At 50.6% G+C, this 60,948-nt stretch overlaps 3 protein-coding genes across 3 annotated transcripts; 1 reads left to right on the forward strand and 2 right to left on the reverse strand.

Annotated features, from left to right (window-relative positions):
• The first annotated feature begins 9,513 nt into the window (after positions 1-9,513).
• Positions 9,514-32,590, forward strand: LOC135308344 (uncharacterized). Its single transcript, XM_064433283.1, has 10 exons — positions 9,514-9,571; positions 10,167-10,265; positions 10,720-10,827; positions 11,117-11,188; positions 11,277-11,348; positions 11,437-11,535; positions 11,988-12,095; positions 12,558-12,856; positions 16,244-16,315; positions 32,582-32,590. Exons 1-10 carry the CDS (start codon positions 9,514-9,516, stop codon positions 32,588-32,590), a joined length of 996 nt encoding a protein of 331 aa, XP_064289353.1.
• A 14,492-nt stretch (positions 32,591-47,082) lies between these two features.
• LOC135307305 (EF-hand and coiled-coil domain-containing protein 1-like) lies at positions 47,083-50,277 on the reverse strand. Its single transcript, XM_064431859.1, is given in 4 exon segments — positions 47,083-47,846; positions 47,848-47,876; positions 49,137-49,247; positions 49,717-50,277. Coding segments are annotated over 4 exon segments (1,035 nt in total). The 5' UTR covers positions 50,239-50,277; the 3' UTR covers positions 47,083-47,473.
• Positions 50,278-51,918: 1,641 nt separating this feature from the next.
• Positions 51,919-54,253, reverse strand: LOC135308345 (uncharacterized). Its single transcript, XM_064433284.1, has 4 exons — positions 54,000-54,253; positions 53,458-53,571; positions 52,692-52,866; positions 51,919-52,165 (listed from the first exon to the last, which is right to left on the reverse strand). Exons 1-4 carry the CDS (start codon positions 54,085-54,087, stop codon positions 51,919-51,921), a joined length of 624 nt encoding a protein of 207 aa, XP_064289354.1. The 5' UTR covers positions 54,088-54,253.
• Positions 54,254-60,948: the final 6,695 nt, after the last annotated feature.

Consider the following 60,948-nt stretch of genomic DNA (forward strand, 5'->3'; position numbering starts at 1 on the left):
CCTGCCTGGCTCCTGCCTGCCCACACCGTGGCCATCCACAGCTGCTCCTGGGCATGGAGCTCAGCCAGTGCTGGTGCCGGGTGGGCTTTGCTGCTGCTACCACATGCACATAGCTGCGAAAACTCTAATTCTTTATTTCAACATAAAATATGGGACAAGCTCTGCCCTGCCAGACAAGTGCTGCCCACCTTCATTCCTGGCCGGGGAAGAAGACCAGGCGACTCAGGGGGAGAGTGTCTCGTTGAGGAGGGGTGGGTTTTGGGATGGCCTCATGGCGGGGATGCAGCCATGGCAGGGCAGATAGGGGCAGAAGTGAAGAGGTGGGATAAATTCTCAAGTTCTCATTGCCTGTGTTGGTAGGCTCATCTGCTGAAGACGCACAGGAGCACCTGTGAAGAGAGGAGGTGGCTGAGGCCACAGCTGCCAGTGGCACACAGGGAGCCTCCTGCACAGCAGGGCCCAGAGCTGGCAAGGCTCCCCAGCACGGCTGGAGCTGCTGGCACAGCTGGGCCCAGATGGACAGCTGCCCCTCAAGGCCCCGGCCAGCAGGGCACGGCTCTAGGCAGGGTCCCTGGCCAGGAGCGGGCCCCAGAGCGCCTCTGCCTTTCAAGGGCAATCTCGGCCCTGCTCTTTCTCCTGCCCACCTCCCTCTGCCTCTGCCCCGTGCCCCTGGGGCTGCTCTTGGCCAGGCAGCCTCAGTGGGAGCCAGCACTGGCTGCAGACCCAGCGGGCCCCCAGGACAAGGCCCAGCAATTAAGAGGCCACTGGAAGCACTGGGCAGCAGCAGAACCCTCAGCAGAGATATCTGGACAACCAGGGACTGGCCACAGCTCCACTGCAAACTCTCTGGGAATGTTCCCTGACTATGAGCAGCCTTTAATGGAAGCTGTGTGAGGTGGAGAATCGCAAAACACTCACCATTTTCTCGTCCAGCAATACCAGATTCTGGCAGAGCACAAAAGCAGGCACAGTGCTGCGCTAGCCACAATGGCCATCAACTTAATCAAACAAGGTGTTCCCCAGCAGAAAGCTCTTATGCTTTTCCATGTGTAGTCAGAATCTGTTGAGGTCTCGGCTGCATCTGTGGGAGCAATGGGGAGCGTGAGCCCGTGCTGTGCTGCACTGCTGAAATGCAGTGTGGTGGATACGGGCAGGACGTTCTCACTCCCTGTTTCCCCCAGAGCTGGGGCCTGCAGGCACATTGCTGCCCCTTGGCACAGGACTGCTCAGTACCCAAACCCCTGACCCTGCATGCCATAATTCCTCTATGCTGTGCCATTCTGTTCCAACTAACACTTGTCAAAGACATGGATAAGGACAAGGAAAATGGCCAGGATTTTGGAGCTGCTCCAAGGCCCTCTCTCCTGAAAAAAGCGGCCCCTCCAGATGTGCTCAGAGACTGGGAAATTGCAGGGGATCTTAAGGTGTTCATGGCCTGTGGTGCATGGATGCCTTCCCACCGTGCCGGGCACGGCGTGTTCACATGTGCAGCCAAAGGCCCCCGGTTGCTGAGTCCCAGGGGAAGGCTGAGGGAAATGCACCCACCACTCTGGCTGTCCACACCACTCCGTTTTTGTTCCAGATGTTTGGAATGCTCCAGGGACTTACAAGCTCCTATAGGTTTCTTCTTCCTTCTTGGAGGACCTTAATAGAAATATTTCCATTTCCCAGGAATGGATCCCACAAAACGAAGTCCCAGCCTGTGGGGTCAGCAGGCACACGCTACTGACCTCTGCCATGGGAACAGCGCTTGTGTGCAACATCCACCAAAGTCCTCCCTGCAGACACACCTGTAACACAACAGCCAGAGAAGCTCCTGCCATCTCTGCTGATCTGCACGGGCACCACTGAGCCGCAGGAGCGGTGAGGGGATCGCGCAGGGTGAGGGCACACACGTGCCTGGTTCTGTGCTGGCACCTGCAGCGATGCCCCCCTGGCCAAGCTTTGGGCTCAGAGCTGGCAGCTCTCCCAGGGGAAAGGCCTTGACCTACCCTCAGCATCTCCCAGAGGCTCAGTAATGGGTACACGTTGGGAATGCAGATCGTCTTCATCAAAAGTATTATCTTCGCCATCAGGCTCGTCTTCATCATCAGGTTCACCTGCAAAGGACGGATACAACAGCTCCTGTGACACTGCAGAAGATTCTCCTTCAGGCCCGAGTGGCAGTAAGGGCACCTGGGTGACTGGTGCCCTCCAAGGCACTCCCTCAGCTCTGCCTCCCACTCAGGAGCAGGGGCAGGGGGACCTCGTGCCTGTAGTGGCCCCACACTGGGATGGAAGCAGCCCCTTGCAGGGCAGTCGGGCCAGAAAGGACTCCCTGGAGCTGCCAGCAGCTCTAAACCCAGCCCCAGGCAGGGCCAGGGCTTGGCAGTGGCAGCAGGAGCAGCTGAGGCTCCCTGGGGCCGGCAAAGGAGCTGCCAAAGGCTCAGTCCTGGGGCACAGCCCTGGGCCCGGCCCCTTCCCTGTCTGCCCTTCTCAGTGGCTGCAAAAGAGCACATGGAAGGACACACTGGCATTGGCCACAGGAGGAAGATGGACAGCTAAATGCTCCTTCCTCCCACTGACAGCAATCCAGTGGGATCACTGTTGGGTACAGGAGTACAAATTTGGAGGCCAGGATTTCCAGAATCCATCAAACTTCAGAGGATCTTAAGGGAAATGACAGAGGAATATTACTCTGGACAATGATTGCTCTGTTAGCAAAGAGTTGCTGAAAACCTACCATCACCAAGCTCCAACATCCTTAAACTGTGCTTTAACAGCGTTTCCCAGTGATGGAAGTCACGTTCCCAGTCTAGAAAGGAGCACAGATGGGAACTGTTCCATGCTGTGCTGGGATCCCCTTGTATAGGGAACCGAGCACTGCAAGGGGGTCAGGTAATGCTGTGTGCCTGCACTGCCAAGCAGCAGAGAGGGCAGCTGAAGCCTCAGCAGGGCTCAGGCCCAGAAGCACAGCAATTACCTCCTGGGCCTGTGCCTGGCAGCGCCTCCCTTCCTGCTGCAGAGGCTGCCATGGAGCCACTGCTTCCTCTGGGAAATGCCGCCTTCAGCACAGGCTTTCTTTCCATCTCTGCAGAAAGGACAAGGGACAGCTGAATCAGGTGTGGCTCTTCCCCAGTGGGAATGTGGCATCTTCAGGAGGCAATGCTTGTCACCAGGTTACTGGGGCTGCTCCAGGGCCCTCCCTTCTCCAAAGAGCTGCCCCTCCAGATGTGCTCAGAGACTGGGAAATTGCAGAGGATCTCAGGGTGGGCATGGCCCATGGTGCAGTTTGGGATCCCTGTCAGCTGATGCCAAATGCCTTCCTGCAGAGGCTGGGCAGAAGCTGCAGCCAGGCCAGGCTGGGAAACAGCCCTGCAGGGCGTGAAAGCAGCAGCAGCAGCAGCGGGGCAGCGAGGCTGCCATGGATCCCTTCCCACTGTGCCGGGCACGGCGTGTCCACATGTGCAGCCAAAGCCCCTGTCTGCTGAGTCCCAGGGGAAGCAGGAGGGAAATTCACCCACCACGCTGCCTGTCCACATCACTCAGGACCCTATCCATGTCTTTGGATGCCTCCAGGGACTTCCTGTCTCCTATAGGTTTGTCCTCCCTCTTGGAGGACTTTAAGAGAATTATTTGCATTTTCCCTGGGAGGGATCCCACAGAACCTGGGCTCAGCCTGTGGGGTCAGCAGGCACACACTACTCACCCCTGCCATGGGAGCGGGGCTTGTGTGCAGCAACCAGGAAAGGAGCCTGAAAAGTCTTTCCTGCAGACACACCTGAAACTCAACAGCCACAGAAACTCCTGTCACCTGGTGCCTACCAGGCTGTCAATGATTATTCTTTTAGGAACATTGACAACATACCAGCAGGAGGCTTAAGAGGCTGAAAATCTTCATGGAGCCAAGCTGCTGGAGAAGCCTTCCTAGCATGCTCATCTAGAGGGGAGCACAGATCTGATCAGACCCATTTCCATCGTGTGCTGGGATCCCCCTCTCCCTTAGGGAACTGGGCACTGCAAGGGGGTCGGGTAAGGCCTTGGCTGCCAGATGTCAGTGGACAAGGCCAAAGCTGCCACAGGGGCATGGGGAGCTCTGGAATGGCTCTGGTCACTCTCCACCCTCTTTGCAGGCCCTGTGCAACGTCCCTGGAGGGGCGGCAGGAGTAGCCCAGGGCCCGTGGGGGCTCTTTCCCTCCCACAAAGGAAATCCACACTAAATCCTTGGGGAAGACTGCAGCAGGCAGTGCCACAAGTGTCCCTCCCTACCTCTGTCCCTCCTTCTGCGGCGACAGCTTCCCCAGCCCACATGGACATACCCAGGCCCTCTCAGGACACACTGGAGCCTTGCTCTCCCCCTCGGCCCTTTCCCCACCATGGACACCCTGTGCAGTGGCTCCCAGGTTTCAGTTTGTGTCCCCCACGCAGGGACCCCAGCAGGACTGCTCAGTACCCGAGTGCCCCTGAGCCTGCTCGGGATAATTCCCCTGGGCTGTGCCGGTCCTCTCCGGGCTCTTTCCGCATTGCCAAGCAGCAGAGAGGGCAGCTGAAGCCTCAGCAGGGCTCAGGCCCCGAGGCACAGTAATTACCTCCTGGGCCTGTGCCTGGCATCGCCTCCCTTCCTGCAGCAGAGGCTGCCAATGAGCCACTGCTTCCTCCGGGAAACTCAGCCTTCAGCACAGGCTTTCCTTCCATCTCTGCAGAAAGGAGAAGGGACAGATGAATCAGGTGGGGCTGTTCCCCAATGGGAAGGCGGCATCTTCAGGACGCAATGCTTGTTGAAGACATTAATAAGGTTCAGGAAGTCATCCAAGCTTTGGAGCGGGACCAGGACCCTCCCTCCTCCAAACCACCACCCCTCCGGAGCTGCCCAGTGACCGGGAAATTGTTTGGGCTCCCTGGCAGCTGATGCCAAATGCCTTCCTGCAGAGGCTGGGCAGAAGCTGCAGCCAGGCCAGGCTGGGAAACAGCCCTGCAAGGCATGAAAGCAGCAGCAGCAGTGGGGCAGCGAGGCTGCCATGGATCCCTTCCCACTGTGCCGGGCACGGCGTGTCCAGATGTGCAGCCAAAGCCCGCGGCTGATGAGTCCCAGGGGAAGCAGGAGGGAGATGCACCCACCACGCTGGCTGTCCACCTCACTCAGGACCCTATCGAAACCCTATGTGTTTGGATGCCTCCAGGGACTTCCTGTCTCCTCTTGGTTTGTTCCTCCCTCTTTGAGGACCTTAAGAGAAGCATTTGATGAAAGAAACACATTTTTTACACTGTTTGTTATGAAACCTTGGCAGAGGTTGCCCAGAGATGTGGACATCCATCCCTGCAGACATTCAAGCTCCTGCTCTGAGCAACCTGACCTAGTTCAAGCTGTCCCTGCTCACTGCAGGGCATTGGGACTAGATGGCCTTTAAATGTCCCTTCCAAGCCAAGCCATTCTGTGCTCCTGTGCACCATCAAAGCAGTGATGCATTAGTGCTGGGCTGATTATGCTGGCACCTGTATTTTGGTAGTTGTGCCATTTAGCAATTGGCCATGAGAGGATTGATGGGCTGGGCAGTGAAGTCTGCAAATAACACACAGTGTGCTCAAGGAGAAAAAGGAGAGCAACACGGATTCCAGTTCAGGTAAATGCCGGCATTTTGCTGCCCATTTCCAGTTAAGAAATAAAGGAATGTCCTGAAGATCCCTTCATGTGGGTTCATTATTGGCCATATCAGTACTTGTGTTCTGTAAAACAGGTAAGTTGTTACAGCTTCTTGCCCCATTTATCCCTGGATAAACCCCAAATACTGCATTGCTCCTTGCCTACTTTCTTCCAAGTCAAGGCAAATTTTGTTCATTACTGAGTGGGATATATTCATGTGTTCACAAGCAAATTCCTCTTGCCACTCTCACAATGGCAAGACTGCTTTGATGATTTGCTCTAATCGGACTGTAACTAAGGCCTACCTCTCACTAGAATTAAAGCTAATGCATTGGGAGGCAAAGTGTTGAGTCATTTCTCCTGGAGTCTGGCACTGTAGAGAGTTGTTCTGTAAGTAAATGACATCTGAAGACAGGTGTAGTCTACCATACTTCTGGCACACTAGAAGGGAGAAAACAGCCTTTGAAACAGCATTTTATTCTTTCTTCCTTTTCCTCCTCCTCCCAGGAATTTTAATCTCTGAGTTCTAAGCTCTTCAGCTGCCTCACAAACATTGTTTTAATTCAGACAGGCATCCATGCATTGAGCCACAAATCAGGACCGTGGTGTGAACCTTGAAGCAATGTAGGTTTATAGCACTGAAAATAATAATCCAATACCCAGGTTAAGCCAAGCCTATTGGTTATTTCCCTAATAACTCTACCTATCCTCAGAGATGTTTCAAAAACAATCATTGTAAAAGCTAGGAGCAGGGAGAGAGAATGTTATCAAAATTACAAATAGAGCTTTCTGAGATCTTTATATTCCTATAAAAAGAGAGTCCAAACTATTCATCTATGGAACATTAACTAAGAAGTGAACAAAAGACTGTCAAAGAAATTGCTTGGGGAACAAAAAACCCATAAATAAAAACAAGCTTAAATGTAGATAATAAGTAAACCATCATGCTGACAAAAAAACCAGACCTGCCAAAACTAAAACCAATAAGGCTGTTTCATCTATCTTAATTTAAGAAAAACAAAACAAAACAAAACAAAAAGAAAAAAAGAAAAGAATCAGAGATTCTCAAGGGCATTCCTAAATACAGAAACTTCAAGGTATTGTGAAAAACATGAAGGAAACTGCAATTCACAGATGTGACCTAGAATTTGTTAGTGGATTTGTTGCAGAATTTCTGAGAGCAGACTGGAAAAGCATAGGGGCTGATCAGACCACGTGTGGGCATTCACACCATTCTGACGAATTTACAACTGGAGGGAGGAAAAGCAGCACACAATTCCTGGGACAATCTCTTTGCTGGCTGTGGACTTTTTGACAGTCTGTCCCCTGGGGCTGGGGGAGCTGTCACGGGGCAGGGAGGGCCAGGGGTAGCAGTGGCTGCTCAGGGATGGCTTTGGCCCGTGTCCCTGGCAGCAGCTACTGCCCAAGCAGCTGCGCTGCCCCCGGGCTCTCCTCCCGGCCTGCTGGGCTTTGTTGGGTGGCACAGCATGTGCCAAGGGGCGGCAAGGTGCCTGCAGGACCCAGCTCTGGGGGAAACAGAGACCGTCCTGCCCGTATCCACCTTGCTGCCAGCTCAGCAGTGCAGCACAGCACAGCACGAGCTCATGCTCCCCATTGCTCCCACACATGCAGCCGGCACCACAACACGTCTTCCCGATGTCCAGAAGGGCCTCGGAAGGGGCTTCTGCAAGGGAGCAGGCTGCTGGGTAGGGTTAATGGCAGGCCTGCTTTTTTTGGAGTTTATCTTCATCTTATTCTGGGTCCAAATTAATTTTTACTGGAAGAGAAAATGGTGAGTGTTTTCTTCATCTTTCGCTGAAACAGTTTCTTATGAAAATCTAATGCAGACTGGAAACATTCGCAGGGAGGCCGCAATGGAGTTGTGGCCAGTCCATGGTTGTCCAAATAACTCTGCTGAGGGTTCTGCTGCTGCCCAGTGCTTCCATTGGCCTCTTAATTGCTGGGCCTTGTCCTGGGGGTCCGCTGGGGCAGCAGCCAGTGCTGGCTCCCACTGAGGCTGCCTGGCCAAGAGCAGCCCCAGGGGCACAGGGCAGAGGCAGAGGGAGGTAGGGAGGAGAGAGAGCAGGGCCGAGGTTGCCCTTGAAAGGCAGAGGCGCTCTGGGGCCCGCTCCTGGCCAGGGACCCTGCCCAGAGCCGTCCCTGCTGGCCGGGGCCTTGAGGGGCAGCTGTCCAGCTGGGCCCAGCTGTGCCAGCAGCTCCAGCCGTGCTGGGGAGCCTTGCCAGCTCTGGGCCCTGCTGTGCAGGAGGGTCCCTGTGTGCCACTGGCAGCTGTGGCCTCAGCCACCTCCTCTCTTCACAGGGGAGCCTCTGGACCGCAGCTGAAGGACAGTGGCTGGACCTCACACCCAGATAACTTGAGTAGCTCCTCCAGCAGTTAGAAGAACCTGGGCCTGTCATCAAAAGCCCTCAGTGGACAACCCCAGAACAGCTGGCCTAGAGGAGGAAATCAGCCTATCCCTGTGGAAATCCCAGTGCCACCTCCACTCCCTACAGGAATCCCTGAGCCGCCTCCGCTACCCATGGGGATCTTCAAGATGCCTCCACCCCCTCCCAGTCCATCTCCACCTATGCAGCGACCCAGAACCAGTTCAGCAATTTCCATACCCAGCTGAGACCACCCCCTCCTGATTGCCCAAAACGCTCACACCAGCCCTCCAAATGACACTGAAAGAGCCTCCATGCCACACCACCTACTCCCATTCCAGGGCAGGGTTTGGCCCAGATCTTCTGATACAATAAAGTGATGGAGCTGTCATCCCAGTGTCCAGATGGTAGAACCAGCAAAGCCCACCCAGGATCAGAACTGGCTGAGCTCCATGCCCAGGAGCAGCCGTGGATGGCCACGGTGTGGGCAGGCAGGAGCCAGGCAGGGGCTGCTGTGGCCAGTGGCGGGGCCCCGAGGGGATGGGGTAGCCCATGCTGAGCGTCCCTGGGCTGAGGGCACATTTCTTTCTTTGGCATCACCTAGGTCTGGACCTCCTCCAGGGCCATGCCCAGGAAAAGAGGAAAGCCATCAAGAGCATCGCCAGGGACACAGCCTGACCAGCAATGTCAGTAGGCAAAACAAAAATTTTGCTGAGCAATGGCTCATTGATGAAGTAAAACATTTACATTCGGGGCAATCCATTCATACAGATGGGGGCACACTCTGAGGGCACAGCTAAGGCCATGAGGTCACAGCAGGGCTCTGAGGTCACAGCAGGCTGAGGACACCGCAGGCCCTGAGGTCACAGAGGTGCCAGAGCCCTGTGGTTGCACAGCAGCACAAGGACCCAGCAGTCAGTCCCTGAGCACAACTGTTGCGGCAGCAGCGGCGGTGGCAGCAGCGGTGCTGACATTGGGACAGCGGTGTCAGGACAGCGGTGGCAGCAAGAGCTGCGGGACTGGCAGAGGGCAAGGCAGCATGGCCCTTGCTCTGCGCCTCCTACTCCTGCTGCTCCTGGCCGTGGCCCTGCCTGCCAGGGCTGCCCAGGCTGCTCCGCTGCAAGCGCGGGGAGCAGGTGAGCTGGCAGCCTGGCTGCCCTTTCCCGGCACAGCGCTCCCTGCTCCCCGGGAAGCGCTGGGGATGGTTTTGCCCAGGGCTTTGGGGAGGGTTTCCTCTGTGGGAGGGAGAGAGCCCCCACGGGCCCTGGGCTGCTCCAGCCACTACTCCAGGGATGTTGCACAGTGCCTGCAAAGAGAGTGGAGAGTGACCAGAGCCAGTCCAGAGCTCCCCATGGCCCCTGTGCAGCTTTGGCCTTGTCCACTGACATCTGGCTCCCACAGTCTTACCCGACCCCCTTGCAGTGCCCAGTTCCCCAAGACAGAGGGGGATCCCAGAACACCATGGAAATGGTTCTGATCTTTGCTCCCTTCTAGACTGGGATGGTGTCATGGACTATCTGGATGCCCTATCGGATAATGACTTGAAACCCCCGGAGAATGCTGGAGGTAAGTTCTCTGTGAGCCTTTCAGAGAAAATACTCTGTGTCCATGCGGCAAGAGCTCAGTCATATGGCATTTCCCTTAACATAATCTCAGGATTGAAAGAATCTCGAAAATTTGCCCTGCTCCCGACTGAGGCCCTGAGTGATCCCACAGGATTGCTATCAGTTGCAGGAAGGAGCATTTAGCTGTCCATCTTCCTCCCGTGTGCAATGCCAGTGTGTCTTTCCATGTGCTCTGTGCAGCCAGGGAGAAAAGCAGAGAGGGAAGGGGCCGGGCCCAGGGCTGTGCCCCGGGGCTGAGCCTTTGGCAGCTCCTTTACCGGCCCCGGGGAGCCTGAGCTGCTCCTGCTGCCACTGCCAAGCCCTGGCCATGCGTGGGGCTGGCTTTAGAGCTGCTGGCAGCTCCAGGGAGTCCTTTCTGGCCCGACTGCCCTGCAAGGGGCTCTTTCCATCCCAGTGTGGGGCCACTGCAGGCACGAGGTCCCCCTGCTCCTGAGTGGGAGGCAGAGCTGAGGGAGTGCCTTGGAGGGCACCAGTCACCCAGGTGCACTCACTGCCACTTGGGCCTGAAGGACAATCTTCAATCACTTTCCATTAAGGTCTTCCTAGATGGAAGAACCAAGACGCTGGAGACAGCAAGTCGCTGGAGGCAGCCAAACTTCTGGACAAGATGCTGAGTGACCTCGAGAGACGTCGTGGTGGGTGCATGTCCCTCATGCTTCCCCTGGGACTTCAGCAGCCAGGGGCTTTGGCTGCACATCTGGACACGCCGTGCCCGGCACAGTGGGAAGGGATCCATGGCAGCCTCGCTGCCCCACAGCTGCTGCTGCTGCTGCTTTCATGCCCTGCTGGGCTGCTTCCCAGCCTGGCCTGGCTGCAGCTTCTGCCCAGCCTCTGCAGGAAGGCATTTGGCATCAGCTGACAGGCTGCCCAAACTGCACCATTGGGCTGAGATCCCCTGCAATTTCCCAGTCACCAGGCAGATCAGGAATGGCAGCTGTTTGGACAAGAGAGTGCCCTGTCCAATCCCAAAAGTTTTATGATTTCCAGATCCTTATCCATCAATTTAACCAGTATTGTCTCCTGAAGATTCCAACTCCCAGAAAGGGGAACATCTGTACCTAATCCGACTGTTCCTTTTTCTTTCTGCAGAGATGAAACGAAAGGCTGTGCTGAAGACTGAGTTTCCTGGAGAAAGCAGTGGCTCATTGGCAGCCTCTGCTGCAGGAAGGGAGGCCATGCCAGGCACAGACCCAGGAGGTAATTGCTGAGCCTCTGGGCCTGAGCCCTGCTGAGGCTTCAGCTGCCCTCTCTGCTGCTGTGTGTCAGTGCGTGCCCCTCCAGGGATGTTGCACAGGGCCTTCAAAGAGGGTGGAGAGTGACCAGAGCCAGTCCAGAGCTCCCCAGGCCCCTGTGCAGCTTTGGCCTTGTCCATTGACATCTGGCTCCCACGGCCTTACACGACCCCCTTGCAGTGCCCAGTTCCCAAAGGCAGAAGGGGATCCCAGCACACCTTGGAAATGGGTTCTGATCTATGCTCCCTTTCTAGGTGAGGGTGCTGGGTTAGGTTCTCCAGCAGCTGGGATGGAAGGTGGTTTGGAACCCTTGGGAGCTTCTGCAGGTAATTTCTCAACTTCCCCTCAGAGAATAATCACTGACAAACTGTCAGAAACCAGGTGACAGGAGCTTCTGTGGCTGTTGAGTTACAGGTGTGTCTGCAGGAAAGACTTTTCAAGCTCCAGGGCTGGTTGCTCCACACAAGCCCAGCTCCCATCACAGGGGTGAGTAGGCTACCCCTGCTGTCCCCACAGGCTGAGCCCTGATTCTGTGGAATCCATTTCTGAAGAAATGGAAATACTTTGTCTTAAGGTCCTCTGAGATGGAGGAAAAAACTTACAAAACAAAGTAAGTCCCTGGAGGAATCCAAACAAGCAGACCAAATCTTGACTGGACTGGAGATACAACGTGGTGGGTGCATTTCCCTCATGCTTCCCCTGGGACTCAGCAGCCGGGGGCTTTGGCTGCACATCTGGACACGCCGTGCCCGGCACAGTGGGAAGGGATCCGTGGCAGCCTCGCTGCTGCTGCTGCTGCTTTCACACCCTGCAGGGCTGTTTCCCAGCCTGGCCTGGCTGCAGCTTCTGCCCAGCCTCTGCAGGAAGGCATTTGGCATCAGCTGACAGGCTGCCCAAACTACACCAAAGGGCATGCAGACCCTGAGATCCCCTGCAATTTCCTGGTCTCTGGGTAGATTAGAAAGGGAACTATTTGGAGAAGGGAGGGCCCAGGAGCAGACCCAAGAGCCTTTGCTTTTCCCTGATACTTATGCACATCATTGACACGTAGTGTTTCCTGAAGATGCCACCTCCCCAAAGGGGAATGCTTCCACCAGATCCAGCTGTCCTTTTTCCTTTCTCCAGACGTGGACCAAAAAGCTTTACAGAAGGCAGCACTTCCTGGAGGAAGCGATGGCTCAGTGCCAGCCACCGATGCACAAAAGGAGGAGATGCCAGACAGTGCCACAGAAGGTGATTGCTGTGCCAGGCTCAGTAAGGCTCAGCATTCCTGCTGGGCTCCTTCCATGGGAGACACGTCCCAAAACCTGGGAGCAGCTGCACAGCGTGGCCATGGTGGGGAAAGGGCAGAGGGGGAATGCAAGGATCCCATGCCTCCTGACAGAATCTGACCCTGTCCCCTGGGGCTGGGGGAGCTGTCACGGGGCAGGGAGGGCCAGGGGTGGCAGTGGCTGCTCAGGGATGGCTTTGGCTCGTGTCCCTGGCAGCAGCCACTGCCCAAGCAGCTGTGCTGCCCCCAGGCTCTCCTCCTGGCCTGCTGGTCTTTGTTGGGTGGCACAGCCTGTGCCAAGGGCCGGCAAGGTGCCTGCAGGCCCCAGCTCTGGGGGAAACAGAGAACGTCCTGCCCGTATCCACCGTGCTCCCAGCTCAGCAGTGCAGCACAGCACGAGCTCACGCTCCCCATTGCTCCCACAGATGTTATCAATGAAACAGGAATATATGCCCCGGATCCAGTGCGCTTCCCAAGAATTGTCTGCCCTGAGGATGTGCGCAGGACCTGCATGATAGGCACGGTGGTGACAGTGATCACTGTGCCACTTGTTCTGATAGGCTGCTATCTTGGCATTCGCAAGCTGTACGAGCTCAGACGGTCAGTTGTTGATTTTTCTTCACAGTTTTCTTATAACTCTACTCCTGGCATTGGTAGCCTGACTGGGAATCATGCTGCAGTGAAGCTGCGGCCAGTCCATGGTTGTCCAAATATCTCTGCTGAGGTTTCTGCTGCTGCCCAGTGCTTCCAGTGGCCTCTTAATTGCTGGGCCTTGTCCTGGGGGCCCCGCTGGGGCAGCAGCCAGTGCTGGCTCCCACTGAGGCTGCCTGGCCAAGAGCAGCCCCAGGGGCACAGGGAGAGGCAGAGCAAGTTCTCCACAGTATTTGGGCAGCACAGCTCAGGACAGGACAGGACAGGATAGTGCTTATTTAGTAGCCCGTGTAAATTTCATGGTAGCAGTGGTGTTGCAGGTCAAGCAAATTTGCTCCAGTTCAGTGTTAAAACAAATCCAACGTGATGAAGGTTTGGCTTTGGCCTTGAGACTTTGCTCTTTGTGTGAGCCCTGCTCTGGCTTGATTCCCAATCAGTCTTGGAGCCGCTTTTGGGCAAAGGGTCGTCCCAGCCCTGAGCCTTGGCAGTTCTCTGGCCTCAAAGGGAGAGCTGAGGCTGCACTGCACATGACTGGGGTTCAGGGCTCCATCATCAAAGAGCTTTGACATGTTTAAATTTCTGTATTCTTACTACATGGTTTTTGTTATGAAATTCATTCATTAGTTTTTAAAACTTAGTTGTAAAAAACCTTCTTTTCCAGTGCTTCTTCCAGTTATTTGATATAGTCAGTGATGGCCTAATTATCCCATGGCTGAATTAGAAGACTGTAAGTATTATAAAATGAAATAATGTTGACACTCTTAGGTCTTTCACAGATTCCTGAAACTTATGTTGGTTTGGTGTGACCAACAGAAGAGTTTGGCTCTGCTTTTAATTGAAACAAGCAGCAGAGCTGGAACCTGTTGAAAAGAGTCTCTTCGCTTCATATCTAAAGCCAACTGCCAGGGTTCTTTATTGAGGAATATAATATCTGTATTTCTCCTGACAAGTAGCTGATAGAAATGAGGGATTTGGACTCTTTGGGAAGCACTGACCAGTTGGGCATTGGCTCTCTGAAGCTCAGTCTGTAATAACCAATCTTTTTCAGAAGAGAATGTTCCGTTTCTTCCTGGCCCTCACACTCTTGCATTTGTGTTCAAAAACACTTCCTGAAAGAAATTTACAACAGCTCCTTGTGGTCCCTTAGTTGACTTTTCTCTCTTTCTCCACAGACGCAGATGCAAATCTGGATGATTCCATTAAAAAAGCTGGAAAGCAGATCCTGGAGAAGAGGGCATACATCTGCTCCCACCCACTGGACAGGACCTTCTGATTCCTCCCTGAGAGCAGGCACTCATGAATGTCAGTCAGGGAGGAATTTGCTGCAGTTCCCGCATTTGGCATCTTAAAAGCATCTGTTATTTAATGTCTTTGCTAAATATTACTGTGTAAAATAAAATTTCTTGCTAACCCAAATTTCATAGGAAAAGGATAAAAAAAGATTTATTTTTTTTTAAAGCTGCTCATTCATTGAGCAAGGCTGAAAGACTTGGGGAATGAGAACAGTTCTGTTTGGGAGGCACCTCCAGCTCTCTTGTCCAGCAGCACCATCAGGACACTGAGTTCCCAGTGTCCAGGGATGGTTTTGCTGTCACCCTGAGGGACAGCACTGGTCCCTGACATCCATCGGGCCTCTGAGCCATTGTCCACAACCCCCTGGATGTGACCAGCCAGGCAATTCCTCATTCTCCAAACTGTGCCTCATCAGATCCTTAGCTCACCAAACAAGGATGCTGGGCAGGGCTGATGTGTCCAGGGCATTACAGAAGTGCAGAGTGGTGGCATCTGTAGCTCTTCCCTTGTGCACTGAGGCAGCCACTCCATCATGGAAGGCCTCTGGCTTGGTCAGGCAGCACAGACCCACCGTGTGCTCCTCAAGGTTTCCTTTGGCATATCAAAGCATTGAAGAGCTTGGATGGTTTCCCCCGCTGTGTTATTGACTGAGTGTGTCCTTTGAGGACCACAAGAGGAAGCAGAGCCTTCCATTGCACATGAAGAGCAAATGGTGAAGTAAAGGCTTCACCTTTCCTATGCAACAAAAGGGCTGTGTGAGTGAGGGCCCTCCCAAGGTGCCAAACTTCCAGCTGGGAAGCTGCTGACAGGAGGGAGTGGGGTACTCGTCTCCAGCCAGAGATCACTCACTCCTCAGCATCGTGGGCTGTGGCTGCCAGTGCCTGAGGAGCTCAGAAATCCTTGGATGTGATCTCCTGGGCCAGTGTCCAGAACACAGAGCAGTGAGCTTGACTGGGGGGACTGGCCCAGCCCTTGGACACAACTGCCAGGCAGGATAAGCTCCCTCCCCAGAAAGGAAAATTCCAGCCCTGAGATCCATCTCCAGCCAGGCCATGAAGTCACAGGAGGATTGTGAGGTCACAGCAGGATTGTGAGGTCACAGCAGGATTGAGGGTTACAGCAGGCTCTGGGGTCACAGAGCCTGTGGTTCTACAACATCACAATGTCCAGCCCCTCCGTCCTTAAGAAGTGATGCTGACGTTGGGACAGCGGTGACAGGACAGCGGTGGCAGCAAGAGCTGCGGGACTGGCAGAGGGCAAGGCAGCATGGCCCTTGCTCTGCGCCTCTTCCTCCTGCTGCTCCTGGCCGTGGCCCTGCCTGCCAGGGCTGCCCAGGCTGCTCCGCTGCAAGCGTGGGGAGCAGGTGAGCCGGCAGCCTGGCTCCCCTTTCCCGGCACAGCTCTCCCTGCTCCCCGGGAAGCGCTGGGAATGGCTTTGCCCAGGGCTTTAGGGAGGGTTTCCTCTGTGGGAGGGAGAGAGTCCCAAGGGGCTCTGGGAAGCCCCATTTCCCATTCCTGTCCCAGAATGTTACACAGGGAAGGGAAGGAGGGTGGAGAGTGGCCAGGAGCCAGCCCAGAGCTCCCCAGGCCCCTGTGCAGCTTTGGCCATGTCCATTCACATCTGGCTCCCACAGCCTTACCCGACGCCCTTGCAGTCCCCTGTTCTCTAAGGCAGAAGGGGATCCCAGCACACACAGAAATGGTTCTGGTCTTTTCTCCCTTCTAGATTTAGATCACAACTTGCATGACTTGGAAGTCCTGCTGCTGAATGACACTTTGAATGTCTTGGACAATGCTGGAGGCAAGTTCTGCATTTCCATTTTTACTGGCAGAATAATCCGTGTCCATGTGGAAAAAGCTTACTCCTGGGCCATTTGTGTTCAGGTTAAGTCAGGGTGGAAAGATTCTGAAAACCTTGCCCTGCTCCCTTCTGGAGCCCTGAGGGATCCCACAGGATCGCTGTCAGTGGGAGGAAGAAGCATTTAGCTGTCCATCTTCCTCCCATGTGCAATGGCAGTGTGTCCTTCCGTGTCCTCTGTGCAGCCAGGGAGAAGAGCAGAGAGGGAAGGGGCCCGGCCCAGGGCTGTGCCCCGGGGCTGGGCCTTGTGGGCAGCCTGAGGATCTCCTGCAGTGCCACGGGAGCTCTTCTGTCCTGCCTTTCTTTGCAGCTGAACCTGCTGGTGAAGGTGGTGCAGCTTCCCAACCCACGTCCATGGCTGAGCCTCTGGGAGATGGTGAGGGTAGGTCAAGGCCTTTCCCGTGGGAGAGCTGCCAGCTCGGAGCCCAAAGCTGGGCCAGGGGGACATCGCTGCAGGTGCCAGCACAGCACCAGGCACGTCTGTGCCCTCACCCTGCACGATCCCCTCACCGCTCCTGCGGCTCAGTGGTGCCCGTGCAGATCAGCAGAGATGGCAGAAGCTTCTGTGGCTGTTGTGTTACAGGTGTGTCTGCAGGGAGGACTTCTCCATCTCCTTTGCTGATTCCTACACAGAAGCCTGGCTCCCATCGCAGGGGTGAGTAGTGTGTCCCTGATGACCCCACCTGCTGAGCCCTGCTTTTGTGGGATCCATTCTTGGGAAACGGAACTACTTTCTCTTAAGGTCCTCCGAGAGGGAAGAACAAAGGCAAAGGACAGAAGAAACCCCACGAGTCAAACAACATCCTGAAACAAATCGAGACAGAAGTGCACAAAGGGCATGGTGATAGCATTTCCCTCATGCTTCCCCTGAGTCTCAGCAGCCAGGGGCTTTGGCTGCACATCTGGAAACGCTGTGCCTGGCACAGCGGGAAGGGATCCATGGCAGCCTCGCTGCCCCACAGCTGCTGCTGCTCCTGCTTTCACGCCCTGCTGGGCTGCTTCCCAGCCTGGCCTGGCTGCAGCTTCTGCCCAGCCTCTGCAGGAAGGCATTTGGCATCAGCTGACAGGCAGCCCAAACAGCACCACTGGACTGAAATCCTCTGCAATTTCCGAAATCCCAGGCCCATCCAGAGTGGTGGCTGCTTGGAGGAGGGAGGGCCATAGCCAGCCCCAAGGCACTGGAGGGATCAGGATTTTCCTGATCCTTATCCATGACTGCGACATGTATTGCCTCCTGAAGAGGCCACATCCCCAGTGCGTAATGATTCCATCTGATCCAGCTGTGCCTCTTCCTTTCTCAAGGGATGGATAGAGAGGCTCTGTGGAAGGTGGCATTTCCTGAAGGAAGGGAGGAGATGCCAGGCACAGGCCCAGGAGGTAATTGCTGTGCCTATGGGCCTGAGCCCTGCTGAGGCTTGAGCTGCCTGCCATCTGTGCTGCCTGGCAGTGCTGAAACAGCCCGGACAAGAGTGGCACAGCCTGGGGGAATTATCCTGAGCAGGCTCAGGGCACTCGGGTACTGAGCAGTCCTGCTGCGGTCCCTCCGTGGGAGACACTTCCTGAAACCTGGCAGCGACTGCATGGGGTGCCCATAGTGGGGAAAGGACAGAGGGGGGCAGCAAGGCTCCAGTGTGTCCTGAGAGAGACTGGATATGTGCCCTTGGGCTGTGGGAGCTGTTCCATGGGCAGGTGGGCAAGCAGGAGGGAGGGACAGAGGTTGGGAGGGATAGTTGTGGCACTGCCTGCTGCAGTTTTCCCCAAGCATTTAGTGAGGGGTTCCTGTGTGGGAATGAGGGAGGACCAGGGCCCTGGGCTGCTCCAGCAGCCCCTCCAGGGATGTTGCAAAAGGCATGGGAAGTGTGTGGAGAGTGACCAGGAGCCACAGGCTCCCACAGCCTTACCAAACACCCTTGCAGTACCCAGTTCCTTAAGGCAGAAAGGGATCCCAGCACATCATGGAAATGGTTCTGATCTCTACTCCCTTTTAGATGGGGATCACGACTTAGATTACTTGGAAACACTGGTGAATGGTGGTTTGAAGACCTTGCCAGATGTTGGAGGCAAGTTCTTAATGTACATTTCCTGACAGAATAATCAGTGTCAATGTGGCAAGAGTTCAGTCAAGTGGCATTTCCCTTAAGTTCCTTTGAAGGTTGATCAGTTCAGGAAATCTTGCCCTGCTCCATTCTGGAGCTCTGAAGGATCCCACAGGATTGCTGTCAGTGGGAGCATTTAGCTGTCCATCTTCCTCCCGTGTGCAATGCCAGTGTGTCCTTCCATGTGCTCTGTGCAGCCAGGGAGAAGGGCAGAGAGGGAAGGGGCCGGGCCCAGGGCTGTGCCCCGGGGCTGAGCCTTTGGCAGCTCCTTTGCCGACCCCAGGGAGCCTGAGCTGCTCCTGCTGCCACTGCCAAGCCCTGGCCCTGCCTGGGGCTGGCTTTAGAGCTGCTGGCAGCTCCAGGGAGTCCTTTCTGCCCCGATTGCCCTGCAAGGGACTCCTTCCATCCCAGTGTGGGGCCACTACAGGCACGAGGTCCCCCTGCTCCTGAGTGGGAGGCAGTGCTGAGGGAGTGCCTTGGAGGGCACCAGTCACCCAGGTGCCCTTACTGCCACTTGGGCCTGAAGGAGAATCCTCTGTAGGGTCACAGGAGCTGTTCTGTCCTGCCTTTCTTTGCAGCTAACCCGGTTGGGGAAAGTGATCTGGCTTCCCAACCCACGTTCAGGATTGAGCCTCTGGGAGATGCTGAGGGTAGGTCAAGGCCTTTCCCTTGGGAGAGCTGCTGGCTCAAGGGCCCAAAGCTGGGCCAAGGAGGCAGTGCTGCAGGTGCCAGCACAGAAATATGCACGTGTGTGCCCTTGCCCTGCACGATCCCCTCATGATTTCTGCTCAGCACTGGCTCCCGAGTGAGCAGGGGCTGCGCTGGGTCCTGACAGGGCCTGAGCCTGTCCCCTGGGGCTGGGGGAGCTGTCATGGGGCAGGGAGGGCCAGGGGTGGCAGTGGCTGCTCAGGGATGGCTTTGGCCCGTGTCCCTGGCAGCAGCCACTGCACAAGCAGCTGCGCTGCCCCCGGGCTCTCCTCCCAGCCTGCTGGTCTTTGTTGGCTGGCACAGCCTGTGCCAAGGGGCGGCAAGGTGCCTGCAGGTCCCAGCTCTGGGGGAAACAGAGAACGTCCTGCCCGTATCCACTGTGCTGCCAGCTCAGCAGTGCAGCACAGCACGGGCTCACACTCCCCATTGCTCCCACAGATGCAGCCGGCACCACAACATGTATTCCCAATGCCCAGAAGGGCCTGGGAAGGGGCTTGTATAAGGGAGCAGGCTGCTGGGCAGGGTTAATGGCAGGCCTGCTTTTTTTGGAGTTTATCTTCATCTTATGCTGTGTCCAAATTCATTTTTACTGGAAGAGAAAATGGTGAGTGTTTTCTTCATCTTTCCCTGAAACAGCTAATATGAAGATCTCATGCAGACAGGGAACATTCCCAGAGAGTCTGCAGTGGAGTTGTGGCCAGTCCGTGATTTCCAAATAACTCTGCTGAGGGTCCTGCTGCTGCCCAGTGCTTCCATTGGCCACTCAATTGCTGGGCCTTGTCCTGGGGGCCCCGCTGGGGCAGCAGCCAGTGCTGGCTCCCACTGAGGCTGCCTGGCCAAGAGCAGCCCCAGGGGCACGGGGCAGAGGCAGAGGGAGGTGGGGAGGAGAAAGAGCAGGGCCAAGATTGCCCTTGAAAGGCAGAAGCACTCTGGGGCCCGCTCCTGGCCAGGGACCCTGCCCAGAGCCGTGCCCTGCTGGCCGGGGCCTTGAGGGGCAGCTGTCCAGCTGGGCCCAGCTGTGCCAGCAGCTCCAGCCGTGCTGGGGAGCCTTGCCAGCTCTGGGCCCTGCTGTGCAGGAGGGTCCCTGTGTGCCACTGGTAGCTGGGGCCTCAGCCTCCTCCTCTCTTCACAGGTGCTCCTGTGGATCTTCAGCAGATGAGCCTAACAACACAGGCAGTGAGAACTTGAGAGTTTATCCCAGCTCTTCACTTCTGCCCCTACCTGCCCTGATGTGGCTGCATCACCATCACGAGGCCGTCCCAAAACCCACCCCTCCTCAACGAGACCCTCTGCCGCCAAGCCCCCTGGTCCTGTTCCCTGGCCAGAACTGATGGTGGGCAGCCGTTGTCTGCCAGGGCAGGGCTTGGCCTATATTTTATGTTAAAATAAAGAAATTGAGTTTTCACAACTATGTCCGGTTGGTGGCAGCAGCAAAGCCCACCCGGCACCAGTAGTGGCTGAGCTCCATGCCCAGGAGAAGCCGTGGATGGCCACGGTGTGGGCAGGCAGGAACCAGGCAGGGGCTGCTGTGCCCAGCGGCGGGGCCTCGAGGGGATGGGGGAGCCCATGCTGAGCGTCCCTGGGCTGAGGGCACATTTCCTTCTGGGGGATCAGCTGGGCCTGGACCTGAAGAGGCACAAAGAGATACTGTGGTGTCCCTGCGAGGGGTGCAGGGATCCCTCATGAGGCACAAAGGAGTATTGTTGGCCTCTCCTAAGGTGTGCAGGGATCCCTCATGCGCTGGGCAGCAGGGTTAAATTTGAGGGGGTTTCTTACTCTTCTCAGCACAGCACAGGGATACTTGGCCGAGGTTTTGCCAAGCTGGGAGAAAGCCTCTTGCAAAGGCTTGGGCCCAGCCTGTGGGCACAGCGGGCGGGCGCAGCCCATCCCCTGGGCCAGGCCGGGCTGCTCAGGCCGGGCCGGGCCGGGCCAGGCTCGGGCCCCGGCAGGGAAGGGCCGCGGCCCTGGGCTCTGCTGAGGCTGCTGAGCTCCGGCCTGCCCTGTGCTGCAGCCCAACACATTGACAGCCATGGCCGTGCCCTGGGCCACCGCAGGCACCCGGGGCTACAGCTGAGGCCGCGCCTTCTCCCACTGAAGGGAGGCTGGCTCTGTTCCCTCGGAGGGCACAGCTTAGCTCCCAGCACCTTTGTGAACCTGCCTGCCGGGCAAGTGCTGGGGGCCAGAGAGTTCCAACCCTTCTCACTGGGAAGTGTGGCTGGTGGTGTGGGGGTTTTGACAATTTTTTCCCTCTAAATTTGTGTCCTGCCAGAGGGTTAAGTTTGCTTGCTCTCAGTAGGGCGCTTTTCTTCTTGGCAGTCAGTGGGGCTTCAATGCAGCCAGGGCTGAAGGAGGATCTCTGTCTGCTTGGGCCGTGGTTGTGGGACACCTTGGCTTCATCCTTCCTTTGGTTGTGATTTGCACTGGTGCTTGTGAAGGCATTTTACAGTAACTGGCTTCAGTTTGTTTTTCTTGGTACCAAAAACCGAGAATAAACCTCTTTAACACCACTGTAGTATTAAGAGGCAAGCCTTACTTTCTTGACTTGCTGGATGCACAGGCCATTGCCATCACAGGGCCTTCTTGGTGGGGTCTTCAGATATCCTGGTGGTCACTGAAGAAGGAAGCTGATTTTGTGTGGAAAAAGGTGGTTTCCTATGTGTGGAAAAGAATAACTTCTCACTTCCGCATCCCTTTCTATACAAAGTGATACAGGCAAGTGCATTCATCTATCTCTATCTTCCTTGTCAATCTATGTATGTATGTATGTATCTATGTATGTATGTATGTATGTATCTATCTATCTATCTATCTATCTATCTATCTCTCTCTCTCTCTATCTATCGATCATCTATCTTACTAATCTATTGTGGTGTTGCATTTTATTCAAATAGTATGCTCTATCTCGAAAATGTACCCCTCAGAAATGTATGGTTTATTCCAATCTGTGTTCCTCTCCAGAAGTCTCATCACTCTGCAAACCCCTTGACCCAAATCTTATTTAGCACTTACTTTGAATTTCCCTCTTAAGCTGTGCGAGGAAGACCAGATTCTCTCATGGCCCATCTCTCCCCTAGGCTCGCCCTCTCTCCCCCTCCCTTTCCCTTTCCCCCTTCTCCCTCTGAAACCATGTTACACCCGGGGCTGGGACCCCCCAATAAACCCTCATCTAATCAGCACCCTCAGAAGCCGTGTGGAGTCTCCTCTCTGGAGAGCTGGAAAAGAAAACCATCCATCTTTGATATAGGAAAGCTTGAGTGCAGGAGCAAACCTGAACTGTGATTTCCTTCTTGCTAGACATATGCTGGCTTGTTTAGATTGACTTTGAACTGAAATCCTGCAAAGCTGGAAAATGACTGGTAGCCATCACTCTGATTTCCTTAAAAGCCCCTTTTTTTTCATTTTAATGTTTTTCATTTATGGTGGCTGGTAAATACCTTTCTTTCTTAAGCTGTGTGCTGGCAATATTGGAGGTAGAAAAAACCATAATACTGCATTATTTTAGATACTTGATAGTTTTCTTGTGAAATTTTATGGCAGTATCTCCTGCCTAAAACTGCCTCAAAACTAAAGCAGCAGGTCAGCTACTGAGCACAATTTACTGCATAGCTGCAGCTCATGTTTCTACAGTGAAAGTGGCTTTTCGTTCTTCTGCATGGGTATGAAACTCTACCAATTGAAAGGCTGCCTACAGAGCAAAGAGCCTTTTTTAGTGTAGCCTTGACTTTGGGAAGGTGGTAGCTGTTAGATCAATACCCAGCAAACTACCAAAATTATTTTTCGTGACTACTCTCTTATGATTTTGGCCTGGCTTCTTTAGGAGGTTCAAATTTCATTTAGAAATGGCACAGTGGAGCCTGTGCTGCCTCAGGACAGGTGGAGCTGGGACAAATGACACATTGATTTTGATCTCAACAAAAAGCCACCTGAGCTCCTCATGACAGCAACCCCACGGACTGGTAATGGATCCATTAAAACTACCTCATCACAGAGCTTTTAACTCGAAGCTCTGACAGTGCTTCGGAGCTTGCTCAGTTCAGCCATGGAGGAAGGGAGCTTGAAGACAAAGAGATTTAGCAAGGAGATGCATGTACAACAAAAGTGCTTCTATTTTAGCAAATGAAGTATCTTAGGATGTAAAACCACATCCATACCCCAGTCTTATCCCTCCATTTACCCAAATTCTTGGTCTTAATTCCTTTGTCAGTAGGAAAATATGACAGGGAAGTGTAGATCCTCCTTTTCTTCTTGAGCTGGGCAGCTTGTAACCTCCTGTCCCACAAACAGGAGCAGACAACCAGGAATGTTGTCTTCATATTTTTGGAAAGTTTTCCCTGTGTTTGTTTTTGCCCTGAAGTAACTGAGTTTCACTGGAGTGTTTGCAAGCCATAAAGGATGGATTTATTTGGGTTGCTAGAATCTTTCATATTTTAGATCTTTTCTGCTGCACAAGAGCCTGGCACTTGCAGAACTCTTGCCCCATGCACTTCTCCAGTGCTTCTTGCAGCGATGCTTTGGGAAGCACTCAGGAAAAGTGCCATGTTCATGTGTGGTTTATGGAGCCCACAGGACAGGGAAATGTCTTTGCAGTGGGCACTGCCTTTTATTCCCAGGAGTTGTTATTGCTGTGGGCACTGGCTGTTACTCCAACAACTGTGTCATTTATTCTACTGGAATCCTTGTGAAAAAGTTCTTCTTTGCCATTGAGATTTTTGATCTGAAACAGCCCAAAGTTTTCCATCTCACAGGTTTCTGATGGTGGTTTTTCCTTTCCAATCTGTTGTTGGCCCAGGAAGATGCTGCTTCGATTCTGAAGGCCCCCATACATGGGTACCAAGCTGAAAGTTCTCCAGTGCTCCACAGCAGCCCAGTTATCCACAGGAGGGCCAAGAGCAGCTCCAGAAGCTCCAAGGGATTCTAACAGATGAATTTCTGTCCCTCAGGAAGGCAGGGCTGGGTCTGAAGTAAAGGGTCTAACCCTGCACCCACCTTTGCATGGCAGCAGCTGTCCCACACTTTGTGGAAGGCACATAACACGTGACACTCTTATATCAGCACTGGCTTAGTCAGTCTTATAAAGCTCTTAAGAAAAAGCAGACCGGGCAAAAAATATTCGTATTTTAGTTGGTTGGGGTATTTTTGGCTTTTTTTTTTTCTTGCTTCTTTGCTTTGGTGCTCAGAGATAATGAAGGAGGAGGCAGATTTTCTGTTCAATTTGCCTGTCAGTATGCAGGGGGCATGAAAAGAAGATCAGTTTTTCACCATCTGGTTAAGGAACTCTAAAAGCAATTGTGCTGTCCCTAATCAGGGGGTGGGGGCACTGCTATCAGCCTGGATTGTCCCCACCTGTGTTCCCCTCCTTACCAAAGTGCTGTGTAGATCCAGAGCCTTGTACCTTGGCCTGATGGTACAAAATCCTCCCAACATCCATCTGTTTGCAAAAATAAAGGCTTTGTGCTCATTAAGATGAAAAGCTGTATTGGTGGCCTGCGGCTAATGTTCTTTTGTTGCCTGGACCCCAGTCAGTGCTCACATCTAAATGACTGACCAGCCCCAAGCTGCTCTTAAGACTGATTTGATCAAAGGCACTGAAGCTCTGTTGACTGCCAATTCTCCAGGAAAACAAGCACAGGAACTTGGATAATGTTGGTGACAAAAGCAGAATGCAGAGTTGAACCTCTGAGGACACCTCACTGCTGCCTCCCCCCACCCATTTATTTTAAATTCATTTAATATTTGATTAAATGAATCAAATTTTATGAGTCAAATCAAATGAAAAGAGTGCCAGCTCTGGCATGAAGTGGGTCCTCAGCAAGGAGCTGCTGGGCCTCCTGGCTGTGTCCCTTTGTGCTCCCAGTGCTTCTGGTCTGGTTTGGCTGGGAAAATTGTCCATCCTGCCTCTGTGTTTGCTTCCTGTCATTCCAATGCGCAGCCCTTTCCCGCTGCTTGGCATTTAAATACTCTGATTGCTTTATTGGGTAACTTGCATCTTGCACTCCATGACATTAAATTGTGTTGCTCAGACTCTGTCCTGTTCTGAGTTTCTGGAACACATTTCCAAGCCTTCCAGCTGTAGCCCAAGGGAAACTGTTTCTGCCTTGCATCACAAAATTGGCAGACTTTTTGCAAAGACAGCCCTTTACAAAGGACTTGTTGTGTGCATTGACATCTGAGGGGCTGCTTTCTAAGACAGATAAAAAACCCATGAACAAACAGCAAACCAACCAAACAACATAGTTTAAAAAAGTACTTTATTTTTACCTCTTATTTTTAATATTTCCCAAGCTGGCCTCCTTTTCCACTGCAGTGTTTTTCTTTGGATAGAAAAGCCCCCTTGCCAGATGATGCGACTTCACAAGAAAACAGAACTCACACACAATGCATATATGAAAGCTAAACATGGAGATTCCCATTATCACAATCATCATCATAATTGATTTTCAGTTTATTTTGATGTCAAAATGTTTCCAGATGGGTGAGAACAGTATCTCCAATCCCCTGGCTACTTTGGTGTCATAGCCACTTATTATCTCTCCTTTCTTATTATCTTTCCTTTCTGCACTTCTGTAGTTGCTCTGCCCATTTGCTGCTCTTGGATCTCTGCCGCCTCCACCTGATTTTTATCTTTTTCTGGATTTGTGGGGATTTTTCTGTTGGTTTTGTTTTTTTCTTGGTGGTTGTTTTGTTTGCCTATTTTATTTGGTCCCTGTTAGAGAGCATTTTGGGCAGATGCTGTGGCCTATGTGCACAACCCTGCAGACAAAAACCAATGGACATTCTGTGGATTTAGAAGCATGCTTGCCAACACTTCAGGTATGTGCCTGATAGCAGAAGCTTGCTGCCCTTGGACAGCCAGCCTGAGAAAGTTTGCCAACTGAAGAAGATGTGAAAGAACATGGTCTGAAGATTCTAGCAGAGGATGAGAAAATGTTCTACTGATATTGCTGACAAGCTGAGCTACGTGACCAAGATATGTTTAAGAAATAGTCTTTGTTTTATGTATAAGTGCTTTGTTAACCAATCAGATACTTTCCCATGTCACTTGAACCCTGGAACCATATAAATGTACCCTGAAACTAACAGTAAATGGAGCATTGATCATACTTCTATGAGGTCTCGATCTTTGACTCTGGAGGCCACTCTTCCTTTTTCCCCCTACCCCTACTCTCTCTCTCTCCAGCAAGAGGTCCTGGTTGTGCTTTAGTTTTTTGTGGTTTTATTAATCCACTCAACAGCAGAATCAGCTTGTGATTTCTGTTATGAAGTTTTGATATACAGGTGTAGCACATAAAGGTTGTTTTTGTTTTTAAAGTCATCTCAGACACAGACCTGCAAGCTCCTGTGACTTTGAGAACTGAGTGCTCTCAGACAGCAAATTGTGCATGAATAGGAAACTTGTAGTACCTATCTCCATTACACACAGCTGAATGTCAAGTGGTTGGAATTGTTATAGATAAAAATTGATCAAGCCAATTTAATAATAATAATAAATATATGTATATAAATTATTGTGTGACTGATATACAGGCTTGAGATCCACAATCAAAGGGACAGTGTTGAGCCTGGATGGACACTGGGTGAACACTGATCCAACCTCTATCGCATCAGACCTGCTCTGTTCACTAAGGCAGTCTGGTGCAGTCAGGTTTTATACCCTTTCTGTTGCTCGAGGCAGTGTCTCTCTTGTTCTTTTCATAGTCAAACACATTCATGATGTCCTCTTTCTCCAAGTTGCACGGGACAATGTGGTTCCTGGCAAGCTGTGAATGCTGAGAGTAGGGGGAACCTGGTATTGGGGTGCAAGTTCCCTGATAACTTCTGCTATCTTGATCTCAGAGCTTGAGGAGCGTTGATGACCCAGGTGGCCTTTGAGAAACGATCCATCTCCTTCCCCAGCTAGGCTCTTTTAATTGCAAATTAGATCCCTCCTCCCTGCTGTCTGCAGTTTTGCAATGGCATGTGGCAGTCTCTGAGCATGAAGCAATTCCTTGGTTCCCGCAGGTAGATTTGAAAATGCTTTTGAGTATTTCTTTTAAACATTATAACGTATCTTGCTCTCATATTCTACATAAGCACAAATTACCTGTATCACATATTACAGTCCCTCCCCTTCTATATAAACACATTAATTCATGCTAGAATCCTAATAGCCTTTAATTCATTTAGTGAATTTTCCCTTAGCCCATGTAACTTCTTTAATGTCTATGTGTGGTAGCTATTTTGTGTTTTTAGGAAATATAGTTACCTTTTTAATTTTCCCCAGCCTCTCTGTCTTTTTCCCATTCGTCCTGGGATATCTCCTGATATACTTTACAGACAGCCCTGTCTCCCTTTGAAATAAATGGGCAGGAGATCTTTCTCCTTTTTAATGCCTTTATTAAGAAGAATCACCTCAGGTGGGGAGAAATGAATGGGTCATGCCCACGCCGCCGCTGCTCCCAGGAGTGGCACGGAGGAGGAGGGTGATGCAGCTTTGTCCTCTGGTCTGCAGGCAGAGCTGGGGATTCTGTCCTCACGGGAGAGTAGCAATTTCCTATCTTTTTTGTCTAACACCCCGGGGCTTCTCTTTAATCAGTATCTTTTCAGGTTAGGGTGAGAAGCAAAAAGGATCCAAGCAGGTACGGGACTACGCTCCCATCCTTAGACGTCACTTAAGTCACTTGTTGGCTCATGATTTTAAAGGTTTTTCTTGTAAAAAGTGTAAAAATTCGGGGCGCAATGCATTTCTCATCTGCATACCGGCTCTGATGTCACTCCTGTTCTGGGTCTGTCCCCATGTCCGTCCCTGGCAAGCGGCCAGCATCGGGGAACAATGGTTAATCACCGGCCATTAACGAGTAATTGAGGAGCTCCTCTCCGGCAGCGAAACCAAAGAGGTCTGACTGGTCTGACTTGTTTCTAACTCTGAAACTCAAAAAAAAATACAACTTTCTATTCATAACACCTTCACTTGTTTTTCAAACATTGCCAGGGCCTCAGCTGCTTTATTATCTTTTTCCTCTAATTTCATTATTTTAGACACTTGACTTACTTTTCCTGTAGCACATTCTAGGTCTATGGGCATGGCTGCTACTTACATACCTTACACAACTGAGTACATCAGTCTAATAAAACAAGGTATTAAAACAGGGTAGGAATATAACCCTGGCTACTGAACATAGTATAAAGAATACTACTTTCTTCCACCAGGCTCCTTTGAATAAGTGATCCCACCAGGATGCTTAGAGAATGGAATTCCATTTCTGAACTGGTACATGTGCTACCCTCTTAATTTCTGCTGCCAGACCTCAGATGGTTTCCCCATAATGGCCAATTTCTATGCAACATTCTGATTTGTTAAATTTTCCACAGATGCCCCCTTCTTCAGCTAACAAATAATCCAGGGCTATCTGATTTTGATCTACAAAAACCCGCATTTGGGAATGCTGTCTAGATAACAATTCAAGGGCGTCTGATGTATGTTTTGAAATTATCTCAACTACAGCCTGAAGTCATATTAGCCTGTTCAACAGAAAAATCAGGATTCTGTACCCCCAGCTTCCATCTGGGGCTTACGTGGCAGGGCCATAATATTCTATTATTCCCTCAGCAGGCCACTCTTCCTCTCCCCATGTCTGGCTACCGTCCACCATATGGAATTTCTTCTTTATTTCTCTTTTCCCCCTACTTAAAGTTTCATATAAGGGTGCTCCCAATGAGCTACTTTCTGACATAGGGAGTGTGAACAAAACCTGATTTTTCCTAGGGTGCATGACCCTTTCCATTTTGGGGGTAATTTTTTGTATGCTTTTCTCCCACAGATCCAATATATACCATTTGGGGTTTTTCCAATTCCCCTCGGTATTTTCTGGCTCCCTTTGGGGAGTTCCAGTATCCCTTTAGGTCTCCCAAGGATTGGTAAGGATTAACTCCAGAGCCTTTGTTCCAGCAGAGCGCAATTATTTCGTTCCACTCACAAGTGGTCCCTTTTTCCCGGCTCCAGTATCCAGCAGGAGGTTCTGGTTGCCAGGTCCTGCTTTTATTATTTGAATTTACTGATAAGGTAGAGATAAATGAGGTATATCCCACTACCTTGTTATATTCTCTCCCTTCTTGGCTGATACAAACCATCCCAATTCCCCACTGGTCCAAGACCCACCTCTGGGGCCTCTATATTGTTCTTGAAATCTGAGTGTTATCCCATTTTAGCAGCTGCTCTGGAGTTAAGCTCTCACCTTTCCAAGGCCATTTGTCCGCTGATTTAAGCCCTCTGCAAATCCAGCAATTTGATAAACCCAGTTCAGTAGCAATTTCTTGCATTAGATCTATAAATAAATTTCTCTCTGAAGCAGGCAGCCCCCAGCCAGTATACTGCTTTTCCAATTGGTAGTATTGTTCACTTAGAGTTCTTAGCCTTTCTTGCTCTATTCTCTTTTTCCTCATTTCTGATTCCTGTCTTTTCAATTCTTGGGCTACCTGTTTCATTTTCCCCTCTGGGTCTATACCATCCTTATTCTTTGAAAGGCAGAAGGTTTTGTCAAACTGTAGACAGGCTCTGTCATCATGTTCCTCAAGGAGGTCAAGAAAGACCAGTTCATTTCTGAGGGATACCCTGCCTTCATATTTCAAGTTCTTTCCAATCCAATATGTTTTCCTCCCATTGCACCCATCTCCAGTTGGCTATTATCATAACATAGTTTGTTAACCTGAAAGTAAGCTACAAATCCTGACTCTGTTTTTCCTCCTACCCATACCGTGTGATTGCATTTGTTACAGATAGGAATAGACATCTGTTCAACATTCTGTTTACGTAGTCTATGTCCTGACTGCCTGTCCTTAGATTGCCTTTTGTGAATAACATATCATCTTTCCATTCAATTCACATATTGAGTGCCATTTATAAAGCAGAACCTGCTTTGCTTATTCATGTTGCAATTTCCTGGGGCTGGGTATGCCAGAGTCTCTGTTTCTCCTTGTCCTCCCCCGGACAATTTCCACACACTGCCCGCACCCGTTATCGAGACTTGACCCCTTCTGGCTGGGTGAATTCTCTTGGTGCAGGCTAATCAAGTGGCACGTGACTAGACTCAGGCTCATCAGAACTCCCCATATTTGTATCCCTCTGCCTGCGCCCACTGGGTTGCCACCAACAGCGAGGTAAGCCATCTTTTCAGCAGCAGGAATATTCTTCCAGGGTCCTGGACCGAGCTGCATACCTCCTTTTAAAGGAGCCCCACCTCACAAGTTTAATGGCATCAGCGCTGCAGGGTACTTTTTTTTAACCTCTGGCACTCAACCGTTATAATTTGAGCTCTGGAGTTTAATTTTCCTCCCACCCTGTTTTGAAACAGGTGAAACCATTCCCAGGAATCTAATTCTATTATACCCAAAGCAGTAGCGAGCTCTAAGACACAGCTAGTCAGGTACAGTTTGTCCTCTAGGCACTTATCACACAAGCCCTTTGGTCGATATCCCCTTCTACCATGTACCACCCACACCTTGTTACAATATTCACACTTAAAATGCACAAATGGATAACATCTACACCTGGGAGTTGCACAACTTATCTGATCCCGTTTGGTCATTTACTTGGCCGACATAAAGTTATCTTTAGGTCTCCAGGGGGAGAGGGAACCTTTCACTCAGGCATCTCCTCCCGGTGCTCAATCTTTCTTACTCGAGACGCGTGGGTCCAGCCTTTCTCTGCTGTCCCGACGGCGGTGTCTGTGGTCAAAAGGATGAGAAAAGGGCCTTCCCAGTGAGGAGAGAGGGACCTCTCTCCATGTTTTTATGAGCACTTAATCCCTGGGCTGTACCCTATGTACAGCAAACCCCAAGGGGGTGCCCTGAGTTATTATATCCTGCTTTTGTAATTCCTGCAGATTCTCACTTATCTCTATCAGGTATGGCTGTATCTGGCCATCCTCTATTCTTGAGTGTCCTACCAGCATCCCATATAACATTTCAAAAGGTGACAGCCCTGTCTCTGAATGGGGCATGGTCCTGATGTTTAGCAAAGCTAAGGGGAGGCACTTTGACCAGGACATCTTGGTTTCAAGTATCAGCTTTGATAATTGAGCCTTCAGCGTCTGGTTCATCCTTTCAACCTGTCCCAAACTCTGTGGGTGCCATGGAGTATGGTGCTCCCACCTGATCCCCATGGCTCCTGCTAGTTGCTTAATGATTTTAGAATTTGATCTGAATCTATATATTTTGATCTGAATCTGTATATTTCACCAACCCATATCGAGGTATGATTTCTTCTAGCAAAAATCTTGATACTGCCTGAGTCGTAGCCCTAGAGCTTGGAAAGGCTTTTACCCAATGGGTCATTTTGTCCACTATTACGAGTAAAAATTTGCATCTTCCTTCCTTAGGCAGTTCTGTAAAATCCACCTGAATCCTCTCCAAAGGACAGTATGCTGGTGGACGCCTTCCCAATGCTACCTGTCGTGCCCTGGCTCAATTATCTTTCTGGCAAACCATACATCCCTGTATTCCTTGTTTGGCTAATTCATAAATCCTCTTACACCCGAAAAATTTTAGAAACTGTTCTGCAAGGGCCTGAGCGCCCCAAAGCGTCTGCTGGTTTAATCTTTTCAATATCCTTCTGGTAGAGTCTTTAGACAGTAATTCTCTCCTGTCTGGTAATTTCCACTTACCTTCTTCTAATCTTCCCCCTATTTTCTCATACCCTTCAATTTCTTTGGGAGAAGGATACAGAGGATATTCCTGGGTACCGCTTTCTTCGATCTCTGGGGTACTTACCTGCAATAGAGCCGCGTTTTTCGCTTCCCTGCTAGATTATTCCCTCGGGTCCAGAACTGCATTCCTGCTTGGTGCCCTTTCACATGGACTATTGATATTGCCTCTGGCTCCCTGATGGCTTCTAAGATTTGCTTTATTAATTCTCCATGCACTAGTTCTCGTCCCTTGGTGTTAAGTAATCTTCGCTCCTCCCAAATTTTTCCGAAGGTATGGACTATCCCAAATGAGTGCTTAGAATCTATGAAAACCGTTCTCTTTTTGCCTTTTAATTTCCATAGGGCTCTAATTACTGCATATAATTCACATGCTTCTGCTGACCAGCTAACACTCAGGGGTCCTGATTCTATTACTTCTCTGATCTTACCATCCACTACACCACATCCAGATTTCCTATTCCCCTCTATGACTCTGGCTGAGCCGTCTACAAACCATTTCTCTCCCTTGTCTAATTCCTCTTCCTCTAGGTCAGGTCTTATCTTGGTCTGCAATTCCACCACCTCGACGCAATCATACGCTGGTTCCCCTGAGGCTTCCCTGAACAAGATTGTACCGGATTTTTTGCAGCAGTCAGTTGTAGTTCAAGATCACGGGAGTGGATTAATATGGCTTCATATTTCAAAAGCCTGGCATCAGTGAGCCATTTCTCAACCTTTTGTTGCAATATATTCCTCACACTATGAGGAATGTATACCACTAGTGGGGCTCCAAAAGTTACCTTTTTCGCTTCCTCCACTAATAATGCCACAGCTACAATAGCTTGCAGACAAGTGGGCCACCACCGGGTCTAAAGGCTTAGATACATATCCTACTGGTTTCTTATCCCCTGCCCAATCCTGCATTAGTACCCCGTGAGCAGTATGGCTACTCATGTCCACAAACAACTGAAATTGTCTTTTTATATCAGGCAAACTCAACACCGGAGCTGCCGTCAGGGTCTCTTTTATCTGCTTAAATCCTTCCTCATCCTGCTGTGTCCATTTCAGTCTATCAGCGGTCCATTTCTCATAGAAAAACTTCACCTTCTCACTATATCCCTCGATCCACTGCCTGCAATATCCTAAAAGTCCCAACAGTTGTCTGATTTCTCTCTTTGTCCGCAGGGAGGGTAAAGCAACAATTCGTGCCCCTCTTTCAGGACAACCAGCATCTCAAGTATCTTACCTCAGGCTCAGTAAATTGTAGTTTGGAGTTTGAGACCTTTAATCCTTTGTCTCCTAAGAAACAATGAAATTGTACTGGCCCTTACATCTTCCTCTTAGGACCTGCTACCAGTAAGTCATCTGCATACGGCAATAGCTTGATACCCTCTGGCGGTACAAATTGGCTTAGCAATTGCTCAAGAGCCTGTCCAAATAAGTTTGGTGAATCCACGAACCTCTGAGGCAGATGTCCATCTGAGCTGTTGCTTCCTATTCGTCTCTGGATCCTCCCATTGAAATGCAAAATAGTCCCTACTTTCTTTAGCTAAAGGACGGGTCCAAAAAGCATCTTTTAAATCTATTACGCTATACCATGCACCCTCAGGAGAAATATTATTTAGCAGAGTGTAAGGATTGGAAACTGTGGGGAATAGCATTTTTGTCCTCCCATTCACAGCCCTCAAATCCTGTACTAATCTGTAATTTCCAACTGGTTTCCATACTGCCAGAATAGGAGTATTATGTCTAGACATGCACGGTTCTAGTGTTCCTTTTCTGATGAATTCCTCTATTATTGCTTTTAGCCCTTTTCTACCTTCCATAGGTATAGGGTATTTCTAATTCTAACTGGATCCTCTGGTCTTTCGATTTCAATACAAATTGGCTCCATATGCAGCCTCCCAGCCTCTCCTTGCGTATGCCGAACCTTTGAATTTATTTTGCTTTTGTCCTCAGTGGTTAGTTTATATAAACTTAGCATGAGTTGAGACTCCTGTGCAATTATACTTATCCCCAGGGCTACTATCAGATCCCTTCCTAGTAGGTTATAATCTGCCTCTTCCACCAGTAACATATTCCCGAAGCAAAACTTTGATTCTATCTTAACATTTTTAATCACAGGTACCTTAAAAAGGTCTCCCTTCAATCCGATCACCACCATGGTGTCTTTGCTTCTTATATATCCTGGTGGCAGCCGCTGAATGGTGCTCTGCTCTGCTCCTGAATCTACTAGAAAAGTTAATTCCTGTTTCGGGGTCTTGTCTTTAATTTTATTAAAGGCTCGTTGGATGTTCTGGACCCCAAATTAAAAAGCCCCTGACACCTCTAATCTTCCTGAAAGATTTTCTCATCCTTCACTCTTTTCTTGCATTCCCTCCAAAGGTGCTCCCTGGGCTTGCAGTAAAAGCACTCAGGGTTGTACTTGTTATTGTTCAAGTGCCTTCTCTGAGGAAGGTTTGGCTTTCTCGGAGGCGGATGACTCTGTGTTGGTTTCATAGAGTCTTGAGTCCGTTCCTGCTTTTGGGCTTCCCTGACGGCAGCCACCAGTACCTTTGCCTGTGCTTTTTGTTGTTCCTTGTCTCTTCTCATATAAACCTTTTGAGCCTCCCTTAGTAATTTCTGTAATCCTTTTTCTGCCAGCCTTCTATTTTCTCTAGTTTTCTCTAGATATCCTCCCATGATTTCGCAACAAATTGTGTTTTTAGCATAACCTCCCTGACAAGGAAGTCCGGATCTGTCCCCAAGTGCATTCAAAGCCCTTTCCTTAGTCTCTCTAGCCATTCTGTGGGTGTCTCATCTTTTCATTGGCATTCCCGGAATACCTTAGTGATATTTTGTTCTTTTGGCACTGCTTTCCCTATACCCTGTATTACCATATTTCTCAGTTCTATCATTTTTGTTCGGTCCTCCTCGTTCTGAGCATTCCATGATAGCCTCTGATCTGGCCACTTCTGGTTCCCCCATGTCCCTTGGGAATTCCTGTGATCCCAGTCTCATATCGCCACTTGTCTTATCATATCCCTTATGATAAGACAATGACCTTAGTATGGCGTTATATCATCGTAAGTGTATACGCTTGTCCCCAGGAATTCATCTAGCTTTCTGCTACCCCTATCGGATTGTCCATCAAACTCCCCATCTCTTTCTTGAAAGCCCTCACATCCTCAGTATTAATTGGTACATTTACGTACCAAATTATTCCTGGGGCAATGGGCATTTCTCTTAAAGAGATTCTGTTTGTCCTCCTCGCTCTCACTATCATCATTGGCCACCCTCCTTGTCTTGTGCCGTGTTCGGCTGGCTGGAGGAGAACTGGTTTCCCCAGTATGACAGGCTTGCCACTTGCTTTCCACTGGCGGCAGTAGGGGAGGGGGCTGAGAACTATCTTGTGGATACTATGGAGCCAAAGCCTGTCCCTGTGGGAGCGGGACTTCCGGCTGCTGCACTGAGAGCGGAGGTGCCTGTGCCTGTGTGGGTGGGTGTGAAGGACCCAAGGATGCAGGCAAAGGAACCTGAGCCTGCAGAGGATATGGAGGCGGAAGGTTATCTAAGGGCTCCCACTTTTCTCCCTGAATCATGGCACTCCTGTAAGTTTTAACCAGGAACAATAGTGTGCTAGCATATTCCCATAGTTTGGCATAGCTCATCTCCTCACTTTCTGGCAGGTACTCATCGTACACGTGGTCGTGCAAAGCTCGGCAAGTCCACCTTTCGAAAGTGCCAAACATCAGCCACGTTAGGTGTCTTTTAATCTCTTTTCCTCCCCATACTTCTATGCAATAATGTATCATTCGTTCCTTGGATCTCATACTTCTCTTGAGGCAGTCCTCCCAGTGTTCTAACATCCACCCCAACGGACTGTTTCTTGGAATTTCAGGTAAACCGTTCTCCTGTTCCTTTTTTTATTTACCCTGAGTTTTTCCCTGCATCTTACTCTTTTTCTGCCCCATCTTCCTCGAGTCTATTTCTTTTAGTCTCTCCATATCATGTTCCTGCGTTGTATTTCGATATGAGTTCTAAATTTTTCCCTGAATCAGTACCGTACCTGTTTTTAATCCTAATTCAACGTTACCAGCCTGCTAGGCTGACAGTGTTGGTTTGCCGACTGGTAGAAAGCTCTCTTACCTGGACTTACTGAAGTCCTGGACCAAAAAAATTTACCGGCTTCCGAACACCTGGGAACGTACCCTCCCTTTCTGGTCCGCCCTTGATCAAACCCCTGAACTCCCCTCCCCGGAGCTACAGGCTTTACGTGTGAAATGAGCTCCTCTGCTTCCCCCTTGACCGACCCCTTCCCTCGCGGGAGAGGGGAGCTGGGATCTTGGAGTCCACACTCACTTCGTGATAGTATCATGTCTCACACACGCGCTCAACCACACCTCACTCAACCACATGATACGAATCTTTTTTCCGTGTGGATTCTTCATGCACGTAGACTTCTATGAGTGAAAAAATTTTGCCGCAGCCTCGGAGACCCACCTCCGAATACCTGAGAGCTATTTTTGGGCCCCCTTTTTTTTTTTTAAATCTCGTCCCAGATTGTGTCTTTTAGCTTTTGGGTTGTCTGATTGGTCCTACAGGGCTTCCCAACCTTTTTGGGCCACTGAAATGACCAGGGCACCTCCTGACCAGAGGAAGGGGGTCCCCCGAACCTCTAAATCAGATCATGTAGGGGTCACTAAGATTGTTGTAGATAAATACTGATCAAACCAATTTAATAATAATAAATATATGTATATAAATTATTGTGTGACTGATATACAGGCTTGAGATCCACAATCAAAGGGACAGCGTTGAGCCTGGATGGACACTGGGTGAACACTGATCCGACATCTATCGCATCAGACCCGCTCTGTTCACTAAGGCAGTCTGGTACAGTCAGGTTTTATACCCTTTCTGTCGCTCGAGGCAGTGTCTCTCTTGTTCTTTTCATAGTCAAACACATTCATGATGTCCTCTTTCTCCAAGTTGCACGGGACAATGTGGTTCCTGGCAAGCTGCGACTGCTGATGGTAGGGGGAACCTGGTATTTGGATGCAAGTTCCCTGATAACTTCTGCTATCTCAATCTCAGTGCTTGATGAGCGTTGACCGCCCAGGTGGCCTTTGAGAAATGATCCATCTCCTTCCCCAGCTAGGCTCTTTTAATTGCAAATTAGACCACTCCTCGCTGCTGTCTGCAGTTTTGCAATGACATGCAGCAGTCTCTAACCATGAAGCAATTCCATGTGGATTTGAAAATGCTTTTGTGTATTTCTTTTAAACATTATAACATATCTTGCTCTCATATTCTACATAAGCACAAATTACCTATATCACATATTACAGAATGGTATCAATTCCAGCCTTTATTTTGCCTTCTTTTGCTGCCATGCATCAAATTGTGTCAGACTCATCACTGACCTGGGCTCTTCCAGGATGGGGTGTGCAAGGATGATCCCTCAGCTCGTGTGTGGACCTGGTGTGCACCAGGCCAGAGAACGTGACTGTCATCCATAGCCAGCCCCTGTCTGCCAAGAGAACAGGGAGCTGCAGCTCTGAGGAACTCAGGGGTGAGGCAGCAAACAGCCCAAATGCCTAGTTTATATCAGTTACTGGTCAGGAGTATTTACTGCTGAGAGATTTTTATCTTCCTGCCCAGAGCTGGAAAAAAAGAATGCTGGCAGATTGCTTTAGCAGTGAAGAGACTCTTTTCAACAGGTTCCAGCTCTTCTGCTTGTCTAAATTAAAAGCAGAGCCAAACCCTTCTGTTGGCCACATCAAACCAACATAAGTTTCCGGAGTCTGTGAAAAACATAAGAGTGTCAACATTATTTCATTTTATAATACTTACAGTCTTCTAATTCAGTCATGAGATAATTAGGCCATCACTGACTATATCAAATAACTGGAAAAAGCACTGGAAAAGAAGTTGTTTTACAACTAAGTTTTAAAAACTAATGAATGAATTTCATAAAGAAAACCATGTAGTAAGAATACAGTAATTGAAAAAGCTCAAAGCTCTTTGATAATGGAGCCCTGAACCCCAGTCATGTGCAGTGCAGCCTCAGCTCTCCCTTTGAGGCCAGAGAACTGCCAAGGCTCAGAGCTGGGATGAGCCTTCGCCCAAAACCAGCTCCAAGACTGATTGGGAATCAATCCAGAGCAGGGCTCACACAAAGAGCAAAGTCTCAAGGCCAAAGCCAAACCTTCATCACGTTGGATTTGTTTGAACACTGATCAGGAGCAAATTTGCTTCCCCTGCAACACCACTCTTACTGTAAAACTTTACATGAGGTACTAAATAAGCACTGTCCTGTCCTGTCCTGAGCTGTAATGCCCAAATACTGTTGAGAACTTGCTCTGCCTCTGCCCTGTGCCCCTGGGGCTGCTCTTGGCCAGGCAGCCTCAGTGGGAGCCAGCCCTGGCTGCTGCCCCAGCGGGCCCCCAGGACAAGGCCCATCAATTGAGAGGCCAATGGAAGCACTGGGCAGCAGCAGAACCCTCAGCAGATTTATTTGGACAACCATGGACTGGCCACAACTCCACAGCAGCATGACACCCAGTCAGGTTACCAATGTCAGGAGCAGAGTTATAAGAAAACTGTGGAGAAAAATCAACAACTGACCGTCTGAGCTCGTACAGCTTGCAAATGCCAAAATAGCAGCCTATCAGCACAAGTGGCACAGTGAACACTGTCACCACCGTGCCTATCATGCAGGTCCTGCGCACATCCTGGGGGCAGACAATTCTTGGGAGGCACACTGGATCCGGGGCATATATTCCTGTTTCATTGATAACGTCTGTGGGAGCAATGGGGAGCGTGAGCCTGTGCTGTGCTGCACTGCTGAGCTGGCAGCACGGTGGATACGGGCAGGATGTCCTCTGTTTCCCCCAGAGCTGGGGCCTGTAGGCACCTTGCCGCCTCTTGGCACAGGCTGTGCCACCCAACAAAGCCCAGCAGGCCGGGAGGAGAGCCCGGGGGCAGCGCAGCTGCTTGGGCAGTGGCTGCTGCCAAGGACACGGGCCAAAGCCATCCCTGAGCAGCCACTGCCACCCCTGGCCCTCCCTGCCCCGTAACAGCTCCCCCAGCCCCAGGTGACAGTCAGGCCCTGTCAGGAGACACTGGAGCAATCACCTGCTCTGCCAGTGCCTGGAACCGACTGTTCTTCTGCAGAAGCGGCTGCCACTGAGCCACTGCTTCTTCCTGGAACAGCCACTTTCTGTGCCAGCTTTTGGGTCATCGCTGGTGAAAGAAAAGGGACAGATGGATCAGATGGGACAGCTCCCCATCAGGGAGGTGTCGTCTTCAGAAGCTAATACTGGTGAAAGTCATGGACAATGATCAGATGAGCTTTTGGGATTGGTCAGGCCCCTCCCTTCTCCAAACCACCACCTCTCGTGATCTGCCTGGAGACTGGGAATTTGCAGGGCATCTCAGGGTGTGCATGGCCCATGGTGCAGTTTGGGCTCCCTGTCAGCAGATGCCAAATGCCTTCCTGCAGACGCTGGGCAGAAGCTGCAGCCAGGGCAGGCTGGGAAACAGCCCTGCAGGGCGTCAAAGCAGCAGCAGCAGCAGCGGGCAGCGAGGCTGCCATGGATCCCTTCCAGCTGTGCCGGGCACGGCGTGTCCAGATGTGCAGCCAAAGCCCCCCGGCTGCTGAGTCCCAGGGGAAGCATGAGGGAAATGCACCCACCACGGCACCTCTCCAGATCACTCAGCATCTTGTTCAGAAATTTGGCTGCCTCCAGTGACTTGCTTCCTCCTGTGTCTTGGTTCTTCCATCTAGGAGGACCTTAATGGAAAGTGATTCAATTTCTCATTCAGGTTGGAGTGGCAGTGAAGGCACCTGGGTGACTGGTGCCCTCCAAGGCACTCCCTCAGCTCTGCCTCCCACTCAGGAGCACAGGTGGTTTCTCAGTGAGCTTTGCTGGGGTGGTATGTGCAAAGTGGTCAATTATTGGTGGATCAGGCTCTGATGTTGTACAGTTCAAGAAGCTGATGACATAGAGAGCCTTGCAAAGTCTTTCAACTGGAGAAATTATTTTTGTTTCTCTCTATTGCCGATTGAGGACTCTTTTGAGGGTTTGATGCATCCTTTCTATGACGGATTGTCCTGTGGGGTTTGCAGGTATACCTTTCTTGTCTTCTATTCCCCACTCACTGAAGAACTCGTTCAACTTGCGAGAGGTATAGGCAGGTCCATTGTCTGCTTTGAACGCCTTTGGTACTCCAAGGTAGGAAAGGCAAGGAGAAAATGTTTTATGGTGTGCTGTGCAGTTTCTCCTGGATGTGTTGATGCAAATACTACTCCTGAAAATATATCGACCGATACATGCACATATTTTGACCTTCCAAAAGGTGCAAAGTGGGTTACATCTGTCTGCCACAGCTGGCAGCTGTTTAAACCTCAGGGGATTGACTCCCGTCTCCATAGATGGTATCTGGTAATTTTGACAGTTTGGGCATGTGGCAACAGTAGCTTCTGCTTGATCTTTTGAATGCTTGAACATTCTGATAAGGGCAGGCACATTTTGATGAAAAAATGCATGTGACAACTTTGCCTGGGCAAAGATGTTATGGACATTAGCAGTCTCTACTGCCATGGCTAAGGTGTCTGCTTTCCTGTTCCCTTCTGTAATGAAACCTGGGAGGTCAGTGTGTGACCTCACATGCATTATGTGGTAAGGTTGTTTTCTGTGGGAAATTAAGCATGTTAATGTAGAAATCAATTGGTATAACTTTGGATTGGAAACCTCTTTGAGAAGAGCATGTTCTGCTCTCATAGCTATGCCAGCAACATAAGCTGAATCTGTGACCAGATTAAAAGGTTCATTTTTGAATTTCTCAAAGGCTCTGACAACAGCTGCTAACTCTGCAATCTGTGAAGATCCCTCCACTATTTCTATGTCAGATTCCCAGTTTTGGGTCTTAGGGTTTTTCCCGGTCCTTACCGACTTGTGGGATGACCCTGAGCCATCTGTAAAGATGGTTAGAGCTTTGAGAGGTGTCCTACTTTGGACTAATTTTGGGGTCAGATGAAAGGTTACATCACGATTAAAAAGCTTATGTTTTGGGATATGTACTGAAATTTGGCCTGTATAGCTGTCTAAGGGATACTGGAGATTTTCATTGGTCTGGAGCAAATATTCCACGTCCCCAGTGGTCACTGGCAAATATATGCATGTAAACTCACACCCTGCAGGGGAGCGGAGGCGAGTTCTAGCCTTTTTTATTAAATATGCCATAATTTCTTGGAAGGTGGTAATTGTCTTTGTGATTGGTTATTTGTAAAGATCCATTCCAGTATTAGTAAAGGGTCTCAAAGTTGAGTGTCCCATTGGAAGATCAGTCCATAGAACCAAGGTGCTTTTCCCAGAATGACGAACTGGAAAGGCAGGCTGGGCTCAAAGTGATGGGCTTTGTGTGAAGACAGGGCTTCTTGGACCGTGGTGATGGCATCTCGGGCTTCTGCTGTAAGAGTGCATGGAGAGTCCAGATTCTCCTTGCGCCGAAGAAGGTTGAACAGTGGAGCGAGGTCCTCTGTTGTAATTCCTAGCAGTGGACGTACCCAGCTGATGGATCCGCACAGACTGTGTAAGTCTCTCAGGCTTTTTGGGTCGTCTCAGATGGCGAGCTGCTGGGGTACGATGGTCCTTTCCCGGATCTGGAGTCCAAGGTAAGTCCATGGGTTGGTGTACTGTATTTTGTCCTCACAGATCTCAAATCTTGCCTTATCTATGGTTTCAATAGTCCTTTTAACTGCTTTGTCCAAGTAAGTTTTTTCTGGTGCGCAGACCAGGATATCGTCCATATAGTGATGGATGATTGCATCTGGGAATAGGTTCCGAACAGGAGACAGGATGTGAGCAACATACCACTGGCATAGAGTGGGACTGCACTTGAGACCTTCAGGAAGAAAAAGCCAATGATATCTTTTGAGTGGAGCCTCTCTGTTAAGAGAGGGAATGGAGAAAGCAAACTGCGGGGCATCCTGGGGATGCAGCGGGATGCTGAAGAAACAGTCTTTAATATCAATGATAGCAAGTGTCCAGTCTCTAGGCAGCATGGATGGTGAGGGCAGGCCAGGCTGGAGGGGACCCATGTCCTCGATGACCTCATTGATTTTGCGAAGATCGTGGAGGAGCCTCCACCTGTCCGTTCCAGGCTTTTGCAGTACGAAGACTGGAGAATTCCAAGGGCTGGTGGTCTCTACGATGTGGCCTTTGGTGAGCTGTTCATCCACAAGGGCATGCAGTGCACGCAGTTTGACTTTAGAGAGGGGCCACTGCTCGATCCAGATCGGGTTATGGCATTTCCAGGTGAGATGAGGAGTGTCTGGCAGTGCGCGCTCCTCAGTGGCCCCAGTTAGAAATCCGGACTGGGAATATACGTAGGGAAGCACCCCACTGACACAAAATGTCCCGTCCATACAAGGTGATGGGGGCCCTTACCATGAACAGGCAGATGGTTGCCGACTTGCCTTCAGGCCCTTCGACGAGGATGTTGTTCTTGCTCCGCATGGAAACTGTAGCTCCACCGATCCCTGTAATCATGCCTGCCACAGGTTGTAGCTCCCAGTGTGCTGGCCATTCTGAGCGAGTGATGATGGTCACGTCTGACCCGGTGTCCAGCATCCCTGATAGGTGGAACTTCTCTCCTCTGCAGGTAAGACCGCACTCAATGACAGGCTTACTTGGTCTCACAACTTGTGTCCACATTGCTGTGGGGTTGAGAGGAAGCTGTTCCCTGTGATTCTTAGGGAGTAGAAAGGCCTGTGCGAATGGAGTGCCCTTTGGAAGAAAGTAAGGTAAGTCTGTGCAGTACACCTGGACAGAGATTTCTTGTCCCGAGTACACTGTACTTCTGGAACAAGAAATATTTCCTTTGGGCTATGGAGAGTATCACCTATAATTAGGATGTTAGAAGGACCACCTTTTGGCCCACGTTTGCCTGTGGGAACATGATAAACATTCTCATTATTAAAGTCAATGGACAGTGCAGTTACCAGTTGGCGGCGGCTTCCCCTCGGTATCGCTCTGTGTGTTGGGTCCTCCTCATGTGGTCTGGAATCTCCTGGGATGGTGCGTGACTGGCTCTGGATGGCCTTTGATTTGGTGTCCTTCCGTGGGGCCCCACCACGCTCCACTGGAAGTTTCCCGGACGCTGCTGATAGTACTGCTGATTCTGGGGCCTTTGGTAGAAATTGCGAGGGTACCTGGTAGGTGACCTCTCTGGACAGTCCTTTATAAAATGTCCAAAATCTCCGCAGTGGTAGCAGCGGACCTGGTCTTTAGAAGCTGTTATTGCATATGCACCAGAAACTCCTTCTGCAACACCCTTAGTCACTGCTTGGGCCACTGTATCTTCAGTGGACAGGTGGCGTGTGCAGCTTTCCAGCATTTGCTCTATGGTAGGTTCTGTGTCTAAGGGTAAGGCTCTCAGAATTGTTTTACATTTTTCATTTGAGTTACTCATGGGAAGCTTGCACAACAGTTCTTTTCTTGCCTCTGTGCTCTCTATCTGTTTTTCCAGAGCATCCTTAATTCTATCCACAAATTTGATAAAGCTTTCATCTATTCCTTGTTTAATACTAGAAAAGTGTTGGGTAGAAATAGAGTCATCAGGGGTAAGAAGTAAGGAGGTTTCTGCTGCAATAACCATGTCTTGTAGTGTTGCCTTAGGTAAGGTATCAGCTTGGTCAGAGGGTTTCTGCAAATCCCCTTCACCAGCTAGCTGTTCGACTGTAAAGTTTGACTTATCAGCATCAGCAGCGTAGTTATCTGATAATGTTTTTAATTGCTTTTTCCAATGCCTTTCCCAAAGCATGTACTCGGCGGGAGAAAGGAGGCACTGGGCAATATTTTTAATATCGTGGGGTACCAGAACATGTGCTGAGAACATAGCTTCTAGGAAATTTCTAAAAATAGTGAACTTCTACCATGTTCTTTGGCAGTATTTCTTAATTGTACAGGTTCTTTATTTGTAATAGGTTCCCATGTCTTTCTAGTAGTAGCACGGCCCCTTTTTTCCTTTTTATAATCTACTGGAAAGGCAGTAATTCTCTGAGCCAAAACGGAAACAGGCGCAGTTGCACTCGGAGATAACGCAGAGCAAGGTCGCTTGCAGGATGCTGCAGGCTGCACAGTGGAATTCACGTCCAAGGGGAAGCGGGGGACACAGGCAGGAGCCTCGGGCACGGCAGGGGTGGGGGAGGCGGCACAAGGGGAGGGGGGGACCGCAGGACACTAGGAACCAGGGGAAGAGTGGAGGGTGAAGGAATGTTATCAGTGTGATTAGCAATTGAAGGAAAGGGTTCTGGTGAAACAGATAAGTTAGGACTTTGTTCATAAAAGGTTTGCACTGAAGTTACAGGTTTTTTGTTAGTTTTTTCTATGGCTTTGGTTATAATGTGAAATATAGGGATAAACCGAGTTACAGAAAAATCTCGGTTAGTGTGAAACTTATATATCATGGTCCCAATTGTATCCCAAAAGGAGTCTAAAGTGGTAGTGTGTGTGTGTTAGTATCTGGAAAGTGGGAAAGAATCCATTTTATAAATTTTTTCAGGTTAGTTTTTGAAAGGTTACCTTTAGAAAAAGAAAAGTTGTTAGAAGATAGGATTTCTAGGATTAGTAAATATAAATCTCTCTCATTCTGGGATTGTTTTAACATACTGAGCTTCGATCCCATGTTCCCGTTCCCTGCCAGCAGAAAAAAAGAGAAAAAAAGAAAAACAAAACAAAAAAAAAAAAAGGACCCAAGGAAAAAGGTTTTTGCGTGCAAGAAAGGCTGTTTTAAAACTTACACTTCTTCAGCCAGATGTGGGTCAAAGGTCTGCCAGCAGGTAGTCTGCTGAATCAGTCTCCTCGAGCACTTTTTGTGCCCAGATGTCAGCGGTTTGTGGGTCGACTGACAGCCTTTCAGAAGAGTCCTGCTGAAACGGAGGGCTTCTTCTTCCAGGACGTCTGGTGAGCAAAGGCAGTGACAATTTCAAGAAGAAATGCTGCTCCTCTGAAATGCCAGTTCCAGCATTCAGTTCGGGTGCCAGTTTATCATGGCAGTTTCCCGCCAGGCTGATGCCCAGCAGGGTGCCGGAGCCAGGATAACTCAGTGGAGGCTCAAGCAGCCTAGGAAAGCTATAGTGATTGGAGCTCTTAGTGATTATCAGCTCAGTGATTTCAGCTTGTGGCTTGCTAGGTGCCGCAGCAGCAGAGGCAGGGAGAGAGAGGAGAAGGCCATGTGAGGTTCCGCAGGATTCTTTATTCTTCGGGTGTTCCACCAAGGTTCTCAGTGACAGGTCTTCTGCTGAACCAGGCAGAATCAGGGGTTTTTATACCCTACAGGGGTTTTGGAAACTGTCCAATAGAAAGGGTCAGGGGAAAGTGACCTATGGGCTTACAGAGAGATAAGCAGGATCCGAAAGGCGGAAGAGAGGGGCTGCTAGGGTCCAGTCATGCTGACTTGGCATTTCCTAGCTCAGGCATCTGATCTCCAAGGAGGCCGTGCAGGCCCTGGGCCTGCTACACTGACCCACAGGGTGTCAGGTCCTGCTCTGGCTGTGGGTTTTGGGGTTTTTCATTTGTACTGTTGCATTTATATTTTTAGTTTTCCTAGTAAAGAACTGTTATTCCTATTCCCATATCTTTAACAGAGAACTTTTTAATTTCAAAATTACAGCAATTTGAAGGGAGAGGGTTGACATTGTCCATTTCACGGAAGGCTCCTGCCTTCCTTAGCAAAAGCTGTCTTTTCCCACCAAGACACCTCCAATGCTCTTACAGAGAAAAAGAATATGGACACTTTATTAAGTAATCAATTTCTAAGCCACCTCCAATCTAGTATAGAAAACAAAGCCAACTCATATTTGGCAAGAACAATTCATGTCAAACCAATCCAGTTTCCTTTTTTGACAGGGCAAATGGCTCAATGGGTGAAAGAAGCAGTAGATGTGACATTTTTACTGTAGTAATATTTTAATGTATGGTATTTTTAGAAACAACACTTTAAAATCATAAGATTCCATTAGAACATGGAAGATGTCACCTTGTGCTGCAGCAGAACTTACAGCGGGGGAAAAAGGGAGTTTAGGGAATAGTGACCAATGATTTGTCCTGTGAGAATAAATCCCTGGGCACTGCATAAAAATGGGACTTGCCTGACTTCCTAAACTCTCCTGTCATCAGGCACAGGCAATTACACACTCTTGATACAACACCAATGGTAAGTATACAATTTCTTGTGATGTCTTTTTGCCCTGAAATGAACTGAACTCAAGCTTTTCAGGAAGGAATTTATTGAAATGTACCTTTAAAGTTGAGCTGACTCACTAACTTGACAGGGATTAAAAAGTAAAAGCTGAAAGATAGTCCAGACACAAACCTGGCACACTCATCAGAGTAGGAAGATCAGGATGGGCACCTGAAGAAAAGAACTATGAACTATTTGGTCAACTAGGCTGGTTTAGGAACCCAGTCATGTGACAGGGGCAGTTCAAACCCTGGCACAGGAATCTGTGCTCTCAGAAGAAGTTCATGTTTAAGTCATACAGATTGCAGGAATATGAATGTGGAATATGAAATCAGGAATAGGTGATTATAATTACACACTCCAATTTAGGACAATATTTAATCACTTGCAGGTACTTAAACACTTTCTTGACTAAATGCAAACTGTTGTTTCCTGCATTAGGGATTATAACTTAAGGTCATGGCTGGGATTTCAGATCTAAGTGATAGCAAGTAGGTCTCAGATGAAGGTCTAGAAGAGGGATTTAGATGCTAAAAGAGCTTTTAAAATCTGAGCCTAAAAGAAGAAAGCATTTCCTTGATAAATATGAAACTATAAACATGAGCAGTGTGTAAAGCTTACACGTTGGACTCTTTCTTGAATATGATCCTCTCTGGAAGAAAGTGGACTTTAGCTGGAGGAAACCTGTGGCTCACCAAGCCAGTTAAGGTGAATTCTCAGGAGAGATATCTCCAATTGGCAGTGCTTCCTGCAGAACACCCAAATCCCCCCCATTCCTCTCCAGCCCTACCTTGCAGCATTAGTTCTGGCCAAATCCAGACCCTGCTCACACACTCTGTGTGGCACCTGGCAGGGGGGAAAACTGTTCACTGGAGTGGTGACTGAAACGCAGCCAGACTTTAACAGGTCAGGTAACAGCAACTGAAACACAGCCAGACTTTAACAGGGCAGGTGACAGCAACTGAAACACAGCCAGACTTTAACAGGGCAGGTGACAGCAACTGAAACACAGCCAGACTTTAACAGGGCGGGTAAGAGCAACTGAAACACAGCCAGACTTAAGCAACAGGACAAGTGACACTCTTGCCAAGTGACAGAACCCTGTGGGTTCCCAGCTGTCCCTCCCTCTCCCCACCTCAGCCAAGCCATCTCTTCCCCTCAACAAAAGCAACAACAGCAGTGGACTATTACATTTGTGACCAACTTCCTGACTTCTGCAAGCATTTATTTATGCTATTGCAAAAGTGGGGTTTAGTTGGCTAGTGGTTTTTGTTTCAGATTCTCACTCTATTATCTTGTGGGTTTAGGAACGTTTCAGCTTCTCTCCTCTATCACCTGTTCTGTCAGTGAAGAAGAAATGAAGTCACAGCAAGTTTCAAACCACTGACCAGAAGTTGTCCTTGTGTGCTTTTCCCCAATTCCTAGGACAATTGAAGAGCTTTTATATGAAATGGAGACCCAGCCATCTGATTACAGCTGGCTTGGGATGGGACCTAAGGACCAGGAAAGGCAGCAAAAAAAGTAAGTGTGCTGGAAATGGTTTCTGAAGGACTGTAAGCAATTTGTTTTGAGGCTTTCTTGAAGCATTACCATGCTGAGTTCTGCTGTTGTGTGTCTGAAGAGTAACTTCAGCTCTCTGTAGATCTGCACCCTGACTTTGGCCTGGAAGGCTCCCACATCTCCTAAAGACCCCTACCAAGAAAATGCATGAGCAGCTTCTAATTTCCCTCTGGCCAGATTTTACAAGGTGTTTTGGAGACATCTAATGAGCCCCAGCCAGAAATTCTCAAACTTGCTTGTGCCCCAAGCCAGTGATTTTATAGGCACTTTTTGTCAGACTCCAACCTACCTGTAGTGCTGCAGTTGTGATTCCAGCTGCTGGATGTGTATTTGCAGATGTGGCACCTCGTTAGCTCTCACTTCCAGCTCCTTCACTTTGCCAAGACTGTTCAGGACAGCCTGTCTGGCCTCTTCCACCTTCCTCCTCATCTCTGCCTGCTCCCTCTTCAGGTGATGGTTGCAATCTTCCAGGCTGACCAGAGCTTCCTGAGAGCTCTTCAGCTCCTTCTCCAGCTCCTGACTGAACCTGATGGCTTCTTCAACCTGCCCATCCCCGGAGCTCTGGATGAGCTCCATTTCCTCCAGGACACTTTGGAGGTACTTGGACTGGGAGTGCTTCTGTGTTAATGCTCTCTTCCTCCCTGTGAAGCAGGATCCTATGGCTGGCATGGCTCTTCCGCAGTCCCACCTGTAATGACCAGGAGCACAAAGCAGGGAGAAATTGATGGGGTTTAATGAAGACTGAAAGTGGCTGGACTGTGCTTTGTTGTTTTGGTTTTTTTTTTAATCACATAAAGTTGATCAGCAACTAAAGCTACTTGACCTCTGCCAGATACAGAGACAAGAAAAAAATCTCTGGAAAGTATTTTTTAATACCTAGCTATGCATTTAATTTTCACACTACACACTACCATATTATTGCACAAGTTTCTGTATAGCTTTAATGTCATTACTGTGGTCTTTACTCAGGAGTTAAGTAGTCTGCTGAAAAAGATATTTCCAATGAAGTTGTGTTCATGAGAAGAGAGCAGGGAGCAGCTGGGGGTGTTCTGGAGCTCTCCTCTTTGTCGCTTTCATTCTTCCTGGGGCCTCTGACTGGTGACTTGGTGTTTACTGCTGATTTCCTTTCCTATTTTCAGATGAAAATGGTAGAAGTGCGGACCTGCCTTGCTGGACATTGTGAAGACAACAGTCATCTACTGCAAGTGGAAGTGTCACAGGTGGAGCAGAGTTCTGTGAGTGCTGTGTTAGTATCAAATCACACCTGGCCACACCTGCCAGAACAATGGCTCCATGCTGCCCTTCCCTGCTCTGCCTGTTCCACGCTATTTCATGCCAGCGGAATTTAACTGCTGCTAAGTGTGTATGTGTGTCAGTCGAGCCAGAACAGCAGAACCAGCAGAAACCAGCCCTGGAATAATGGGGCTCTGCAGAGGAGCCCCAGACTATTCATCAGCCTACCTGCAGAACTGGCTCCAACTCTGGACTCTCGTGACCACACTCTGAAGAAAACAGCCTTCTAGTATTTCTCAGAGGCACTTCTGGCTGAGACACTGCTTGTGCTTGTGCAGGTAGCAATCCAAAAGTTCTTTCTTGCTTCAGGAAAAACCCAGCATAGGGTATCAGCACATCCTGACTGCACGTGCAGTAGAAGAAGCAGCAGCATTAGACGCGTGGGTCTGTAAAGCTGAACTCCCCTACACTTCTAACAGAGTGCTCATCACAACGATATTTAATGGTACGCCGGTGCCATACATTTCTCCTTAAAGCCTCCCCGTAACTAAACTTTGCTAAAAAGTTACTGCCGAGGATGAACGAGCAACTTGGGTCTCAGTCTGGCAGTGGAGGGGTTATAAACGCTGACCCTCCGAGAGCAGCATCTCTCCTGAAGCCCTCGGGGCCAGCCGAGCCGGCCCGGGAGGCCGGTGCAGAAGCAGCCCGGACTCACCTGCAGTGCCAGGCACCGCGCATCGCTGCTCTGCAGGGCGGCGCGCATGTCCTCCACCAGCTCCCGCAGGCTGCCGTTCTCCTCCTCCAGCTTGGCGAGGCGGTCCTTGGCCTGTGTTGTATTGTGCTTTTTGTTTTATTTGTAGGTTTATGGTTTGATCTGTGGTTTGGTGGTTTTCCTTGGTGCTGTTTTCCTTTGTCTCCACCTTTTCCCAGTTACTTTGTTGGCTAGATTCTAGTTTCTATTTCTCCAAACTTTAGCTGTTTTTTGAAACCGTTTTTCCTCCCTTGGAAGTTTATTGGTTCACTATTGTTATCCCTGCCTAGGTTTTTACTCCCAACTCTCCTGATTTGTTGAAAGTTACACCTTTCCCTGACCTTCCCCCACATTGTTTGCCCCTTGATCGGGGTCCCAGGAGAGGAAAAGGGGACGTTTACCATCAAATAAAGTTTCCCTGGGACCCTTGTGTGCTGCCTGTGTTTCATATTGCGCCGAAACAATTGACAGCTGGGATTCAATGGAGCTCCAGGGGGAACCTGCCGATCCCCCCTCTCTTGTCAGGGAAAGACAAGCGGCAGGCCTGCTCCAGCACCACGATCTCCTCGTAGCACTCTCAGGAGCAGGGCCTCGGCGGCCGCCGCTCAGCGCTGCCCGCGGCTCCGCTGCCAGCGGGGTCGGCGCGGCGGCGGCGGGGGCTGCGCAGGCAGATCTGGGTCTCGATGTGCTCGCTTTCTCGGCCCAGCGGCAGCCGCGGCCCCGCACGGGTGCTGAAGTGGCCGCAGAGCCGCGCGTGGAACTGGCGGAAGGTGAGCTCAGCCGAGAGCCCGTCCCACAGCCCCGCGCACTCCTCGGGCTCCGCCGCCTCCTCCAGCCCCAGCACCTGGCACAGCGTGCAGAAGTCCTCGCCGGGGATGCGACCCGCCCCGGCGCAGTCCAGGTGGTGGAAGATCTCCTGCAGGTACTGGTCCAGGCCGGTGGCCAGCATGATGATCTCGTTCTCCACGCCGCGGTCCAGCCCGTAGTGGTAGGCGAGGGCGCTGACCAGCCACTGCGTGCGCCGGGCTGGCCGCCCATAGGGGTCCCAGCCCTCAGGCGGCTCCATCACGCCCGCCCGGCCCGCGGCGCTGCCCGAGCATCCCGAGCGCCCTGGCTCGCCCCGCAGCCAAGCCGCGTCTGCCTTTGTCCGGCACAAAAAGGGATTCCGGCACAGCGGCCAGGTGCCACCCTGCTCCGCTTGTCTGCCAAGCCTGCGCCCCAAGTGTGCTGCTCCTTTCTTAACTCATTTCTCCCTTCTGCTTTCTCTTTAACACAAGTGGCACAACAACATCGCACAATCCGCTTTGACAAGCAGCGCTTGTGAATGAGTGAGTGGTGCTTGCACTAAATTAAAAGCCCAACGTGCGTGAAAGCTGAGCTTCTGTTCGCTCAGACCTCCTCACCTGCGTAGATGACGTGACTTTATGGTGTTGCTGTGTGGGTTTTAAGAGGTCTGGGATAGATGTGAGGAAGCGTTAAACTCCTTCAAAGGAGCTGGCAAAAGCAGTGCCTTCAGTCCCTCTTTGCCTGGGGAGTAGGACCGGCACTGTTGAACACAGGCAGCAGCACGAGCAGGGCTCCTGCACCAGTAGGGACATGCCACGAGCCAGCAGGGACCGTGGCACCAGAGGGGACCGTGGCACCAGAGGGGACCGTGGCACCAGCCGTGCCCAAGGTCTGAACAGGGTGGCAAAGTCAGGTGCTGCTAACAGGCTGCATTAACAGCCCAGGCAAGGCGTGGTGGGCATCCACCAGTAGTTTGGGAGCCATCCAAGGAGTCCTGTCAAGAGCAAATTGTTCTAATATTCTCTAGGACAAAAAAGGAGCAAACCAATCTGGCTGATATGTGAGGAAAGAGAATTCAAGTTCATTTAAAGCACTGCTCAGTTCAGGGCTGACTTTCTTTTGAGTGAACTGATGCTAAGAAATATTTTCTCACATGTGGTGGGGCTTCTCTGCCAACAGGCTTTGATGAGAAATTTCTGACCACATTTTTTTTGCTCTTTAAGATAAGTCAAGAACCTGCGTAGCTTTGTTGAGGAATGGAGAACTGTTTGTAGCTCAGGAAGAGGCTAACATTTTAGCACAGGAGGAAGGTAAGGCAAAGGTTTAGAAGCTTTCCCCTCCTGGAGGGACACACTTTGAGAGGAGTCTGTGAGGAGAAGTCCTCTCAGCCACTGCCAGGGCTGTCTGCCTCCTCTGCAGGCTCAGGATTCTGGGAGTTCCACGAGCCTCAGCTGCCAGTGAATTTTCCTCTGAATATTTCTTGTTGTGCAGTACACAGGGAGTGTACTATATTTTGTGTTAGATTTCCTTCCGGGCTTTGAGTTGAATCTCACTAATTGTGCTGATTTTTACATCCAGATGAACTTTCTATGGATAGGAAGGAAAAGGGAAGAAGTACCATGGAAAATTAATTGCTCAAAATGTGAGTGGCCCAACCACATTAAAAAGTAAATCTAAACTGAAGTATTTTTCATTTTTTTTCCCTGGTAGGTGGGGCAAAACATGCAGTGCAAATAAAGTCTATAAGAGATGCAACAAGCTGCCAAGTGTATGACAATCAAAGTGGCAAACGAGAAGACAGGGTATGGGAAGAATCTTCAGCCCTTCCTGTTGAAGATCCAAGAGTATGAAAACTGACTCTGGTTGTTGCTCATAGGTAACATGTGTTATTTGTAAAGGAGAGCAGGTGCCCCAAGCTGTTGGTGGCCCAAGCCCTGCCGTGGCTGGCCCAGTTCCAGTCCTAGCTGGACCAGGGCGGTGGGCTGGGGAGGGGAGGAGGTGGGGGGATCTCGGGAGCCTTCCGCTTCACGGCCGGGATGGGGGGCCGTGGGGGAGGCACGGAGGGCTGGTAGTCTGCTTTCTTGGGCGGCTGTTGCTGCTGCTGAGGCCATGTCTGAGAGCTGCCAAACTCGACACTCTCTGGGCTCCCTGGGGGCGAGGGAGAGTCACGCCTTCTCGGCCGGGATGCTGGAACTGCGGCAGCGCGACTGCGGAGAGAGGAGGAGGCTGAGGCCCTGGCTGCCAGTGGCACACAGGGACCCTCGTGCACAGCAGGGCCCAGAGCTGGCACGGCTCCCCAGCACAGCTAGAGCTGCTGGCACAGCTGGGCCCAGCTGGACAGCTGCCCCTCAAGGCCCCGGCCAGCAGGGCACGGCTCTGGGCAGGGTCCCTGGCCAGCAGCGGGCCCCACAGCGCCTCTGCCTTTCAAGGGCAACCTCGGCCCTGCTCTTTCTCCTCCCCACCTCCCTCTGCCTCTGCCCTGTGCCCCTGGGGCTGCTCTTGGCCAGGCAGCCTCAGTGGGAGCCAGCACTGGCTGCTGCCCCAGTGGGGCCCCCAGGACAAGGCCCAGCAACAGAGAGGCCAATGGAAGCACTGGGCAGCAGCAGAACCCTCAGCAGAGTTATTTGGAGAACCATGGTCTGGCCACAACTCCACTGCAGACTCTCTGGGAATGTTCCTTCACTATGAGCAGCATTTAAAGAAGCTGGAGGGGAGAGAGCAGCAACAACTTACTGTTTCTTTTCCTTCCAGCACCGGAACCCTACATAGCACAGCACCATGGAAAGTGGCACTGTGAACAGTGTCACCACCGTGCCTATCATGCAGGACCTGCGCACGTCCTGAGGGCAGACAATTCTTCGGTTGTTCTGTGGATTCTGGGCATTTGTGTCTGACTTGCCAAGAACTTCTGTGGGAGCAATGGGGAGTGTGAGCCCGTGCTGTGCTGCACTGCTGAGCTGGCAGCACGGTGGATACGGGCAGGACGTTCTCTGTTTCCCCCAGAGCTGGGGCCTGCAGGCACCTTGCCGGCCCTTGGCACAGGCTGTGACACCCAACAAAGCCCAGCGGCCGGGAGGAGAGCCCGGGGGCAGCGCAGCTGCTTGGGCAGTGGCTGCTGCCAGGGACACAGGCCAAAGCCATCCCTGAGCAGCCACTGCCACCCCTGGCCCTCCCTGCCCCATGACAGCTCCCCCAGCCCCAGGGGACAGGCTCAGGCCCTGTCAGGACCCAGCGCAGCCCCTGCCCAGTCGGGAGCCAGGGCTGGCTCTGGCCCTGGGCTGGCGGCAGGGCTCCCGCTCGGGGCTGCTCCTGTGCCTTGGGCCTCTGGGCACTCAGGGCCAGCTCCGCAGCAGCTGCAGTGGGAGGGACGTTGCTGCACCAGTCCCCTTTCCCCGGGGCTGTGAACGAGCTCCAGAGGCCTGGAAGCCATGGGCAGGCCCTGGGGGAAGAGCTGCTGCCACACAGCCCTGCCCAGGGCTGAGCCCAGCACAGCAATTACCTCCTATGCCTTTGCTCATGTCTGGCAACTCCTCCTTTCCTCCATCAGAGACTGACACAGAGCCATTGCTTCCAATATGATATGGCGCCATCTGCACGGACTTTTGCTCCATTGCTGTGGAAAGGAAAAAGTACAGCTGGACCAGATGGAACCATTCAGCATTGCGGAGGGTGGCATCATCAGGAATCAGTATATGTGAAATCATGGATAATGCTCAGGAAGATGGCCAGGTTGTTAGGTCTGGGCCAGGGCCCTCCCTCCTCCATGGAGCTGACCCTCCACATGTGCTCAGAGACTGGGAAATTGCAAGGGATCTCAGGGTGGGCATGGCCCATGGTGCAGTTTGGGTTGCCTGGCAGCAGATGCCAAATGCCTTCCTGCAGGGGCTGGGCAGAAGCTGCAGCCAAGCCAGGTTGGGAAACAGTCCTGCAGGGTGTGAAAGCAGCAGCAGGGCAGTAAGGCTGCCATGGATCCCTTCCCGCTGTGTTGCCAAAGCCCCCGGTTGCTGAGACACAGGGGTAGGCTGAGGGAAATGCACCCACCACGGCGTCTCTCCAGGTCACTCAGCATCTCGTCCAGATGTTTGGCTGCTTCTAATTTCTTCTTGCCTGCCATCTCTTCCATCTTCATTGCAGGAGGACCTTAATGGAAAATTGCTCCATTTCTCTTTCAGGCCTGAGTGGCAGTGAGGGCACCTGGGTGATTGATGCCCTCCAAGGCACTCCCTCAGCTCTGCCTTCCACTCAGGAGCAGGGGCAGGGGGAACATGTGCCTGCAGTGGCCCCACACTGGGATGGAAGGAGCCCCTTGCAGGGCAGTCGTGGCAGAAAGGACTCCCTGGAGCTGCCAGCAGCTCTAAAGCCAGCCCCGGGCAGGGCCAGGGTGTGGCAGTGGCAGCAGGAGCAGCTCAGGCTCCCCGGGGCTGACAAAGGAGCTGCCAAAGGCTCAGATCCGGGGCTCAGCCCTGGGCCTGGCCCCTTCCCTCTCTGCTCTTCTGCCTGGCTGCACAGAGCACACGGAAGGACACACTGGTATTGCACACGGGAGGAAGATGGACAGCTAAATGCTCCTTCCTCCCACAGATTGCAATCCTGTGAGATTACTCATGGTTCGAGAAAGGAGCATAGCCACATTTCCAGACACTTTAAATCAAGAGATTATGTTAAGGGAAATGGCACATGAGGGAGCTCTTGCCACTTGGACACCAATTATTTTGACAGGAAAGACACATGAAGAACTTGCCTCTACCATGCTCTGGAGTCTTCCAACTGTTATGCACTAGCTTTTCCATATAAGCCATGTCACGATCCCAATCTAGAAGGGAGCAAAGATCAGAAAATTTCCATGGTGTGCTGGGATTCCCCTCTCCCTTAGAGAACTGGGCACTGCAAGGGGGTCGGGTAAGACTGTGGGAGCCAGATGTCAGTGGACAAGGCCAAAGCTGCACAGGGGCCTGGGGAGCTCTGGACTGGCTCTAGTCACTCTCCACCCTCCTTGCAGGCCCTGTGCAACATCCCTGGAGGGGTGGCTGGAAGAGCCCAGGGACCATTGGGGCTCTCTCCCTCCCACAGAGGAAACCCTCCCCAAAGCCCTGGGCAAAACCATCCCCAGCGCTTCCCAGGGAGCAGGGAGCGCTGTGCCGGGAAAGGGGAGCCAGGCTGCCGGCTCACCTGCTTGCCACACTTGGAGTGGAGCAGCCTGGGCAGCCCTGGCAGGCAGGGCCACAGCCAGGAGCAGCAGGAGTAGGAGGCGCAGAGCAAGGGCCATGCTGCCTTGCCCTCTGCCAGTCCCACAGCTCTTGCTGCCACCGCTGTCCTGACACCGCTGTCCCAAAGTCAGCACCGCTGCTGCCACCGCTGCTGCTGCTGCAACAGTTGTGCTCAAGGACTGACTGCTGGCTCCTTGTGCTGCTGTGCAACCACGGGGCTCTGGCACCTCTGTGATCTCAGAGCCTGCTTGTGACCTCATGGCCAGGGTGGAGTTGTGCGTAGTGGGTTCTGCGTTCTTCGGAAGGGAGCTCATCCTGCCCAGCTGCTCTGCCCAAGGGCTGTGACACAGTCCCAGCTCAGCTGATATCACAGGCTGGGACATGAAGGGATGGAGAGCAGCTCTGCCAAGAAGGACTTGGGGGTACTGCTAGATGAGAGGCTGGACATGAGGCAGCCATGTGCATCCAAAGGAGAGTGCCCAGCAGGTTGAAGGAGGTGATTCCCCCTCTCTGCTCTGGTGGGACCCCACCTGGAGTACTGTGGAAGAGGTTTTATAGTGACCTCTATGAGTCATTGAGAAGTTAGGTAGGAGGATCCATGTTTACAACTAAAAGAATTTTCTAGTAATTTTCTATGTCATTGATCATAGAAACCAAGAAAGAAAGGATAAATAAGAGAAACCTGCAACTCCCTATTCCAATGAGCATTTTGCTTGTCTCTTGTGACCAATGAATAAAGTAAACATAAGAGCTTTGTAAGAATGCAGAAAAGGCATGCAGGCTAGAATAAATACAGGGTTTGAAGCCTTCTGGAAATGGACTGTGTTGCTTTGTAATTTCTCAGTCTCTACCACGACAGAGTACTGCATCCTGCTCTGGGTCCCCAAGACAGGAAGGACATGGACATGTTGGATCTAGTCCAGAGGAGGGACAAAATGCTCTGAGGGCTGGAGCCTTTCTGCTTTGGAGACAGGCTGGGAGAGCTGGCAGTGTTCAGCCTGGAAGAGAGAAGACTCCAGGGACACCTGATTGCTGCCTTTCAGTGCCTTCTGGGGGCTTGTAAAGAGATGGGGACAGAATTTTTAGCAGAGCCTTTCATGACCAGACCGAGGGGGAATGGTTTTAATCTAAAAAATTGTCGATTCAGACTAGATGAAAGAAACACATTTTTTACACTGTTTGTTATGAAACCTTGGCAGAGGTTGCCCAGAGATGTGGACATCCATCCCTGCAGACATTCAAGCTCCTGCTCTGAGCAACCTGACCTAGTTCAAGGTGTCCCTGCTCACTGCAGGGCATTGGGACTAGATGGCCTTTAAATGTCCCTTCCAACCCAAGCCATTCTTTGTGAACCTGCCTGCCGGGGAAGTGCTGGGAGCCAGAGAGTTCCAACCCTTCTCACTGGGAAGTGTGGCTGGTGGTGCAGGGGTTTTAAATTTTTTTCCCCTCTAAATTTGTGTCCTGCCAGAGGGTTAAGTTTGCTTGCTCTCAGTAGGGTGCTTTTCTTCTTGGCAGTCAGTGGGGCTTCAAAGCAGCCAGGGTTGAAGGAGGATCTCTGTTTGCTTGGGCTGTGGTTGTGGGACAGGACACCTTGGCTTCATCCTTCCTTTGGCTGTGACTTGCACTGGTGCTTGTGAAGGCATTTTACAGTACGTGGCTCCAGTTCGTTCCTCTTGGTACCAAAAACCGAGAATAAACCTCTTTAACACCACTGTAGTATTAAGAGGCAGGCCTTACTTTCTTGACTTGCTGGATGCACAGGCCATTGCCATCACAGGGCCTTCTTGGTGGGGTCTTCAGATACCCTGGTGGTCACTGAAGAAGGAAGCTGATTTTCTGGGAAAAAGCTTGTTTCCCATGTGTGGAAAAGAATAACCTGTCACTTCCCCATCCCTTTCTATACAAAGTGGTACAGGCAAGTGCATTCATATATCTCTATCTTCCTTGTCAATCTATGTATGTATGTATGTGTGTATGTATGTATGTATCTATCTATCTATCTATCTATCTATCTATCGTCTATCTATCTTACTAATCTATTGTGGTGTTGCATTTTATTCAAATAGTATGCTCTATCTCAAAAATGTACCCCTCAGAAATGTATGGTTTATTCCAAGCTGTGTTCCTCTCCTGAGGTCTCATCAGTCTGCAAACCCATTGACCCAAATCTTATTTCGCACCTACTTCGAATTTCCCTCTTAAGCTGTGCGAGGAAGACCAGATTCTCTCATGGCCCATCTCTCCCCTAGGCTCACCCTCTCTCCCCCTCCCTTTCCCTTTCCCCCTTCTCCCTCTGAAACCATGTTACTCCCGGGGCTGGGACCCCAATAAACCCTCATCTAATCAGCACCCTCAGAAGCCGTGTGGAGTCTCCTTGTGTGCCTGCTGCTGCCAGCCAACTCACAGCCCAGGGGGCCCTCTGGGGACCCCCCGAGGAGTCTCCCCAAATAAACCTCCATAAATGGCGACCAGCATTCTGTAAGAGCACCAACAACCCTGAGATGAAAATGGACCTGCAGCACAATGCAGGAAGACCGCGGAACACCGCTTCAGCACCGCCTTTGGCACCGTGGGGCGGCCGTGAGGGATTGCAGCCGTGGCCCCGAGCAGCCCCTCCAGCAGCACGCAGAGGCCCCGAGAGACACCACACTGCCATCACACCACTGCCATCCCACCAGCGCCATCCCACCACCCCTAGCCCGTCCTGACCCCGTCACACACTCAGCCCCAGCCTTCCTCTGCGTGCGCACCCCGGCACCCAGAGAAGCCCTGTGGAGCACACCCGGCCCGCTGCTCTCAGCGCCCTCCCCTCATGGATGCCATGTGGCTGCCTGGGAGCTGGGAGCTACGGTCGCCGCAGGACTGAGTCTGGTGCCCCCTGCCCTGCCGATTGCTGCTTCCCACCAGCCGATGCCCTGGACCACAGCAGCAACTGCGAAAGAAAGAACCAAAGCCCACCAGTTTGCGCGGAGGAGCCACCAGACCAACAAGACGCAGTTTTCAGCTTTGCCCGAACCCTGCATCCCCCAAAACTGGTTTATCCGTTCTGTGATCTCCTTCCTCGGTCTTACTCTCTCCCCACCTTGCTGCTCCTTCTCCCCAACTCCATCCCTAAGCTGCCTTCCCCTTAACAAACCCCCGGGAGTCCACTCCGTCCTGCTAAACCCGGCACTGCAGCCACATGGCTAAGCCTCAATATTTCATTGAATTGAAAATTCTACTTTATGATCTCCTTCCCCTGTTATTCCAAGAACAGCATAATATCTTTCTGTGCAATCCATATACCTTTTTTCCTTATTTTGGGTAGTTCTTCGGGAGCAAACCGCTCGAAGGCACAGGGTACCCTGAAAAGGTTTTTCTTTTGCAGAGTCCCTGGCTCCCCCATAACTGCAGCCATGATATTTTAGGAAAAATCCCTTGCTAGGATTTTTCTCCTGAGAAGCTGAGGAGCCTCAGGAAAGAAATGTAAACAATTACAATCTGCTGCTGTGGAATGCAACAGCTGCATCTGTGATTGGTGCATGTTGGGTGTTTCTAATTAATGGCCAATGACAGTCAGCTGGCTCGGACTCTCTGAGAGTCACAAGCCTTGGTTATTCATTCAATTCTTGTCCTTTCTAGTCTTCTGATGAATCCTTTTCTCTCTATTCTTTTAGTATAGTTTTAATATAGCATTTTAATATAATATATATCGTAATATAATAAATCAGCCTTCTGAAACATAGAGTCAAGATTCGCGTCTCCTCACATGGGGCATCAACCATACATAACCTCCCTAATTCCCAATCCCTGTCCACTTGTTTTATCTGAAAAGAGCTCATCAGCTAAAACTTTTATCCTAAAATCCTCTAACCTTTTTATTATTCTTATTCAATGCCTGTCTTCTCTCCATTTCCCTCCTGTCTCATTGAAGTAGTTGTTACAATTAAACTTTTCTAGTTTAAGTGTGTGTTCATATTGCAGATTGTCCTGTTTTGAGTTTTAGAAAGCAGGGGCCTATCAGGTCACAAGGGTAGATCCAAAGAGAAGCAGTTTTTGACTGTTTCTTTAATAGCAAGGGTTCAGATAGTATTAGACTGCTGAATCATAATTGCTGTTGGGTTTATGCTGTCCTCAGTAGGTTCTGAGGGTGACTGATAACCTAAAATGGTGTCTGGGAATGTATTTTGATGGTTTTTGTGCTGAATGCTCCCTGAGTATAGGTAGTAGCTGAAGCCAAATCAGTTTTTTTTCTTTTTGTTTTTTTTTTTAATGACCTAAAACCAAAGTTTCCTCACCCTGTGAAGCAATCCCCTCTTCCCTTGCTACTGTGATTTCAAGGTTTGATATTTTGTTCTTATCTATATATATATATATATATATTCTATCAGTACAAATTACCGTAATATACATAACAGGTACCAAGCTGAAAGTTCTCCAGTGCTCCACAGCAGTCCAGTTATCCACAGGAGGGCCAAGAGCAGCTCCAGACACTCCAAGGGATTCTAACAGATGAATTTCTGTCCCTCAGGAAGGCAGGGCTGGGTCTGAAGTACAGGGTCTGACCCTGCACCCACCTTTGCATGGCAGCAGCTGTCCCACACTTTGTGGAAGGCACATAACATGTGCCACTCTTAATTCAGCACTGGCTTAGTCAGTCTTATAAACCTCTTGAAAAAACCCAGACTGGCCAAAAAATATTTGTATTTCAGTTGGTTGGGTTTTTTTTTTATTTTTTCTTAGTTCTTTACTTTGGTGCTCAGAGAGCATGGAGGAAGAGGCAGATTTTCTGTTCAACTTGCCTGTCAGTGTGCAGGGGGCAAAAAAGAAGATCAATTTTTCACCAGCTGGTTAAGGAGCTCTAAAAGCAATTGTGCTGTCCCTAATCAGGGGGTGGGGGCACTGCTAACAGCCTGGATTGTCCCCACCTGTGTTCCCCTCCTTACCAAAGTGCTGTGTAGATCCAGAGCCTTGTGCCTTGGCCCAATGGTGCAAAAATCCTCCCAACATCCCTCCGTTTGCAAAAATAAAGGCTTTGTGCTCATTAAGGTGAAAAGCTGTATGGATGGCCTGCAGCTAATGTTGTTTTGTTGCCTGGACCCCAGGCAGTGCTCACATCTAAATGACTGACCAGCCCCAAGCTGCTCTTAAGACTGATTTGATCAAAGGCACTGAAGCTCTGTTGAGTGCCAATTCTCCAGGAAAACAAGCACAGGAACTTGGATAATGTTGGTGGCAAAAGCATATTACAGAATGATACAAATTCTAGCCTTTATTTTGCCTTCTTTTTCTGCCATGCATCAAACTGTGTCAGACTCATCAACGAACTGGGTTCTTCCAGGATGGGGTGTGCAAGGATGATCCCTCAGCTCGTGTGTGGACCTGGTGTGCACCAGGCCAGAGATGTGACTGTCATCCATAGCCAGCCCCTGTCTGCCAAGAGAACAGGGAGCTGCAGCTCTGAGGAACTCAGGGGTGAGGCAGCAAACAGCCCAAATGCCTACTTTATATCAGTTACTGGTCAGGAGGATTTACTGCTGAGAGATTTTTATTGTCCTGCCTAGAGCTGAAAAAAAGAACCCTGTCAGTTTGCTTTAGCGGTGGAGAGACTCTTCTCAACAGGTTCCAGCTCTGCTGCTTGTCTGAATTAAAAGCAGAGCGAAACTCTTCTGTTGGTCACATCAAGCCAACATAAGTTTCAGGAGTCTGTGAAAGACATAAGAGTGTCAACATGATTTCATTTTATAATACTTACAGTCTTCTAATTCAGCCATGGGATAATTGGGCCATCACTGACTATATGA

The sequence above is a fragment of the Passer domesticus genome, chromosome 9 (genome assembly GCF_036417665.1).
Source record: "Passer domesticus isolate bPasDom1 chromosome 9, bPasDom1.hap1, whole genome shotgun sequence".
NCBI lineage: Eukaryota > Metazoa > Chordata > Aves > Passeriformes > Passeridae > Passer > Passer domesticus.

What these genes read in the sequence shown, in the direction of transcription:
- LOC135308344 (XM_064433283.1), top strand. Translation starts at nt 9,514, where the DNA reads ATGGACTATCTGGATGCCCTATCGGATAATGACTTGAAACCCCCGGAG. An exon ending in GCCAGGCACAGACCCAGGAG is followed by an intron (nt 10,828 to 11,116) that starts GTAATTGCTGAG and finishes CTCCCTTTCTAG; the next exon opens with GTGAGGGTGCTGGGTTAGGT. An exon ending in TGGACTGGAGATACAACGTG is followed by an intron (nt 11,536 to 11,987) that starts GTGGGTGCATTT and finishes TCCTTTCTCCAG; the next exon opens with ACGTGGACCAAAAAGCTTTA.
- LOC135308345 (XM_064433284.1), bottom strand. Translation starts at nt 54,087, where the DNA reads ATGAAGATGGAAGAGATGGCAGGCAAGAAGAAATTAGAAGCAGCCAAA. An exon ending in CATGAGCAAAGGCATAGGAG is followed by an intron (nt 52,867 to 53,457) that starts GTAATTGCTGTG and finishes TTGCTCCCACAG; the next exon opens with AAGTTCTTGGCAAGTCAGAC. An exon ending in TGCTGGAAGGAAAAGAAACA is followed by an intron (nt 52,166 to 52,691) that starts GTAAGTTGTTGC and finishes CTCTCTCCGCAG; the next exon opens with TCGCGCTGCCGCAGTTCCAG.